Source organism: Mytilus galloprovincialis, chromosome 3 (assembly GCF_965363235.1).
Source record: "Mytilus galloprovincialis chromosome 3, xbMytGall1.hap1.1, whole genome shotgun sequence".
Classification (NCBI taxonomy): domain Eukaryota; kingdom Metazoa; phylum Mollusca; class Bivalvia; order Mytilida; family Mytilidae; genus Mytilus; species Mytilus galloprovincialis.
In genome coordinates this window covers 30,004,638-30,076,726 of record NC_134840.1, presented here as the reverse complement: position 1 = coordinate 30,076,726, position 72,089 = coordinate 30,004,638, and the positions used below count along the sequence as shown (strand labels likewise).

At 32.0% G+C, this 72,089-nt stretch overlaps 4 protein-coding genes across 10 annotated transcripts in view; 1 reads left to right on the top strand and 3 right to left on the bottom strand.

The window, feature by feature from the left end:
* The window catches only part of LOC143067666 (1-deoxyxylulose-5-phosphate synthase YajO-like), a 15,853-nt gene extending 2,131 nt beyond the window's left edge, over positions 1-13,722 (bottom strand). The window contains exons 1-6 of one of the 2 annotated variants that reach the window (XM_076241108.1): positions 6,399-7,842; positions 4,154-4,299; positions 2,357-2,507; positions 1,967-2,140; positions 1,226-1,323; positions 1-158 (exon numbers count right to left, since the gene is read on the bottom strand). The exon at positions 1-158 is cut by the window's left edge and continues 27 nt beyond it. In XM_076241108.1, coding sequence (XP_076097223.1) covers positions 1-158; positions 1,226-1,323; positions 1,967-2,140; positions 2,357-2,507; positions 4,154-4,299; positions 6,399-6,518 — 847 coding nt within the window. In that variant the 5' untranslated portion in view covers positions 6,519-7,842. Of the gene's footprint in view, positions 159-1,225; positions 1,324-1,966; positions 2,141-2,356; positions 2,508-4,153; positions 4,300-6,398; positions 9,961-13,612 lie in introns of those variants that run through there. The other variant, XR_012975998.1, reaches the window with a different exon arrangement.
* Positions 13,723-18,268: 4,546 nt separating this feature from the next.
* Positions 18,269-23,303, top strand: LOC143067665 (uncharacterized). The gene is made up of 2 exons (XM_076241107.1): positions 18,269-19,844; positions 21,549-23,303. Exons 1-2 carry the CDS (start codon positions 18,291-18,293, stop codon positions 23,082-23,084), a joined length of 3,090 nt encoding a protein of 1,029 aa, XP_076097222.1. The 5' UTR covers positions 18,269-18,290; the 3' UTR covers positions 23,085-23,303.
* A 1,538-nt stretch (positions 23,304-24,841) lies between these two features.
* LOC143067662 (uncharacterized) lies at positions 24,842-40,377 on the bottom strand. 5 transcript variants are annotated; one of them, XM_076241098.1, is made up of 14 exons: positions 40,222-40,377; positions 38,622-38,688; positions 37,521-37,565; positions 36,978-37,025; positions 35,700-35,774; positions 34,456-34,515; positions 33,745-33,819; positions 32,895-32,954; positions 32,284-32,355; positions 30,208-30,252; positions 28,799-28,843; positions 26,684-26,752; positions 26,083-26,162; positions 24,842-24,967 (listed from the first exon to the last, which is right to left on the bottom strand). In XM_076241098.1, the coding sequence occupies exons 1-13, from the start codon at positions 40,285-40,287 to the stop codon at positions 26,095-26,097; spliced, it is 795 nt and encodes a 264-aa protein (XP_076097213.1). In that variant the 5' UTR covers positions 40,288-40,377; the 3' UTR covers positions 24,842-24,967; positions 26,083-26,094. The 5 variants fall into 5 exon arrangements, with proteins under 5 accessions (XP_076097213.1, XP_076097212.1, XP_076097214.1 ...); XM_076241097.1 differs by having other exon boundaries at positions 36,978-37,028; positions 40,222-40,376; XM_076241099.1 differs by having other exon boundaries at positions 26,690-26,752; positions 36,978-37,028; positions 40,222-40,376.
* A 7,853-nt stretch (positions 40,378-48,230) lies between these two features.
* LOC143067664 (uncharacterized) lies at positions 48,231-60,673 on the bottom strand. Of its 2 annotated transcripts, none has more exons than XM_076241106.1 (6): positions 60,532-60,673; positions 56,527-56,587; positions 53,270-53,746; positions 51,729-52,391; positions 50,944-51,111; positions 48,231-48,413 (listed from the first exon to the last, which is right to left on the bottom strand). In XM_076241106.1, exons 1-6 carry the CDS (start codon positions 60,592-60,594, stop codon positions 48,409-48,411), a joined length of 1,437 nt encoding a protein of 478 aa, XP_076097221.1. In that variant the 5' UTR covers positions 60,595-60,673; the 3' UTR covers positions 48,231-48,408. The 2 variants fall into 2 exon arrangements, with proteins under 2 accessions (XP_076097221.1, XP_076097220.1); XM_076241105.1 differs by lacking the exon at positions 60,532-60,673 and adding an exon at positions 56,727-56,865.
* Between the last annotated feature and the right edge of the window lie 11,416 nt (positions 60,674-72,089).

The following is a 72,089-nucleotide window of genomic DNA, read 5'->3' as shown; positions in this document are numbered from 1 at the left end:
CTGACATAAGTTTCCAATAGGAATCGTCATTTTCATAATTCTGTAGGGCTGGACATGATTGTGTACTTTTATAGCCTATAGAACTGGCATGTGACAAACGTCCTGATGTTACAACAATACTACCATTCTGTTTCTTATATTTTCCACTTAGTAATCCACTGCAGAAGACACCAAAAAAAAAGTTTTTATAAATTTTAATTAATGTATTATCTAATAAGAATCTTTATATTACGGTCTGTAATAATGTTCTTTGATGTAAAAAGAAACATGCAAAAACAGCCAAAGAAAATCATTTCGGGGGAAAGCGTTTCATTATTTGATAGTCAGCTCATTTGTTGTTTTATAGTATTAGTTCGATCTATCCATCCAAAGTAGGAACATGTGAGAAGCCAGAAATTAGCTTAATCTTAGTTTGCATCATCAAAACTCTGTCTGGGAGAATTAAATTGCTACTCATAACGAAGTAAAATTCACAACCATTGGCTGCTTGTTATAATACTGCATTGTATGCAAACTTATATAAATTAAAATATTTCCTCGATATCATGCTCAACATCTTACAATGAATATGTTGATGTAATTATTATACTGCTCGTTTGAAATTTACAGTCAGTATAGAAATAAGAATAATACTGTGTTTTTCCTCGACTATGCAAAACAAAACTTCTTTAGGTGAACCTTGGATGATATTTTCGCACTGAAAAAACTAATGGCACCATCGGTTGATACATCCTGAATCATAATTTATCGCGGTTTTATATAGTTATGCATGCTAATATGATGCCTAATTAGTTCCGATAGAAAAAATGCATGGAAAGTTGCAACTACAACTCCATTTTTGTAACTTATATGTTATTTTGTTTTCTCCAAAATAAAAAAACTGATATGATGAAAAGCCTGATTTTTATTTAGTGCTAAATCTTTTAAGTTTACTGTGGCTTCGTCCTCGTCCAGGCATCTTGCTCGTGATATCAGAACCACCCTCATTCAATATTACTGGATACGGACATTCATATCAGTTGTCAAGCATGTATGTAAACTTAAAAAATACACATTTAGTATCAAATGACTCAGCAGATAAACTCAATGCACGAATGTTTCTTGAATCAGAAAAATGTTGCCCTTAACTCGAGCTTTAATGGTCAGTGGCACATATGTAAGATAAGGGGTAATGAACATCTTTACATTAAAAGACATTATGGATAACTTCAAATTTACAACATACCCCTTTAATGCGCCAAACGGCAAAACACCTACTCCTTCGTTGCTGCAGACTTCGAATTCATCGTTTTCGGATTCTCTCCGCAGTAAGTTATATTGTTGCTAAAATTGTGGAAACATATCCCAATTATACAATTATTGTAAAATATTAATGATTCGTAAAGAAATAAATTGCCAGTTTCGGGCAAATACGTTATTTCCCACATGTTTATGGCGTCATAGTGACATCACTAGTATAGGGGCCTTTTCTAATAAAATTTACAGATTGAAACAACTGGTTCATTATCAATAAAATTATAATAAGTTTGAATGAATCCTATGTGTTTACTATTTCTAATATCAGGTGCCAAATAATATTGGCACTTATCATATCTCCTTCTTTTCTGTACCATGTGCTAAATTACACACATTTTTAGGTGAAGTAATTAGACATGCACAAGTCATACAAACATTATAAAAGATATGATTAGTTCTTGAATTTTGCTGAAAATTTTGTATATCTAGTGAAGCAGTTTATGCCCAGGTCTGAAAAATATATGGAATAAATAATATGTGCGTAACTCTCGTAATTCTTAAAATAAATTATCAAGTATCTGATAGGAAAACTCTAAAAGGGTCTAAATTACCAAAATTTGGTTTATTAAAACTAAATTGCAAAAATGAGAAAGACATAGAACATTACATGTAGAAGTTTTAATGCCAAAATGCTGTGGTATCTCTTCAATATTTCTATAAAAGATAATACCTGTAAAGTAATGACAGATGGTAATCCCATATATTTAGACATGTCCATCATTTTCTGTAACTGCCAACCTTTAAGATTACTGGCACCAATATACCTTACTTTTCCTTCTCGAATTAGATCGTCAAACGTTCGCAATGTTTCCTCAAGAGGAACAGAATCATCCCAAGCATGCATCTGAAAAATAAATATAATGACAATGTATGGTATGAAGCGTACAAAGTATAATATAACTAAAGTTCTTTAATTTCGATATAACCGAAATGGAACATGCGTGTATGCAATAATCACAAGTATTATTGCTTTAACTTATAATTTCACATTTCACGGCATGTATTTGTTACTAGTTTTAATGCATGAGATTTTATGCCATCTCAATATTGTTTATTGTACCTGATATAAATCTATAAAGTCTGTCTGTAATCGTCGTAGACTTTCCTGACAGCTTTGTATAATGTGTCGTCTGCTTAGTCCACTATCATTCGGCCCTGGTCCAACTGGTGCACGTACTTTGGTTGCAAGAACAATGTCTGAACGATTTTGTCTGAAAAAGGTTTTATAATACTAATGTTCTGAAATCGTAAATGTGAGTTTCAAACTACTGTTGTTTTATCAGTGAATAAAACAGTAAGGAGATATGAAAAAGGGCAAACAAACTCATATGTTGGTTATAGACAAACATCATCGACAAAAAATGTACTTACGGCACAAATGATTTCATTTTTGAAACCCTACCAGCTAACCTTATACTGTATAACGGAGTTAAAAATAAAAACGTTTTACGTTTCCTTTTTTATTTGTATTTTCATGGTTATATGATTACAGATTATAACATGGCCTTTTTCTTATCGGCCCTGGCAATTTCCCGAGACTTTTAAATTAGCCAATTGCGCTAGGCGAGGGCTTATAAGGGTCTGGGGATGATACAATGACCCGATTGAAAAAGGACATGCTATAATCTATTTATCACATATTATACAAATTTTACAAATTCATAAAAAGAAGTAGAAATAAATTTATTACTGTTTGGCAAGATCCTATCTTTTTGTTCTCCTTTGAAGGAACTTTATTTTTCGATACATTAAAGAGATGTGATTTTTATTTCTCTACATTTTCAAAAAAAGAATTAACAATTCATGCTTACTATGATTTTTGTAAGAAAGGGGTGCATGTGACATGTTTTAATTGCTCATTTTAAAAAGTTGACTTTTTTTTGACGTTTAGTAGATTTTTTTTTCACTGGATACGTCATCTGTAAATGCTCAAGATGACCGTTTTGTTTCCATATAGATATATTTAGCTATGTTAAAAGACGTTTAATTATAACACAAATTGTTGAGTTTCTATGAAAACCTACTAACTATAATAATCACGAGTGCATTAGGGATATGCAATTAAATTGATTAAATCCACTACTTGGAAACTCCAACTCTTGTGGATTGAACAGTTTTGGCCAAAATGTGTTTGATAAATTTCCACATAAGCGATTTAATTAGGATTCATTGGGGTTTTTCTAAATATACTTCTGTCTAAGGTGTGCATTATTGTGAGAAGTATAAGTCAGTGTGTTCGTCCGTCCGGCTGTATATATGCAAGTCATTTCAACTGATATTTTTAGTGTATCTTTCTATGTTGTGATGTTACCCTATTGTTTGAGGTAAAGGTGTAGGTTGGTATCTATAAAAACGTTTAAACCCACTGCATTTGTTTACAATCAATTCTAAGTCAGGAATCTGAAAATCAGTGATTGTCGTCTGTTGATTTGGTTCATAAATGATTCTCGTTTCTCTTTTTTTTTTTATATAAAGATAAGACCGTTGGTCTTCCTTTTTAAATGGTTTTACACTAGTAATTTTTTAGGCCTTTAAAGCTTGCTGTTCGATGTGAGCCAATGCTCCGTGTTGAAGACAGTATGTTGAACTATCATGGTCTACTTTTACACATTGTGACTTGGAAGGAGAGCTGTCCTTTGGCATAACATCTTTTAATATCTACATATTTTATTAGTCAAGTCGTTGTCATGGTTATACACGAAGTGACTGGGACAGCAAAACACAATTTTCCTGGACGAAATTTAATTTATAAATTGATGTATTGTTATTTTACATTTGACATACCGCTAACTTGCCTTATTTTAAACTGAAGACGAAGAAACAACATTAACGAAAGTGTTTGTTTAACAATAATCACCTGCATAACCATTGTCCAATTGTCTCTTCTGATTTTCCATGAGAATATAAGTTTGACGTATCAATCATGTTACCTCCAAGTTCTATAAATCTATCTAAAATTTTATGTGAGTTTTCTTCATCCGTCTGGGTTGGACTTGTATAAATCTAGGAACACGCAAATACATGTTTTAACAATCTTTTCGTTTAAGCCTTCATTTGGTACCATAATTACCCAAATGTTTTCATTTTGACAAAATTACATTTTTGCATAAGCTTATACATATAAACTAATTTGTTAAATATATGAACAACGTATGTTGTTGTAATTAATTTGTGAATGCTCTCAAATAAGTGGTTCCATTTCACAACAGAACCAAAAGAACAGTGATAACCTTCCTAATATATAAAAAAGAAGATGTGGTATGATTGCCAATGAGACAACTCTCCACAAAATGACACAGGAATTAAGTCAGCTTTGTCAAAGAGGAAATTACAATCAAAGTCTTGGAAAATAATAATAATTTAATGAATCATTATAAGAAACTGGTTTCTTACGAAAGAGGAAAAACCAATAATAAACCCCTGAATATAAAAACTAGAAGATGTTGGCTTTTTGCCAATAAGACGACTTTTGAAGGCACAAAAGTACAGGTGAAAATGTTACTGGTCAATGATCAAAACAAATTGATGTTCCGTAAACACATGATGTACACCATGTACTTCTCTACTTCTATACATTTTACTCTTAACTAATGTAAAATTGTACTCTTAAATAATGTAAATGTTATTACTTATAATATGTTATTACTTTTTACTGAGTCTTTTATCTGCAAAATTCAGTAACTACTAACGGGAATACTTGAAATAACGCTATGATCCGAGTAGAATGTTAAAACAGCAGATACACATGATTTACTCGAGAGAGAAAAAAAATGAAAAAAACACACTTCATGACGTAGAAGTCAAGTCACGGCTTTCAACATTGATCAAAACTCATACTACATGGCAAGCTATACCCGGCCTGTCACGAAGTGACAAATGCAAAACACTTTAAACGAGAAAAAAAACCTGGCCAGGTTAACAGTCCCGTTATTAATACGAACTCCTGCAATAATGCCCACGTCAGAGTTTCGACAATTACAGAACATAATACAACTGACTACGACTGACTCCAGACCAATCCGATTGTATTGTGGTACAGCAGACTGTGATAGGATTGCGTTCCAACAGTACCTGATCATCCGGATGTGGCGACAGTTTTCTAACGGTTATCTTCCGTCAGTGTCGGTTCACTGTGAGGTCACTGTCTGATCTCTGTCTGATCACATTTGGTGTAATCGGGATGCTGTTGTGGACAGATTTGGTCGTTGTTTTACCATGTTGTAATAATACATCGGATTAATATCGGATTGAGAACTGTATAATCGGGTCAAATTCGGCTCGAAACAGCTGAATTTGGACGCTTCCTGAACAATATCTTATTTAATCAAAAATTGTCAAAGCCACGACTCACAGGATCCTGATTAGCATTTTTAAAATTTTAGTCGGATATGGTCCAATCAAGGATGGCAGTAAAAATCGAGAATGTGTGACCCCGGCGAAACTTGCATATATTTTGTTGTATCTAACAGACATTTATCTGTTTATTTCCAATAGAGTTCGGGCTATGTTTGATGATGCTCTTTATCATTGCGCTAATTGCAGTTGAGAGCTATCTTTTGTCATTTTCTGACGTGTTCAGAAATACGCGTTAATGTCTGATGAGTATACTCTTATTGGGATTTTTTCTAATGATTTCAAAGACACTTATGTGTGAAATATATAAAGGGAAATGAAATTAGGCCTACTTAAAATTTGGTTTACCGTCTCTATCATTGATTTCCCCCGGAGAAGTATTTATAGAAATCTTTATATATAATTGACGTAATAAATAAACATCTTGAATTTGTACACTACTTTCGTTTACAATTTGAAATGTGGATATAAAGTGACGTATACGTTGTTTTTCTGTAAAATGAAGCTTTCGGATAAACCGGTTTATTTTGTATATATCGTGATATTGGTTGTGTAACTCACACTACTTAATAACAAGTCAAGAGTACTTTAGAATTGCTGACTGTTATATTTTCATATATACATGTATACGTGGTTTACGTAATGATATTATTGACCTTCCATATAAGGTAAATAGTTATGTACCTAAGTGTATACATACTTAATATAAAACGTGCATTAGCACACACATAGTATGTGTTAGTACTTACGGCTGAATAAGACTTTTCATTTTTACCAAACGTCATTGTTCCTAGGCATAAATTGGAAACGACGAGGCCAGATCGACCCAAATGGGTATAGTCTACTGTAATTTCGTTACCGCTGCTCATCGTATGATGAAGATCTAGTACAAGTCTTCTCCGAGGCGTATTCTACTTGAATAACTGATTTGTTATCTTTTCCAATTTTTCACATTACATGTAAGGTGGTCTAAATAAACGCTACTCTGTTTGTTTCAGTTTTATAGTTAGACTTGATATATTGTTTAATTAAAAGAGGCGTTTTTTATTTATTTTTATTTATTGATCAAGAATTGAAATTTTCGACATCATAAACTTCGGTTGACGGCCTTTGTGTGCATATATGTCAACGTAGCTTTCCAAGATTCTAGTTTCTTTCTTACACAATAGACCACTTGCATAAGGTAAATAAACTGAGTGTACATGTGTTAAAAATACGAATATAAAGACTTTCATAAGCACGATAAAATTATGCATTATTCTTTCGGAATATATTTATTTATTTGACAGCAATTCAACTAGTTTTCTTCTAGAGCAAAACCCAGGTAGAGGTCTCATATCAGTATGGTAAACAGCTGAAGATACACAGACGAACATAGACAGTATATTTAATGTGTGATATATATGCCTTTTTACAAATTATTTCAAGAAGGCACATCGTTTATATAATTAAAAAGGAAATAAAATGACTGAACTAATACTAATTAAAATAAAACAAAGAAAAAAAATAAATACAACAAAAAAACTGCCCGATTCATACAAATTAATGGGGGGGGGGGATGCACAATAAATACTGTACATTATTTCTAGTCTGAATGAAAATTATCTTTTGGAAAGACCTGTTCACCGAACTTGTTTAAGATTGTTTTGTGAGAACTTTATAATTGAAACAGTTGTTAGTTAATCTTTTTGACATGGTACATTCTTTTCCATATGAAACCAGATATCAATACACCGTCTGAGTCTTTTCGGTAAAAAAAAACAACGATATAGTAATGTTAGAACTCATCTATTATGTTATCAGAAACAAATGAAGTGTCAAGAGAAGAAAAGACAGACTTTGCTGCAAAATTCGAAGTATTAAGATTTAAATCATTCAAATATGTTTAAAAATCCACATAAGATTCAGACTTCTAGCTGAGTAGACGAGCTACAATCTTGTCTTGACCATTTGTAATGTATATACGTCAAAGAGTCACAAAGATGCTTTCTATGTATTACCACAAAAACAATAAGCATCTCTTAAATACCAAATGACCAAAAAACTATCAACAAAGCCAAAATATGTCCAAAACACCACTGAATAATCCTGCTCCACCTTCAATAATGATAACCATAGAGAATCTTAATATTAAACTGTATCACTTTACATTGTAATAATAATTATAAACGTGTAGTAAACTTGACTCTTATTTAGCAGCCATGAATGTCTTGGAAATCATACGATTCTAAATTCGGCGTTTGTAATTCATTGATAGATGACTTATCGACACAAGAATTCGAGTTTTCTTTGATCGATGCAGAAATCTTGACGATTGTTTCTTCCGTTTTAGTATTATGTGGTGACTTTAGAATAGTATGATCCCCGTTCGTGTCTTCTGTCATGGCTCTTTGTGATGGCTTTACAATAACGTGGGTATTTGCAGTGCTTTTCAATATCTTGTCAGATCCACGAGATTTTAAAACTGGTCTGGTTTTACATTCAAAAGATGATTTTGCAGCAGTTTCGTTATGATCATCAAATTTTGATGATTTTACATGTGTTTCATCAGCTTCTAAAATATTCCGGTCTTCTATTTTTTGAATATTTAGAGACTTTAGAACATATTCGTCTCTTTCCATTAGCTCTGACAATTTTGGAACAGTGTCGTATTTTTCAATAATTGTCTTTTTGTACGTTTTATCACATAGAGCTGTTTTGTCGTTATCGGAAAGATGTTTGACTGATGTTTCTGACTTTTGAATAGTTGATTCATAAAATTCATTTGTTAGCTTTTGCTTTACACGGGAAAACCTTGTTTGTTCTATCTGAGATTCCGGATGAAGTCTTGTCCATTGTTTTGGCAGATTAACAGATTTAAGACTAGTTTTATCGGTATATTCATATTTCCCTGTTTCATTTCTAAATGTGTTTAATGTAGATTCAGAATTATTATTTTCATACAAGGCACGATTATTTGTGTCATCTTCAATTAGGGAGAGCATTAGCAATTCTGTAGGAATATTGAAACTGTCAAATTTTGATGATGAAAATTGATTTTTGTCAGGTTTGAAGTGTGTGGCATATTCTTTAATGAATTGCGTTTCGCCATATTCACCTTCCTCTCCTATTTTTATTGCCATATTTAGAAATAATGAAACTGTATCAATATATCCAACATTCCGCTCAAGTTCCGCAACTCTTGCTTTAGCTACGTAATACATGATTTTTCTACGAGATTCTATCCTTTCCCAAAGACGATCAAGTTCAGCAAGCATTAGTTTTGCTCTCATTAGACTGTGTTTATCGATTGTTATTCCAGATATCGGATCACCTCTGAAACTTAATCCTAACAAACAATATACAATTCGTATTATAAAAAGACGCATCCAAAACTCTCTTATCAATTCATCTTCTTCGTCCACACTTTGAAGTCCTAGTTCTGCAATATGAATTACCTTGTCACGCAGATTTTTAGTAGGGTATTTTTCATAACGACAAAGAAGGTTAAACGCATATATGTAAAGCAAGTTGGAGATTTCCACACATCGATCTACAAGAAGAGATGTACAAATAGCACTTTGCAAATGCTCTTCCTCATCATCATGCTTACCTTCAAGTGCATATCTTATAGCTAGTCGTGATTGATAGGATAAGTGTGTTATGCTTGAGTTAGTTGTGTTTGGAATAAGTCTTTTCAGTTCTATCATTAAACCACTAAGAAAACCATTTTTAGTATATAACATTAAATGAGAATCGATTTCTGCCAGAAGACATGCTGCATATTTATCAGCAATCTCTGTTTTGATGGTATCATCTTCACTACTCTGATATCTGTCTAACTGTAACTTATATTTCTGAGATTCTTCATGACAATATTTTCGTGGATTGATAAATGCATTGTTATGAGTGTTAATTTTGAAGTTCATAAATAATCTTTGTGCAAATCGATGACTTGAGTTTCCTGTTTTGGTTCTATGAATACAGACAATTTGTTTTTGTTGTGACGTCGCAATTCTTACTTTTTGACTCATTTCTATAGCTACGTCCCTGTATCCGTTCCCAAGCAACACTTCCAACACAGATTGAAGTTTGCATTGCTCAAGCATCAACAAGTATAATGCATCCCAAATGTACTGTCTGTCCGAATAAGTTTTCAATAAATTATATAATTGTTTTCTTTGGTTTGCAGAAAAGTGACCTACTTGGAATAATCCATCCACTACTATTATGGGATCAACATATTTTTGTAAAGTGTGCCTGTAGCTGCAAATAATTTGTTTTTCGCACGTATTCATTTCTTAAGATTTATGTTATCTTTATTCTGGCATCCTAAAACAAAACAAAAAAACAAATTATATTCAACAAGATTCATTTATGGCTGACCCGTGTTAAGAGAGAGCCACATCTCTTGCACGTAAAAGACACCCTTGTAGATTTCAAAAAGAGCAGGCTAATTCCGATACAGGCAGCACTCGCACCCGCAAAGTGAAAAGGGATAAATATAAGTTGCAAAGCATGCTTCCCAATCCACTAAAAATAAATATGTTTAAACTAAAACTAACAAGATTGAATTTATCATCAGAAATCAAGCGAAAAGGAAAAGGAAAAGTGACAATGCTTTAGGTTAAATAGAGTACCAAAATGTCTCAAAACCAAATTTAACCTTTTAAGCATGTGTAACTGATCATGATATTCTTAACTTAGTACAAGCGTTTTCTTGGAAATAAATATTTTCTTTCTTTGGCTCTGCTTAAAGGAGCACTAGCTACGAAATATATAAAAAATCTGAAGTATGATTTTTTTTGTTCAATCATTAATGAAAGTGAAATAGTGAAATAATAAATTACTTTTAGCAGCTAAAATGGTTCAATTTTGTCAAATTAAGCTTATAAAAATGGATAGTGAATTATTCACTTGCAAGTGAATAATTCGACCTCATTAAACCTGTTTTCATGTGAACTCCAATTTAACCCCGTAGAAAGAGATAGAACAACGCATGCATTGTCCGTGTACGGTTATTTAAAGGAAAAGAATGTCAACATTGAAAGTGAAACAAAGGTAAATAATTTGATTGACTGATTCGATCCACAAAAAAATCATTCTTATTTAGGAAAAAACGACGATAAACAATTTTTTTTTTATCTATAATACAAAATTTAGTAGACATATAAAAATCCAACTGCACGAGTTGCTTAATCTATTCATATCTATGTTTATGTTTACATCGCTTATATGGTAATAGGAGGTCAACTCGAAATTTAATTAGATGGCGTCATTGCTAAAATTCACACGAAACGAAGCTAAATCTTATTGAGACCATGGCCTGTAAATTGTTTATTTTATACGTTTGATAGTTTGGAAAAATGTTTTACATTGCTATAAATAAAAATGAGAATTTAGGTCAAATTGGTGAACATGAATTTGACAGCTAATGCCCCTTTAACGAGAGAGAAAACATACATCCATCTGCACAACAGTCTTTTAAAGCGCAAATATTTGAAAGCTACTCTCTTTAAACATGTGTACCTTTTATCATACTTGACTAAATCATTTCACTTTCTCATTAATTATCAGTAAAATAAGTCCATCAATTAGTAGTCCTTAAATTTGAAATTGTTGAATACCACATTCAGGTTGCAGTTCTGTAAATACAGACATTGCAATTTTCCAAAGGAACTCCTTTTACGGCTAAAACTGTACACATTTTACTACGGATTTTTGAAAAAAAAATTATATCCTAAAATGGAACTCTCATATGCACTACTTTTTTTTTAGGACTGTGCGACATATTTTCCACATGTATATGCCCCGAACTTCTAAGAGTTTAAACTTATACATACTTTATACTGTACTACCCCTGTCTTTACTTTCCCTCAGAATTCAAGGCTGTCGCTACATGTTTTTTTTTAATGTTTACTAACAACATTCCCAAGTAATGACTCTATGAGAGGAAACATAGATATCATATCTGGTAACCAGTAAGTTAACAAAACAAAATATCTATGAATATTATATATCTCCCCAAAAGAGGCGTGGTTGATGAAACAGCTGTGTTTAAACCTGAGTTCAACCTTCAAGCATAGAAACTGAAAGCGTCTAAATAGAGCAGTATAATAAGGTCACAGGGATATGATTGGAACACAAAGGGTTGTTTATTAATTATATCATGAAAAATTGTTGCCAAGAAAACGTAAAGATGATTGTTCTGTTTTGAATAAATTTATCTTCGATACCAGGCTCGCAATTTTGACGCCAGACACGCGTTTCGTAAAATGAAATCATTAAAGACGCTCGAATAAAAAATCGCAGTGGCCATACAAAGAACCAGATTCAGGAAAGTTTAGGACAAACAAATCCTCAAAGTTTGACACGGAAGGGCTGACTAGTTTAATTGCGATACCCGCCACAGCTACGGTAATCTGTCATTGGGAAGAAAATCCTTAATTTTTCGAAATTTTCAAAGGTTTGCATATAGTTACTAATGATTACTAATTATTACTATCAATATTAATGGCAATTCATGTTAACACAGATGTGCTGACTAGCGATACCTTCAGGGAGAAAACTCTACCAGCAGTTCCACAGATATAGTGGTTGTAAAAATAACTCATCATAAATATCAGGATTGTACTTTATTACGCCTAACGCGGGTTTCGTCAAATAAGACTCATCACTTATCAGTGACACTCGAATAAAAAAACTTGAAAAAAGCCAAAAAAAAGTACGAAATTGAAGATCATTGAAGACCAAGCATTCCTTAAAGTTTTGCCAAATACAACTAAAGTAATCTTTTCCTTTTGGTCGAAAATGAAAATTGTTTCGAAAAATTCAGTTTTGTAAACAGCTAATTTATATTTATTATGACCATATCAATGATAATTCATGTCAATACAGAAGTGCTGACTACAAGTCTGGTGATTCCCAAGGCAGGAAAAACCCTAGTGGTTGTAAATAAATTCATCATAGATACTTTTATTTCATATTCATAATATCAAGATATTTTCAGTCTATATAAAATCGGAGACTTTTTTCCTCAACATCAATACAATCTAATGTTCTTTCAAAAGTCTTCCCTTATAAACAAATATGTATTGAAGTTTTATGAACTGCAATCAAAAACAAAGATAAATTTATTTTAAACAATAAATCAAATTCAAAACATTGTCTATTGTAAACAACAAGACGGTGTAATGTGTTAACAAGTGTATGATATATCGTACTAAATATATCATGTTCTACAAACACCAAATACGTGTAGATATTTTGATGTCTTAGTTTTATTTGTTTACACTTCAATTTAATATTTTGTTTTAAAATACGTGCTAAATGAGAGAACATTCGGGCATTATACCAAATGTTGATGAGAAAACAGTCATCATTAAAAAAAAACAGTATCTGATTCAAAACATCAACGTTTTGTTTATTACGTTGTTAACTTGTTTTCCCTTAATAATATATTTTTAAATATCTTAATGTGTTCCCTTTTTGTATGTTGTACATTAACAGGTTGAAACAATTATCTGAAACTAAACACAGTTTTACCAAGAAAGATGCACACCAAATAAGTAATGGTTTCATATATAAAATATAAAAAAGAAGATGTGGTATGATTGCCAAGGAGACAACTCTCCACAAGAGACCAAAATGACACAGAAATTAAGAATTACAGGTCACTGTACGGCCTTCAACAATGAGCAAAACCCAGACCGCATAGTCAGCTATACAAGACTAGTCGTGAACGAATTAAACAGCAATATGTTTTAGATTTTGGGAATAGGACCATAGCTTTTAATGAACGAGTCATTTGTATAGTTCATAAAACTTTGTTTGTAAGGAGTTCCTTATTTTGATTGAAACAGAGTTCCATATATATCTTTTTGCTTTTATTAGTGATCGTAGATTTTTCTGTTTGAAACAATTTTAATTATCTAGTTAAACATGTATGTGATTATCTATATCATTACTTATACAGTGTACTTACATATATGCAATATACTTTACTCCTCTTAAAAATGAAAGAAATTAAAATCTTTCTATTCACGAGATATATTGACCTTTAATTGCACACGTTTATCTATTAAGAAAACACAACTTCCGGAAACATTGCTTACTTGAATACACTGATGATGTTGAATTATTGTGTAAAGACTATCCCAAAAATTAAAAAATGCTGTTTAACTTATCAAATGGAATTCCAAAGCATTTTTAATTGTTCTAGTTTTTAAAAGTACAGATTTAATACATATGCATTTACTTACATAACTTGAATAAAGACTGCCTCAGGTCATATGATATTTTAACTTTCAATCTCACATGGAAACGATAAGGATGACACTTACTACAAGTACTGGGTTTTTAATTTGCATGTTTAACATATAAAAATTAAGATAAACATTTCCTGGAAGACTAGAACAACTATCTATTTTCAAGATTCGTTCGTTGTAAGGAAAATTATATAAAAAATATATGTTTGTTTACCCTTAACTGTGCCAAACCAAGTATGTTTTTTATATAGCTTATGAAAGTGATAATATTTCATTTTTATACCTAAATATGATACCCAAAGCCCTCATTAGAATTTCAATTGTTAAATTATGGCGTTCTGTTGTTATGAACAGTTTTGTATTGTACAAACTACTTTTAAAGTGTTTTTTTTTGTTTGTTATATTGATATCCATTCTACCTATGGATATACCATATAATATATATATATATAATCATATATATAGAGAATAATACATGGCAAAATCCGTATCATATGTCGTATCATCCCGAGACATCAATATCAGCCCAAGGGCCTTTAGGCCCGAGGGATGATATTGGTCGAGGGTGATACGGCATGTGATACGGATTTTGCCATGTATTATACGCTTTATCATATATTTCAACAGAAGAGTATTATATAAATATGAACTGTTTTCTGATCCATAGCACTGGGTTACCTTCAGTTCTACTTTTGTCTTGTTTCAAAGGCCTTAAAAGAACTGCTCAATTACTTATCCGAAGCACCTGGGTTACCTTACAATTTGCGTGCTGTTGTTTTAAACATATTTTGTTTATTATTGTATTAATTTGTGAGTTTTGTATTTTTCATAGTTGCATTTAGTGTGCCAAACAATATGAAAACTTGACGTTCGTGACGTCACATACAATATGAAAACTCGGCGTTCGTGACGTCACATACCAAACAATGACGTCATTCAAAAAATTTACCTATTTTGAGAAAAAAATTTCTTAAGCAAAAAAAAAACCAAAACTGACTATGTTAAAAAAAAAAAAAAAAAAAAAAAAAAAAAAGTAGGGGTGTGATAAAGGGTAGGGGTGTGATAAAGGGTATGGGATAAAGGGTAGGGGTGTGATAAAGGGTGCGCATCAAAGTTGCGCGATATGGATTAAACAGCAGGCTATTTATCACATATGCAAAACTACTGTATTTACTACTAAACATATGATAAATATATATATATATTATCTATGTATAAATACAGAAAGAAAGGCGAAAGATACCGCAGAGATATTCAAACACATATGTCGAAAATAAACAGACAAAGAAAAGAGAAAGATCAATAGACACACAATAGACGCACGCTAGTACAGAAAACAGAACATAGAAAAAGACTAATAGACAAACAATAAAACACAAAACCCACAAAAACAACCCGGGGTGATCTCATGGGCTCCGAAAGTTTAAGCAGATCCTGTTCAATATGTGGTACCTGTCGTGATGTTGATGTTATTGCAAATCCGACAATAAGTCTAATTCGGTAGATAACATTCAGGTAACGGGGAACGGGATTGTAGTTACGACATGAGGAACATATCCCGTATCATCTGTGAAAGGGATATTCCATACGAAGGTATGAAAGTAACTTCCCTAATGGAAATATTGGTTTAATTTCTTCTTTGTGAAGCAGCAACTCTTTATCAAGGAAATCATGATAAAAAAATACAAGCCCTTGCATATAGTAAAATTAGGAGACATATACTTCGTATGAGGTGGTGCTGGATTGTTGCTTTATAGAATTGAAAACTTTACAATAATGAAGTCAAAATTATCTCTTTGTCGTTCTGTTTTCCACCGACCCTCATTGTCAATTTCTCAATATAAGTCACGATATGAGGTAGACTTAACTGTTCTTATGGTATCTGTTATTTGACGTTAGATGGGGAAGTACATAGTCCCCAAATTTTAAATTATTTAGTGAACGACATCAGCTGTATAACGGTAAAGTTAAAGGATACTGCTAGCTTCTTTTCTTTCTTACTCAGAAGTTTCTGTATGAATGAAGCCCAATATGAATAAAGGAACAAGTTGGTTCCCATGGGCACGCCGACTGTTTGTTGAAGAACGAAACAAATACGTGGTCAAAAAAGAAATCAAGCATCTTGGTAATGTCAGATTCAGAGAAATATTTGTATAAATCAGAATGATGTTTTACAAAGACAAATTTATCCCTCCCTTATACAAGATACCTGTATCTACGTTAGCCATTCTATCTTAACAAATCAGAGCAGAACCAACTCTTTCAATTTGTCTTTCAATTTCGAACGCAAAAGTCAAATGTTTTAATACTATTGCAATATGAAATAGTCGTAGATTGTCTGTAAATATCTTTGGAATTTTTTAGTATCCACGTCTGATTCACACCCCCTCTAAAATATGTAGTTTCAAAATAACTTTGAAGCCTGGCTTAGATTGCTGATACAATTGATTTTGATAATTAAGAAAGAGGTTCGTGGAGCATTTGGAAGACTCAGCAGTATTCCGTTGTTTGTAAGGACAAATACAGTGATATTATGTATCTTTTGAAGAAAAATACATGTTTGGTTTTAATCTCTATTGGTTAATCTCTATTTGTTTTCTAATGAAATACTGAAGATAGAATGTAAGTTTACATGGTTTTTCCATGTTTATAACCCTTTACAATAAGTACCTTAGTTGTATCAACTTAACAAGTAAAACAAAACAAAACTACAAGGACAATTATAATTAAAAAGTCCTTTATCAAATTGCAAAATCAAAAGTTCAAACACAACCCACGAATGAAAATTACTGTCATATTTCTCACTTGGTTCAAGCATTTTGGTATGTAGAAAAAGATGGGTAAAACCTGGTTGTATAGCTAGCTAAACCTCGAACTTGTTTGACAGAAAAAGACGAAAGATCATCTAACATAACCTAACGACAATTCTTCTAACTGTATGATAATATTTTGGTGCGTTTCACCGAAAAGTTTATAGCATCTAGGCTTTTATCAATTTTATGTAGAGTCGACTTGGTTGAATATATATGTTAAAATCCCGATATCTATTTTCTTCCTCAATAATCTTGATGATCAGGACGAATTAGGAGGTATATTATGTACAATGAAAATTGTTTCCAAATTAATTGAACAATACACTAGAAAACGATCTGAATTAATCATATGTACACACCTGAATTGCAAACGACAAATATACAACAGATGTATTCCCGCTAGTTACATGTTAATTTTATTTTCTAAAAGCAATTTACAGGGAAATTATATTAATTTTGTTATAATGTTTATTTAGACGATATGAAATTGCCGTAAATCATCTAATTTTGTCATAATTTTGTCTGCCATGGGAATATAAAACTTGGAGGAAACAGGAGAGCACACTTTCCGACAGCATGTTACAGTAGAGGAAACTGTTATCACAAATGAAAATAAAGGTACGTATTAGTCTTTGTATACTTACCTATCGTCTGGACAAATGAACAGATATTTTTCTCATTATTACAGGCATCGCGTTATTATGTTTATATAACGTATAACATTGGTACTTGTTTGGCTTTATAAATATTTGATATGAGCGTCACTGGTGAGTCTTATGTAGACGAAACGCGCGTCTTGCGTACTAAATTATAATCTTGGTACCTTTGATAACTATACAATGCATTTATCTATTAATTTTTGTTATACCACATGAGTCAACATTTTCCCACAGTCACGTGTGTGTGTAAATTGTTGGTCAATATATCTGTTGTATTTATTTATCATGCATGAAATTTCACCATTTGATTAAAAGAATTGTTCAAAATTTCGGACATAACGAATATATGTTAAAGTTATTTTTTTATAAAATTTTGGATTTTAAAGTCTCATATATAGTTTTCCGTTTCCTTTGCTCTCTCGCCCACTCGTTTTACTAAAATTAAGTGTAAGACTGTTAATTTACCATTTGTATTTTAGCTTATTTGCAATAATGTTTCAAGATTGTCTCAACAGTATTTGCAGCGCTGTACATTTACACCATTTTAATTTTATGTCATTAACAACGATCTTATGCTTTTTTTCTTCTAATTCAATGTTATGCTGCCTCTGACAATATTGCAAATAGAAATTACCTTAATCAGATGTTTCGTGCTTAAGGTTAGTTAAGGTTAAATGTTTAAAAAAAAGGTTTCAATATTAAGATGGATGTGTTTGCCAAAAAAGCACCAAGACGAACTGAAAATTCTCAAAATAAAATCTCCTCAAAACATGATTTTCTTCCTTAATAAAAAGGTTTTTTATTGCTGTTGATGTTTATTTTAATCTGACACAGCAAGAACGATTAAAGGCTACAATTTATAATTTAAACACGATGTTAATTTATAATTTTGTAGGATAACAGACAGACACACTATTGAAGACATGAATGTGTTTATCATGGTAACCTTTATTCTAAACATGTCAGTCGTTTCATTACATGCATTCAATGTCAACGCAACGAATTTATTTTACCAATACGCACTTATTTGTGGAGCAAAATTTCATAATAGTGCTTTAAACATCTGGTCTTTTCCGTCAGTGCCAAAGCAATTAAATATCTGCGAGGAATGTGATCGTAGTATAGGATGCAGTGCTACTAACTGTTGTCCAGATATAGAACTATCGCGTCAAAAAGTAAAATGTGAAAGCGATATAATATATTCATCAGAACCAGATGCAATTACTAGTGGATATAGAATGTTATCTACGTGTCCCAAAAATACAAGATCAACACTTAATGAACTATGTGTGAAGAGACGAAGCATTCAACAAAGAATTCAGAATGCACCTGTCACGTCTAAATTAACAGGAATGTCATTTCGGAACAAATTTTGTGCTCTATGCAACAATGAAATGGATTATATACCATGGGATGTTGATATCATTCATACATGTAATGGTGCTTCTGAATATTTAACCGCTAAAGATGTTTTGGAAACTATTATTAATAAAAAGTGCGGATTAATTAAGTACCAGCCGGACACAATAGATGTGATGCAATGCAATAATCCTGATATATCCTTAATACATACATGTAACATCACTGGAACGTGGTTGAAATTTGATAAAGACATCGAATTTGCGTGTAACAAATTTGAAAATCGATTTAAATATTTCAAAAATATATTTTGCTATATTTGCAATCCTCCTGTAATATTTCACGAGAGACCGATCATATCAAAGTGTAATTCAACAGGGTTATGGACGGAATATAGTAGAGATATAGAAAATGCATGCAGAACAGCCGAACAAAGTAAAGTCACATATCCTTATAAAAGTATATTTTGTTATATTTGTAATCACAACATTCCGGAGAAAAATGTGTATCACTTTGAGACCTTTTTAGATTCTTTCAAGTATTATTTATTTGATAATCACATTCATAAAGATCATAATAAAAAGGTGAACGATACGTTTGACTCAAAAAGTATTTCTAACGACCATACAGAATTTTATCGGTGGCATACTTTGTTATCCTGTCCAATGCCTCTTCCTATTAGTGTTCTGGAGAACGATCCCTCAATTTTTGAAAAACTGGGCATGATCAAAGATTGCAATATAACAAAGCAATATAACTACATATTCGTTAACGATATGATGAACCATTCTGTGACAATACTATACAAAATGAACCGTGCTTTTGTTTTTTCAGCAGGAAACATTATTTATTCAATTGATAACGATACTCATTTACGTCGTACTGATTGTACGGAGATGCGAGACATATATTTTAGAATATTTACACCAAACTGTGAATCATTAATTCAAAACAGTCAAAAGGAAAACTATCGGTATCCATTAGAATACCTTTTGTGCGTTTGTTCAATGGAAATCATGATTACTGGTCGAATGCCTTCATTTAATATCTTCCGTATTAAATCGTATTCCACCCTTGGAAGCCAATGCCGTGAACCACAGATATATGATCATTATAAGGTAGGTTTACTGATACAGTTCAAATTTATTCACACATGAAAGAGAGGCGAAAGATACCAAAGAGACATTCAAACTCATAAGTCGAAAATAAACTAAAAACACTCTGGCTGTCTGAAAAAGAAAAAAAAGACAGACAGACAATCGAAAGTACACAACACACAGCCTAGAAAACAAAACAAAAGCTGAGCAATACGAACCCCAACCAAAAATGGAGGTGATCTCATATATGAGTCTCAGATGCCTTGGAAGGAAAAACAAACCCTGATCCAAATGTGGCACTGACGTGTTGCTCATGTTAATACAAACCGGATAATACACACTTAGTCGAAAAGATAGGTCATATTCGGGAAAAGGAGGCGACATTAGGAACAAATCCGTTATCATCTGTGATACGGAAATTACGGTCAACCAACTGCAAATTTTCGGAAGCAATTTTTGTTCTTCTCTCCACAGAATTCGAACGTTTGCTTATGAGATGTCGAGACAACACGGCCTGCACTGTGTCCAGCGCTCTAGACCGAACTTAAAAAATCTATAAACATTACATTTTGTTACTTAATAACTTAAGATAAAACGTGTATACAAATACTAAAGTAGAAGGAATGATAGAAACTCTTGATTGACCCTCTATGAACTACAGTGTCCAGATTATATACATCTGTTCATTTATTAATATAATTGATATTATTTTGAAAGGCTTTGATATGTTTACTACTCTTGAAATTTTAAAGACCAAATAACGTTATCATACATCCTCTTAAAGTCGTTCATCAAAAAAATCATTCTGCCGACTGAATTGGTAACCACATTGAAAGAGCGGTCTATTGAAATTCACATTGATTGCATACAATGTAGATGCATTTGACTCTTTTCAGTACAAAATATTAGGGGAAGCACTTGTAAAAATCCAAATTGATACGTCTTATACCTCTTATACTTCAAACAAATGGTGAACATTGCTGCCCTTGTATACTGCAATATATGGGTATTTTCATGATTCAGCTGTCGTTGTCTTGGTCATATGCATTTCTGCTGATTCATCATCTTTAGAAGTACTGAGTCTTCTCTATACAACGTATTCATATTTATGATTCAAAAAGCGATGTTAAATTTGCATTTAGTTATTGTATATCTTGATAACATTTTATTATACATATATCTATCATCTTGTACATCAATTTACAACTTCAATATCAAAAACATCAAGTCCTTACTATTAAAATTGAAAAGGAAATGGTGAATATGTCAAAGCGACAACCACCCTACCATAGAGCAAACAACAGCCGAAGGCAACCAATGGGTCTTCAATGTAGCGAGAATTCCCGCACCCGTAGGTATTAGGCTACCTCAGTTTTATCTCAAATGCAGTTCACACATTCAACTTATAACCCACATAGAATACAAAATAAAACTTAAGAATGACTGTAAAATGTCTTTTGTTTTCGATGATAAGACGAAAAAAAGAAAAACGATTAAATTGACCAGATATGAGTTCTGTTCTTTCATTTATGTTATAAGTACTGATTTGTGATTAAAATAACAATGTAAAAAAACACGTATATCCGTTTCAACACAGTAGTATTTTGTGTGTTAAGTTTCTAATGTCTTTTACATATTATGTGCAATTTGCAGTGTATTCTACTAGAAATTTAATAAAGGCTTTTTCTATGGTTATTCTATAACTATTTATTATTATTTTAACAGGATATATGTCGTTCGGCTGGATGTTTTGTAAGTAAATATTTCCATCAAAAAAGCTGTGTTGACAAACCGTTCTTTAATATTTCCGGATATATTGTGCCATTGAAACTTGAGCAACAGGATAACAGTGAATTAGTTATTGACACAGTTATAACCAACATGGAATTACAATATAATCGGAATATAACTTATTCAACTCGATTTTGCTTGAACGACTCTGAAAATCGAAATGATAGCATATTATTTCTCTTGATAGAAGCTGTTAATCAAGTGAATCGCACTGATTTTGAACGTGAATTACTAGAACTCATATCTGGTGAATATATTGCCCAATATATTAATACCATGAACTTAAAGGATAAAAAGGTTATCGCAGATGTCATTTATAGGAGGAATCAATCAATTTCATGTTTTCCCAGATTGTACCCTCTTCTGTCGAAAATATTAATGTGCAGACATGTAGTTTTCGAGTCGAATGAATACAGCATTGTAGATTTCATTGTGAGAGTGAATGGATTCGTAAATGAGTTTCAATTGTACGATTATCACATAGACACAAACAATAATCTGTGGCTTTGTTTGGAGGATTTCAATTCTTTAGAAATACCAAACGATTATAAAATTGACATGTATTTTGTGATATTTATTTTTTGTAGTGTAGTATCGTCATTGTCTTTACTCATGACATTAACAACGTACTGTTTATTCCCAAGCTTGCGAACTGTTCCAGGTAAAAACATAATGAGTCTATCTGTTTCACTCCTATTGCACCATATCACATTCATTATGTTCATGACGACAAATGAAACCGGAACATTTTGTACCATACTGGCTATTTTAATGCATTATTTTCTTTTGTCGTCGTTCGGAAGTCTTTTTGTTTGTGCGTGGCATATGTTCAAGATCTTTGGAACCGGAAGTATAGCTTTAACAATGGCGGCAAGTAGAAACAAACACTCATTTCGACGATACATCACGTTTTCTTATTTGTACGGATTAATATTGATAGTAACAAATATAATCATCTATGCGACAATGACTGATGGAAAGTCTATAGGATACGGCGATAGACTTTGTTTTATTTCGTTCAGAGAGCCGATAATTGCTACCTTGATTTTTCCACTTGTGATTTTGTCAGGAGCAGATATAATACTGTTTATTATCACAGTCTGCCGACTAAGGAACCGACCACGCATTATGACTGATGATACAGAGAAACGAAAAGATATATGGATATTTTTAAGGCTATTTGCAGCAACAGGATGTTCTTGGATACTTCTGTTAATAAACGCTTTCGTTGAAAATGCAACTTTGGCCTTGATTATTTCCTGTATAAACAGTTTGCAAGGTTTATACATATTTATAGCATACATCTGCAACACACGCGTATATAATATGTATATTTCTAAACTACACAATGGAGAACACAGCAATAAGAAAAAGAGTTCCCCTTCAACTTCATTAACATCTTTATCAAAAATAAGAATGAACATCATAGAACAAAGTTCTCCATTAATTCAAAGAAAGATAAACACTTAAAAAGCTTGCATATTTGTGTTAATTTTGGTATAATTTTCATGTAACTCCACATTTAACTTGTTTTTTCATTGAAATTGCTCTACATTTTTATTAAAATATTTGTCTCTCTACTTCAGAAATATGAGTACTCTCGAAATTATAAAATTGATGGATATTTTTCAAGAAGAATAACTTTTTATATGCATAACATTATCCGCTTGACAATAAAACCTGTTTTAAACCAAATCTATTGTTGTTGTTTTTTGCTATATCAAGAATGCACATTTAAAAAAAAGATTGCAAAATTCATTATAAAAAACAAAGCAAATAAACTTTAAAAAAGCATAAGTTTTCAAGTAAATACTTTACATTGCTATTAGTAATGAATAATTTTACTTATTTTAATGAAGTTCAATCAAAGTAAAAAAAAATCAGAAATCAAAACATTCTTTTAACTGTGTTAAATATCCCAGCAGAGCAGAAATGAAAGGATTGCTTTTATTGAGAAAGGTACGTAAGGATGTCTGCTTGTCATGTTTTGGAATTTTTGTCAGATTTTCGGAATCCTCTAGTTTTATCCATTTGAATGCATTAAAAAAAATTCCACATGAACCCCCATTTTTCTTTTTATTAATCTTTTACATGTATAATTATAAATCATTTGTAAAAGTCTTATAAAATTTTATATATTTTTTAATAGTATTTGAGAACTTTAACTGCTCAATGATAAAGCTATGAAAAATCAAGAGAGAACATATATCTCGAAAACAAACACATTGACCCCTATGTTTTTTTTGCTTTTTTGATTCCTCAATTTATTTCCTAACAATACATACTAGTTTTATGAAAAGTTATTTATTTTCAAACTGAGCAGCAAACATCCTTAACTAATGTATCTTTTTTTCCTTTCAACAAAAGCTCGAACACATCAAACAAATGGACAACAACTGTCATATTCCTAACTTGGTACAGGAATTTCTATGTCGTAAATGGTTGATTAAACCTGTACTGGTTTTCTAGATAGTTAAACCATCCACTTATATGACAGTAGCATTAAACTCTATATTGACTAAATTTTCACGGTTCTCGTACTATGAACAACAAAATCATTAATTTTATAAAAAAAAAATCCGTTTTCAATTACTGTATAACTTACATCAAAACTATTAGTATTTACCTGTGTAAATTAATATATTTGGCGGTATTGTGTACAAGATAATGGTTGTCTTTCGGATATTGTTTAACATCTCAAGCCTTATTTTATTGATTTTGTATATACATTGTATCATAGATCAAATGTATTCGTTCAGTGTATGCTTATTTGATTGTTTAGTATGTCTTTAGATTGATTTAAGCCATTTCATTTGATATTTTATAACCAGGTTTAATCCACCATTTTCTACATTTGAAAATGCCTGTACCAAGTCAGGAATATGACAGTTCTTGTCCAATCGTTTTTGATGCGTTTTGTTATTTGATTTTGCCCTGTGATTATGGACTTTCCGAATTGATTTTCCTCTAAGTTCAGTATTTTTGTGATTTTACTTTTTTTTTATAGTGTGTCTTTTTATGTTGTGATGTTACACTATTGTTTCAGGTAATGGTGGATAAACCTATTTAAAAAAACGTTTTAACTCGCTGTCACTGCTTGACCCTGTCATACGCCAGGAACATAATGTTCAGCAGTTGCTGTTTGTCAACCGTAGTATTTTAACATTGATTTGTTTGATATTTTGATTTTAACTATGCATGATATTATTTGTCAGAAACAAGAAAAATAAATGCAACTCTTTATTCTGTACAAAAGTTTAAGAAAAACATAACAGAAGTTAAAGTTTACTAATAAATGTATTGTTCTCAAAGTCCATAATCATTTCGGTTATTCATTTGGTTCAGGTACAAATCTGTAAAAGATGATAAGATTATTACCATTACCTTTCATTTCTGTTTTTTGTTTTGTTTGTTTTTTTACATGCTTTTTAGCCTGTGTTAGTGTTTTTTGGTGGATTGGTTGTGACTTACATTTTCTTTAAATCTAAATAGGTTCTGACGAGTTATTTTAAATCAACTTCGTAAAGGCTTTGCAAATGAAAATACTTTAGATCAACATGTATTATCAATTGATACGTGTGATTCCACATGACACTGTATTTTTATTGTGACTGCTATACTTTTCATAGGTAAATACTAGTTCGTGTATATTCCACATGTTATTCATTCTAGCACCGTTGTTTAATCCACTTCTTTATCTTTTGTTTGAATAGTGAATACTTTAGATACTACTTTCAAGGGTCCTTGTATATCAAATATTTGTTATTTGCTTCATTAGACATCCGTAATGTTTTTGCAAAATCACAAAATTAAAACTGTTACTTTGCAATTGTTTTGATAGTTGTTCCTATGAAATGCCGTTATATTGAACATGCAAAATATTCCGCAATCAATTATCTCAAAAGGGGTTCAAATTTTTTTGCATTTTACCAATGCTTTAATTTTGATATATTGATATATTTATGATTGATAACGTTAATAAAAATAAAACAATGTACGTTTGCACAAAATATAGTGTGTTTCATATGCTACTTTTATATGTTACTTTTAAACTTCAGCTAAAATTTAATATTCATTAACTCTTCTTTATATCCAAATTACTTCACCAAAAATCAATTTTGTTTTATCAATCTTTTAAATTGCTCAATGCAAACCTTTTTCCTGAATCACCAACTTCTATTCAAATATCATTCAAAATAAAGATCCATTTGCTGCTTGCTATGATTTGATACAATATTCTTTCTGACTTTTTATAGATTATACACTTCGCATATGATTATATACAGTTCGAGAAAGAAAATTGTGACACAGAAGCTGTTTATTTTGAGAGCATGCATTTATTTGTCAGTACATTTTTTCTTTATTTCTTTCTTTATTTCTATCATATTGGTATTGTTCATTCTTCGAATTTCACCTTTTTATAACCATTTTCAAATATATTTATTTTACTATTGAAAACTGTACGTACCTGTTTATTTATTCATAGATTTTTGTCAATTATAGCAACCAAATCATCTATTGTTCTTAAATACATTCCTTTATCACCATCTTCAATCATAAAACAATTATGTTCATTAAAAGTTTGAATAATACCAAAGTAAAAGAGTTTGTTATTGAGTTATATTCACTTATTTATTAATCATTTTCTTTATTACTTCATTCACAAGTTTACAAGTAAGACTATTCATACAAATTAACAAAGTTGATTTTCATTCCCTTATGTAATTGAATTAAAATACATCTGATAATGAGACCCTTACAATATTTAATTATTTCAAATCAACTTAGGATAAAATATAACTTTACGACTTATCACATAGGAGCACCTGGGTACACCCTAAGTCTTAAGTGGGGTTTTTGTCGCTCAGTCATTTTTTTGTAATGTTGTTTGTCGTCTGTATCTTTGTCGATTTTCTTTCATGACGTTTGCCAGTTTTTCATTAATTATAAGTTTGATTACCTCTTTGGTATATTCAGCCTCTTTTACGATTGAAAATTCATGTTTTGTCCCAATTAAAGTTCGTTTAGGGATAGGACATTCACTAATACGGACAAGTTTTATTATATACCTTTACCATCTTTTTCTAGCTTGTTTTTACCGTCTTTTCCTTTTGGCAATCCAGTTGGTCTTGGTTTACCTTAATGCAAAAACAATTCTCATTTATTTAATTCAGTTTATCAATATCTTTAAGGTAGCACAATGCAAAGATTTTTCACCCCCAATCAGACACCTTTAAACTGATGTAATTCCACTCATCTTTCTTTAAATTTTATAAATGAGGTACCAAAAGAAAGAAGAAGGATCAATCTTTCAAATTGTGATAATTTCATTATGACATAATTATTACATAATTAATTGTTATGTAATAAGTTGCCATATTGTGATGTCCATACTTAATGAATTTAGCTTCTTTGTTATTCATAGCATCCCAAAATATTTTATAGATTCTTGCACAACACAGTTTGACCTCCAAAACTGTGTCTCAGATTTTTCCTAATGTATTTCATTCTCTCATAAATCTTCAATGAAGTTTACAACATCAATTAATAAGAGACCACCAAATTCAAATGGGTATAAAATTTGTTCTATTGATGTTTTTGGAAATCTGAGATACAGTTTTGGAGGCCAAGCTGTATTGTACAAGAATCTATAAAATATTTTGGGATGATATGAAGAACAAAGACGATAAATTCATGCAAGTGTGGACATCACAATATAGCAACTAATTACATAATAATTAATTATGTAATAATTATGTAACAATGAAATTATCACAATTTGAAAGATTAATCTTTCTTCTTTCTTTTGGTACCTCATTTATAAAATATAAGGATAAGGAAGGATGAAATGAATTACATCAGTTTAAAGTTGTCTGATTGGGAGTGAAAAAATCTTTGTATTGTGCTACCTTAAACATATCCTTTAATTAAGATGTTACAGGACACTGATCTGTTTAAATTAAAGTAAACATCAAAATGCCATGATTTAATTTACTAGTTTCAATGTAAATAAAAGAAATAACAGATTAATTGAATAAACATAACCAATAGACGAATTTTAAAAATATTTAAAATGCAATGTAAAGAGCAACATAACGGATTCAATCATAACTGGCCGATGTTGATATAAAAGTATGTAATATATAACGAGCGGCAAAATAATGGCAATAGCAGCATACCGCTGCTCGAACGTCATAAATCAATTGAGAGAAAACAAATCCGGGTTACAAATAAAAACTGATGGAAACACATCAACTATAAGAAGAAAACAACAAAACAACAAAAACACTGAAGTGCGACAAAAAAAAAGATGCAACATGCACAGAAACAAACTACTAGTATAAGATAACAACTGCCATTTTCCTGACTTGGTACAGGACATTTTAAGGGAAAAATGGTGGTTTGAACTAAAACAGACAATACCATGATAAAGAAGAGGAATCGACGAAAAGTCATTCTCAGCTGAAATAAATCTCATTTGGGGATTTCACAATCGACAAAAATGAGACGGAATTAGGATTCCGTCAGTTGAATTATATTCGTATTCATCTTTGACAAAGATTTATTATAATGAACGTACAATGGTATGACGTTAAGTATACTGTGGTTTGTCGTGTAATATCAGGTAGTAACTCTTGAAAAAAATTATTCTCAAAGTACGACAAACACAAATCAACTTCTTGACACAGAATGATATGTATAGTTGGAAGTATGGTCATCAATAATATACAATGTCTAAGTAAAACACAACTGGAAGTTAAGCAACCAACAATAAAGCAATTCAAACAAAACTCAAAATCTTCAAAGAAAAATGAACAAAGGCTAGATATCTCATAATCTAACTAAACTCTTGTCATTGACCTCTAAACATTTTTTAATAAAGAACCCGACGAATTATATACAGCTGCAGATAACCATTGATCACATTAACGAATTTGAATTATCACACTTTGAATATATCTAATTTTCAGAGCATAATATAGTTTTAGCCAATCATCCGAATGACAAACGTTAGCGGGTAAAATAATCGAATATAAATGCCCAACCTATGATTAAATGAAGACAAATCTACCGCTGCCATGAATTATTTCTTAATTGTTCTCTTGTGTGATTATGGGATTATTATTAGAATTTTCGCCCCATAGATAAGTTTGTACATACCAATGCATACAAAATTAACTTACTATCTTTTCCGCCTCGTCTTTCTTTGGGTGGGAGTCTTTCTTTTCCTTTACATAGAAATACAAGACGATGAAAAAATACATCTAATAAACGTATTACATTTATGTTACAATAAAGAATACAAAGTAATAGAATCTTACAAATCATTTAACAAAACACGAATTAACTTTATTAAATTTGATGAGTGTTATTTTCGGGTGTTGATTTGTTATGAAGTTATTTTAACTTAATATTGATATAGCCTTCAAAATTAACGTCCGAACGGTTATGTGAATATTCCCAAAACATACGATTTACGCAAATAATAAATTAATAGGTAACTATTTGTTACCTCTACGGTAATGATAAAAAATTAACACTGATGTAAATAAAAAAAGATGGATGAAAAATGTTTACAATTTCTTAAAGCAAACAGAAGTACTAGACCTGCTGATATACATAACACTTATTTTGTTTAATGGTGATTATGATGTGAAACATCTAAGCGAATTGGATGAAAAAAAAATCTCTCACATTGAATGTTAGAATGTTGAACAGCGTATCATACTCTTTTAATTTCGGTTTTTACTTAACTTAACGGTTAAATGATGTTCATTTAACATACACAAAAATCTTCTTAACAAGTCATAAAGCCAGCAAAAATTATCTCATTTACGATAAGCACTCAACAACTTATCACATTATAGGGAGACTAGCTACGAGATATGAAATAAATAGAATCTGATTTTGTTCAATCATCAATATAAGAGAAATGATGAAATAATAATTCATTTTTAGCAACCAATTTGGTTTAATTTGTCAAAATAACCAAAGAAACTTAACTGAATTCGTATTTATGTGACCTTCAATTAAATCCAATAGCTAAAGACTAATTGCGCATGTATAAATCATGGTCCGCCACTAAAAGGTAAATAATGTCAACATTTAAAGTTAAACAGAGTTAGACCATTTCATTGGCCGATTCGATCTACAATAAAATAATCTGTTCCATTTAAAACGATAATGAACCGTTCTTTTAGCCTATAACATGAAATCAAACAGACCTAAAAAAAAAAAAAAAAAAAACAATTGCACGAGGTTGCTATTTTTTTTTATTTCTATGTTTATGTTTATATCGGGTTATGTGACAATCGGCAGTCTCCGATGGTCATCTCGAAAGTTAATTAGATGGCGTCTAGACTACAATACACACGAAATTCTGAAATATATTATTGAGTACATACAGTGTTAACTGTTCAGACTTTTTTAAGTATTTTGAACATATGTTTTAGTATGTTATCAATCAAATATGAGGACTTGAGTCAAATTGGTGCCCCTTAAAAAGAACAAATTATCATCAAATGAAAACTACAACCTTTTAACTAAAAATGCATGATATATTTGTATTTTTGTATGATTAGTGAGTGTGTACCTTCGCTTTTGTCTTCCTTTGGCAGCCCAGATGGTCTTGGTTTTTCTTTGAAATACAAATTTAATTATTATTCAGTTATTGATATGTATTTGCATAGGTTACATCATAACAATATGGATTACAACTTTGTTCGTGAGTGGATAATTACACAATATGAGAGTTGTCAGTATATATCCTGGAAACAGCCGGGATATGTATGAAGATTTGTGTACCCCAACTGGAACCCCAATAACGTCAATTATTAGGACTATGCGACGTAGTCGAAATCTCAACTAAAAAGAATTTCCGAAGCTCACAAAGGTTAAAACAAAGACAGTATCATTCAAAAGACTATCTTACAAATATAAGTTATGAATTCTTTATTTTACAGAATTTTTTTTCCACAAATACCAATAGAAAAAACATTTTGGCACATTGCCGCATTTGAAGGTTACTTTTACCTTATATAATGAAACGCTTGTAAAGAATTCAAATATATAACTTATTTGGACATCTCTTAACTTTAGGTTGTTTTGCAAATATCTTGCCTCCAAACGGTTGGCTATAGTTTCCTTGCTCAAATTCAAATTTTGTTTTGTAAAAGGTACAGACTAGTTTTAGCACCTTCCTAACCAGAATGGCATATTCAAAAATAATCAATAGACATATCAATTTGTCTTTTTACAACAACAATTCGAAGTAAGAATAGTTCATAGTCGTGAGAATACTGCAACAATTATCAACATTGTTAATAAAAAGAGACTCATAATGAACGTCCAAAAAGGTCACGACATTAACTACTGGTGTTAAACTGACAACCGTAACTGCAGTTACGGTGATCCCAACATGGCGGATGCCAAAATAGGTAAAATCGTCTTTTTGTAATTTCTCTGTGTACACGCATTGTTTTAAAGAATTACTCAGTCGATAGGTTGATATGTACTGTATTGTTTTATGTGTGTGTTCTTAATATCATATGTGACCTTGTTACTGAAATACTGGACATTGAAAATTTACGGAAGATCATCGTAACTCCGAAAGAAGATAGTCTTAACTTGTGGACAAATAACTAAAAAAGACAATCGTAATTGTATAAAATATGTCTATGATCATAGTAACTGATTTTGTCAGAAACCCCTGCTAACCGAATATTCGCTTATAATAAATGTTGTGTAAAGAAAACAACAAACGCGTAAACAACATTCGTGATCGAAATATTTTTTCAACATAAGGTAAGTTTGCAATTTTTCATGATCATTTATACAAGTATTGGTATACTGTTCGGGACAACCACATGTCAACGATATTAAGAATATAATGCATCCTAATGTTAAAACTATACTTTATTATAATTATAGTTTGAAATTTCATTAAATTGTAACAGGAGATAGTTCGACCCTAGTATATCTACAAAGCAAAAAGAAAATTAGTAAATTATTCACTAGTTATCAAACATTCAAACACGATTTATGTATAGTTGCCCATCAGCATATAAAGAAAGTAACGATCATCACTGACAAGTTACTATGATCATGTACAAGTTACGACTATCTAATAATCAAGTTACCACTATCATAACAAACAAAATTCTTGGAGTTACGATGATCTTCCGTAAATTTTCAACGGCTATTATTTCGGTGACAAGGTAACATTTGATATTAAGAACACACATATACAACAATACCGTACATATCAACCTAGCGGCTGAGTAATTCTTTAAAACAATGCGTGTACACGGAGAAGTTACAAACAGATTATTTAACCTGTTTTGGGCTCCGCCGTTTTGGGATCACAGTTACTGCAGTTACGGTGATCAGTTTAACACCAGTGATTAACATTTAACAAGAATACACAATTGATGTAGCTTTCAAATTTATTCGTCATTTGAACAAACTTAATGGGACATAAATTATGTTGTAGGTAGTATTGATTGATAGATGCTGCAGAAAATGTTAAAGTGAATGAAATTCATATTATCAAAATTTTAAATAATAAAGAATCACTTCATTGTTCAGTTATGCAGTCTTGTTAAAATGTTTGATTTACAAAGGTTAGAAAAAAGAATAGCATTCGAATAGCAATGCATTCAAATCTTACTTTTGTCATCATCATAACTATCTTCACCGCCTTTTCCGAGTCGTCTCTCTTTTGGTGGGGGCCTTTTCTTTCCTGTATATTAACATACAAAATGAAAAATACATTTAAATAAACGTCTTCCGTTACAATAAAATCTACAGCAAAATATATCATATGATTCAATAGCAAATATTATTTATTATATAACATGACCAGACATAACTTTTAATTAATGTATTAATCAAAACTAGTGTAAATGTTACAACTATGGACATACATCATTTTGTTCGGAACTATTGCATGTAATTTATTGTTATTGTTTGTGGAATTTCATGTTTTAGTTAACGAAAAAGAAAATGATAAAATACGTCACTGATTCATCAATCCATTTACATAAACATATTTCTAGAGATAAACAAATGATAACCCGAGGTCAAAAGACTAAATAACTCAAAATAAAATAATGACTCTTCAGAATCTATTTTAAAAGAAACTGGCATGGAATTAATATAAAATGCAATTGTAAAAAACAAAATTTCCAAATTCAAAAATTTGAAGAGACATATTTGAAAGTAATTTACTACCAAATGTCAATTTCATCTACAGACATATTTGTTTATTTTAATATGTACCTTCACTTTCGTCTTTGTCACCCTCTCCTTTTGGCAATCCAGTTGGTTTTGGTTTTCCAGCTAAAACAGATTACATTAATTTTGTATCCTGATATAAATGTTTTTGGATAGGTTTTATAATTAAATTATAGGAAAAGCAAGTAGGTAAGCAATATAATGCATATGCATATCTTCACTATTTAATATGAAATAATATAATTATTATAAATCAAAGATGTGGTGTTTACCAAAGGAACTACAACCAAATAACAAAAAATAAGCAAACGAGATATCTATAAAGCAACGGTTATGATTTAAAAATGGCTACATGGATTGATTGAATGTGTACCTGAAATGACTAACTGTCAATTGTCAAAAGTCTCTAGAATATGTGAATATAACTTCCAAAAGCTAATAAATATTGTTACTAGATTAGAAATTATTATCCGTTAAAGAAAACGTTAGTTTGACAACATTGAGACACTAGGATCATACCGAAAAATAAAATGTAGCAAATGTTATATTGTCTATTGTGACATCGAAGAAAGACTAGTTCACAGTCATGAGACTACTGAATCAATAATCTGCATTATTATTGAACAAAAACAATAATGAACGGCAAAACAATTCATGACATTAACATTTTACACGAAAACACATTTCACTTCAATTGGAATTATTCGCCTATGAAATAATCTTAGTAAGACCGTCATAATGTTGTATATCAAGTTGATGGACAAACTCACCACCACGTACTACAGAAGAAGAAAATTCAAATGGTCAAATTTGCAAATAGGAAAGAAACATTCCTCTGTGATATTATGTAATGTTTTCCATTTCCATACGTTAAAAAAATACCTCGAAATCTTACTTTTGTCATCATTATCAGAACTATCTTTTCCGCCTCTTCCGAATCGTCTCTCCTTTGGTGGGGGTCTTTTCTTTTCTGTAAATAAACATATACAAATAGTAAATAACATCTTAGAAACGTTTACCGTTATCATAAATTATAAAACAGAATATTTAACATTATGAACTAGAAATTGCTACATCTGCCAAATTTTAAAAGTTAACTCTAACGACGTGTAACACAAAACATAAGACTATAAAGGAAAGGAAAAAGTGAAAAATATGTTGTTGTATTTTGTTGCATTCTTTGGCGGGGGGGGTTAAGTTCATCACATCACTGTTACAATTATGGACGAATATTTATAAATTTCAAAATAATTGGGTCGAAATTTTCAGTTTGTCTTGTTTCAGGTGGTCGTTTATTAAACAAGGAACTTATTATAGAAAAACAACGTCATTAATATCAACTGATTTCTATTAAAACATTTATAGAAGTAAAAATATGTTAACCAGCTTAATACTATCTGTAAGCTCTAAATGGATTCAGAGGCTTTAGAACTGGACATAACAGTAATGACTGTATACAATCGATTTTTGTTAGAAAATCAAAATCACAATATTATCAAACACAATTGTGCAAGACTACTTACCACGTTAAAAAAGTTTGGACAGACACAAAAAACTGTTCACGGTCAATTTACCTGCAGATATATAAATGTGTTCTAATATGTACCTTCGCTTTCGTCTTTTTTGCCTTCTCCTTTTGGCAATCCAGTCGGTTTTGGTTTTCCAGCTAAAACAGATTTTATTTTTATTTAGATACCAATGTATTTGTTTAGGCTTTGCTTCTTTTAGGTATTTTGATTTCTTTGTTTCACTCAAAATTCTTTACCAGTGCCAGTGAAATGATCAGTGTTTGGCGACTCTCCGCATGGCAGCATAATTTGTTTTTTCAATAACGCAAGAAAAACTAACTCATTTAATTGAAACGTCTAACTGAATTTAAAAATCCAATACGTTTTGACACAAATTTATTCTTTCAGTGTATGTCCACTTGTGTTAATATGTCTTTTGATTGAGTTAAGCAATTTCAATTGATATTTGATAATGTGTCTTTCTATGTTGTGATGTTACACTATTGTTTCAGATAATGGTGAAGGTTTGGTACAATTCAAACATTTAAACCCGTGGCTATTGCACATGTCCTAAGTCAGGAATCTGATGTTCAGTAGTTGTCGTTTGTTGATGTGGTTCTCGTTTCTAGTTTTTATATAGATTAGACCGTTGGTTTTCCCGTTTGAATGGTTTTACACTTGTAATGTTTGGGCTCTTTAAAGCTGGATGTTCGGTGTGAGCCAAGGCTCCATGTTGAAGACCGTACTTTGTTCTATAATGGTTTACTTTTATAAATTGTGACTTGGATGGAGAGTTGTCTCATTGGTACTCATACTACATCGTCTTATATCTATGTAGGGATTTTATTAATCTATTGCATCAAAATATTCTGCTAAAATTTCCTAGCTAAATTGAAAATCATAAAACAGTGCCTTTTATTATTTAAAAAGCACCTTGGGAACTAGAATAGGATACGGAATAAAATCTGTAGCTAACATAATAAACTAGTAGTCTATTGTGATGCATAGTTAAAACAGATATTGCACTTATTGAATGTCATGAAAAGACTGCATAGATATTCAACAATTAAAAAAGATTTCTAAAGGATAACCAAAAGATTCATGACCTAATATATTTGACAAGAACACATTGTAATTAAAGAAAGTCATCTGCATCAATAAAACAAACTTAATGAAAGAGAGATGATGTTGCAAATTCTGCAAAACGTTCTACAGAAAAAGAAAATTCAAAAGATAAAAATTGTGAATTTAAAAAGAAAAATTCTCATGTGTGTATCACCTCTATTAATATTTTTGAATCAAATATTTTTTAGAAAGATTTATCAATGATTTTAAATCTTACATTTATCATCATCATCTACATTATCTTTTCCGCCTTTTCCGAGTTTTCTCTCTTTTGGTGGTGGTCTTTTGTTTGCTATACAAAAATATAAGAACCGAAAATTACATCTAAGGAAAGTGTTTTGTTAGAATGAATATATAAAACAGAATCTATAATATGATTCAACAACAAAAATTATTTATTGTTTTATTACATGACCAGTAAGTCATTTGTAAGAAATAGTAGAGACATTCAAAATTAGTAAAAGCTACATTATATAAAAAAGAAGATGTGGTATGATTGCCAATGAGACAACTGTCCACAAGAGACCAAAATGACATAAACATTAACAACTATAGGTCACCGTACAGCCTTCAACAATGAGCAATGCCCATAATGCATAGTCAGCTATAAAAGGCCCTGATATGACAATGTAAAACATTTCATGTTTAATAGGTAAAACTGAAAGAACGTGTTTCAAAAAAGTATAAGAATATAAAGGACTTTCGTTTGATTAAAGAATAAATATTCCACATATACAGTAAAAAGATTAACATTCAAAATTAGAAATAGCTACATTTGCAAAGTTAAAAAGGTTATGTACAAATAATGTGTAACACAAAAAAATCATAAAAATTTTAAGAAAATCAACTACCTAGTTGTTAGTTTGTCTTCCCTTGGCCCGATCTTGTTTTAAATTCATTCCATGATTGTTACAACTGTAGATAAAGATCATTTAGTGTCGAAATAGTCGGGCCATAATTGTTCGGTTATTGTGTTATTTTTTGTGTCTTTCGAGTGGATATTTAAGAAACAAGAAATCTCATTTTACACTAAACACACTTTTAAAAGAGGGACAAAAGATACCAAAGGGACAGTCAAACTCATAAATCTAAAATAAACTGACAACGCCATGGCTAAAAATGGAAAAAAAGACAAACAGACAAACAATAGTACACATGACACAACATCGAAAACTAAAGAATAAACAACACGAACCCCACCAAAAACTAGGGATCATAGTGTCGCCAATATGATACATTATCTAACCACTATATTAGCTCTAGATAGGTACAAAAGCTAGATAGCACATGCATTCAATGACTAAACATTTTGTTTTTATAGGAAACCCAAAGAAACATGAAAATTCAGTACAAATGTTTTAAAATGCTTTTCCTTACAGATAATTCTTCTTAACCATTGACCCCGATCAATACTATGAATAGACACACTTGGAATGTAACTCATTTTTAGCGCCCATTTTCAAATACAAACACATTTGATTAAAACACTATATACCTTCACTTTCGTCCTCATCCTTTGGCAAACCAGTTGGTTTTGGTTTTCCTGCTAAAACATATGGTAATCAAAGGAATGGTCAACAGTGTATCATACTTGTATTAAAATCATTTATGTTTTTTGAATAATGGTTAATTGATATTGTGTCATTTGATAAAACCACAAATTACATCTTTTTAAACAAGTAATTAAACAGTTTCTTATGATCAAATATCCGGTTAAGAAATTTCACATTAGGACACTAAAAGAACGGAATTTAATGTTCTCTTTTTGAAGGTCCATAAAGCAAATATGATAACAAACTTTGTAATTTTTAATTTTGAGTCGTTAATTGGATTTAACTTCGTACTTTATTTGATCTTTTCGAATTTTTTGTAAACGAAACGCGCGTGGTTTGACGTAGAAAATTGCAATCCTGACATCTATGACGTGATTTTAATATGCATTATAATTGCTTTCATCGACTTCAGTTAAAATTGGATAGACAGTTTTCTCATTCGCAATCACACCCCATCTCCAAATTTTTATATCATTAATATGTACCTTTACTATCGTCTTCTTTAGGCAATCCAGTTGGTCTTGGTTTTCCTTTAAAAAATCATATTTATCTTTTTATTTAGTTATCAATAAATTTGTGTATCAGTCCCCGAGGGCTCATCATCAAAGTAATTAGTACTTCGGTAAATACATGATCTATAGCAAGCCTTTCAAATAATCTGTTGTGAGTGTTCCTGGTGACAGTAAATCCAGAAAACTGCATCGGACGTATCAAATCTATAGTTTCCATTTTTACAGCACATTGGTGCTACCGCTGCCGGTAGACATAAGGTATCATATGTTCGGTAGTACTTTGAATTAGCACTGACATGAAGGATAACAAATCTTCTAAAATTTGACTGTGCGTTCCTGGTGGTGGTTTTTTTCTAAAATGTTATTTCAGTTATCAGAGATCTGCCATTAATAATATAGAGGAATTTATTACTTTTGAACAGCGTTATACTTATATTGCCTTTATCTAGCACACGTCAGGTTGAGGGGCTGTTTAGATAATGACAGAAAATGCTACACCCTCCATATATGACCATTGTGGTGTTAATATAAAAAAGAACATGTGGCATAATTGCCAATGAGGCAAGTCTTAATTGCCGTGTGTTTGTTTTTCTACATTGGTTAGAGGTATAGGGAGGGTTGAAATCTTATAAAACAAGTATAACTCCGCCGTAATTTTGCGCCTGTCCCAATTCAGGAGCCTCCGTTCTTTATTAGTCTTGTATAATTTTTTATATTAGTTTCTTTTACATATTTGGAGTTTAGTATGCCGTCATTTATCTCTGAACTAGTACACATTTTTGTTGAGGGGTCAGCTGAAGAACGCCTCCGTGTGTGGGATTTTTTTCAATGTATTGAAGGCCCATTGGTTGCCTACAGCTGTTTTCTGATCTTTAATCGGGTTGTTGTCTCTTTGACACATTCCCCATTTCCATTCTCAATTTTAATCATTCTAGGCCATGTTTGTCAATGAAACTGCGTTGACAAAGTGGTACAATTTTGGAAGCAAATAGAGTTCTTATATGAATTGCATTTTTGATTTTTAACAAATGTACTTGCAGAATTTAGCATGTGATTACTGAATTTTTACACTACCTCTTAGATATTTAAGCTCTTTAAAGATTTCTTCTAGTTCTCTTCTGTCATCTATATCTCCACGTTCCTTTATTTAAAAATATAAAAGATTAAATTTTACTTCATTCCATCACTAAAATAACAAATAACTTTCTTCTAATAAAACTTTGCATTTAAGAGTATACGATCTAATATTCGGATTGAAATGCCATCAATATTGGTAACTTCAATTTTTAAAACACTTTAATACTTGGTTCTCCTGAATTTAAATTTATTAAAAAATTATTGTTAAAAATTTAGTTTGACAATTTTCTTTGTATATATTATATAATATAACACCTGAAATTGGATGATTCGACCTCATTGATGCAAAAACAAGAATGTGTCCATAGTACACAGATGCCCCACTCGCACTATCATTTTCTATGTTCAGTGGACCGTGAAATTGGGGTCAAAACTTTAATTTGGAATTAGAATTAGAAAGATCATAGCATAGGGAACATGTGTACTAAGTTTCAAGTTGATTGGACTTTAACTTCATCAAACACTACCTTGACCAAAAACTTTAACCTGAAGCGAACGGGCGCACAGACGGACGGACGAACGGACGAACGGACGGACGAACGGACGAACGAACGGAGGCACAGACCAGAAAAAATAATGCCCCTCTACTATCGTAGGTGGGGCATAAAAAAGATGCGGTATGATTGTCAATTAAACCCGTATTCATGTGACTCTTGAGTTAACCTTTACGCGAGAGATAGGTTACGCATAAATTATATGGATATAAGAAAGATGTGGTATGAGTGCCAATGAGACAACTCTCCATCCAAGTCACAATTTGTAAATGAAAAACCATTATAGGTATAAGTACTTCAACACGGAGCCTTTGCTCACACTGAACTGCAAGCTATAATTAAAGGGTCCTCAAAATGACTTGTGTAAAAACATTGAAACAGGAAATCCAACAGTCTAATATATATATATATGAAAAATACACATAAAATAGTGATACTATCGAGTACATGCATTGTAAATTGCTTGTTTTAGACTTTTATAATTAGGATATATGATTCATTAGGTTATACAACATATTTAAGAATTTTAGTTAAATCGGTGATCATAAATTTGACAGCTAATGCCCCTTTCAAATAAAATTGTATTCTAAATATCATGATATTTTTTATTTCAAATCTTCAGGATGAATTTGGTTATTTTAAACAAATACTTCAAAATGCTATTAGTTATGGATTCTTACCTCGGCCGGGTCAAACCAAAAGACTTTCAAATTGGAATTCTCCGCTAAGCACGCGCCATTAAGAAGTAAGACCAGGGACTCGGAGTCAGAATAGTGTGTCCGGGTAAGATGACATGTCTTCCTGTGGACTGTTACCTTGTGAACTAGCATGTTTAAAATTCAGCTAATTAGCGTGTCGACCTAGTACAAATCAGGATTAATATTCATATAACATAAGCATGTTTTCGTCTTGAATATTCATATCAATTCGCCGCTGGACGTTAAGCAGCCGTCCATCATCATCAAAATGCTATTAAGAAATATACCAGTCCACCTTCATAACTGAGAAAAAAATGCATTGGAAACATAAATGTTAAGACTTACCTGGAACGGGAGTGACTGTGCAAAACACAGGAGACCAAATAAAACAGTAACAAGCTTCAGATCCATCTTGGTTTCTGTAAAGATTGCCGGAAAAGTGCCTTTTTATATGTGTGAGCTATGACGATAAGTAAGCAAGATCGTGCCACTGGTGCACGAATTCATTCAGATTATTTCCTTCTGTTCTTTTATTTTCAAATGTTAAGAGACAATTATAAAGTTGTTCCTTTGTATTTTTAATCAACTTTTATTTAGAAATACAAAATGTTAGTCTGCAATTATATTTGACCAAAAAAACAAAAGTGAAATGAATATTTGACAATGTAAATAAATTATTTTGATGTTTCTGTCTATACTAATTCAAACAATAGCTTTTGTCACTAAATTGAGAAGACACAATGTCATTTCAAATGTTTGTTTATAATTATTGTAATTATCATAATTGCATTCTAAAGACGTACAAATGACGTAAATTGTTCGAGATATTTTTTTGTACAAGAACCCATAAAATAACTTCTGTAAAATAATGAACAGATATATTATGTTCAGTTGGGGTATTTGCAAAACAATTTAATTATTTCAGATAAACGCATGATTTTATATCGTATAATGAAAATATTAGTACAGTATTTTATTAGAAGGTGAGATAGAGCAAAATGTACCAATGCAAATTCAAACTTTAAATTCGAAAATACACTTACAATGCCATGGCATAAAAAAAAAGACAAACAACAGTAAAACCTGGGTCATCTCAGGTGCTTCGGCAAGGTAAGCAGATCCTGCTCTACATGTGACATCCGTCTTGTTTCTCATGTAAAAACCCGGTGATAATCTCATAAGATAGGTCACATTCGGAGGAGAGGAGAACGAGAGTGTTGTAACGACGATTGACCATACTCGTCGTCATCTGTGAAACAGATAAAAAATAACGAACAATTTAACTCATGATGATGTCCGCAACATTTCTAAGGGATGATTTTAACTTCTACATTTGTAACTCTTTGTTTAATAGCGTCCTTTTGATCAGCAATTCCCTTTCAAGGGAATCAAGGTATGATACGCAAGACCTAGAATGTCGTTCCAACTGGGAGATATTTACTCATTATGCAGACCTTGAATAAAATGTGCAATTTTTATATAGTGTGTCTTTCTATGTTGTAATGTTGTGCAGCTGTTTCGAGTGAAGGTTGGCGCCTTTAATAACGGTTAGACCCGCTGCATTTGTTTGCATCTGACCTAAATCAGGAACCGATTGTTCAGTTGTTGTCGTTTGTTTATGTGGCTCACAAACAGTAAAATCACATAAAAACTGAACTCCGAGGAAAATTCAAAAAGGAAAGTCCCTAATCAAACGGTAAATTCAAAAGCTCAAACACATCAAATGAATGAAAAACAACTGTCATATTCCTGAATTGGTACAGGTATTTTCTAAGAAAATGGTGGATCGAATGTGTTTTATAGCTAGCTAAACCTCTCACTTGTATGACAGTCGCATCGAATTCAATTAAATTGACAACGATGCGTGAACAAAACAAACAGACACAATAGGGAAAATGTCAAAAATAGGGATACAGCAGTCAACATTGTGTTATCATCTTAATCACTATATGAACAAACAAAGTGTTTCTCGTTTCTCCTTTTTGGAATAGATTAGACCGTTGGTTTGACTGTTTGAATGATTCTACGTTAGTCATTTGTGGGGCCATTTATAGCTTGCTGTTCGGTGTTGAAGGCCGTACATTGACCTATAATGATTTACTTTTTACAAATTGTGACTTGGATGGAGAGTTGTCTCATTGGCACTCATACCACATCTGCTTATATCTTCCAGTGTGTCAATGTCTGTACGTCGTGTAATTGTATTTTGATACTTTCGTGTAATTGCCTTTGGGTTTTACGCTTACAAAACACAAAACCAGGTTCAACTCACATTATTTCCTAAAATGTCCTGTACCAATTCATGAATATTGCAGTTCTTATCTAAAAGTTAGTTCTATGTATGTTGTATTGTCTTTTAATTTTATATTTTTTTGTTGCATTTCAGTGTTCTGTTGTTCCGTTGTTCTCTTCTTATAGTTGATGTGTTTCATTCGATTTTAGTTTGTTACCCGGATTTGTTTTCTCTCAATCGATTTATGACTTTTGATCAGGGGTATACTACTGTTGCTTTTATTTATAGTTTCAAGCAGAAGGAATTAACAAATAGAAAAATTATCTTTAAAGTCGGGTTACATATATTTTTAGCATTAACTTTAAATATTACAAGGTTCTTATAAGGGTTAGCATGCATCTTTTGAAAGATATCAAGCATCAGTGAGTTTTATTCCTTTCGTAAGTCTTCAATCTTCAATCTTTAACTAAAACACAATTATTGAGCCTAGTAACACAGTGTAGATACTATTCTGTACGCTATCTGGAAGGCGCGATTTTCGAAGCGATGATTTAAAACTGGCTAACAGGACGGTTTTGCCTACGGTAACTTTTCTCATCATTTGTTTACTCCTATATCTACAAAGTGCTTTGAACATCTTCAAGGTATATATAGCATCATAAATATGAGTAACTGTAACAAAAACATGCATTAGAATATAAAATATACGTGTGCATCACATCAACTTGGTAGAAAAAAAGTGAAATCGATGGACAATTTTGCTCTCGTAGTACAAAGCAAATAATCTTTTATTGCAAATATTTGCATCAGTTTACAGTTAAATATATACTGTTTCAGTATTCTTTTCGTATTTAAGTAGAATATTCGTATTTCCCATAAAAAATATGTTTTCCTTGAGGATCCCAAAATAAATTACTGTACGATCAGTCTAGAACTGACTGTATTCTAGAAGCGATTTCAGATTTTTTTACTGTATGACCAGTCGTGATGTTGAAGAAAAAACAACAGCAATTTGAAGGTATATACGTGTATATGTGATATTATGAACTATCAAGGGAACTATAACGTGTAATTACTTTCATCAGACAATACAAATATATTTCTGATGATTTTTTTAGACGGCAAAATAATTGTATTTTTGTTCCATCAGTCTTATTTAAAATCAAATGCCTAAAAAGTAATACATGATTCGCGTGTGGACTTTGTAATAGTGTATCGTTATTTACACCGTCCGCCGTTGACCAATTGATGATAACATAAATCAAGCTTGTCTCTTTTAAAATAACAAAAAATGGATAAAGACAACTTTGCGGAGGGGGGTAATTCATGTGATATAGTTTTGGTAAGTTTACAGAAATAGAAGGTCCATAATGCATTTATCGAGTAAAAATGGAGCAATTTCAGAAAACTTTAATGATTGGTTTAGGAGGTGTTGGAAATACCTGATGGGTGCCCCCATATAATGCAATGTTCAAGTCCGTATCTTATATAAAGTAACCCCATAAAAGTTTTTACTAAAATTCGAAATAGACGGTGCGCAATACAGTCATTATCATTTGGTCCGAGACCACAGTTGTCGTCCCTTGATTTTCGAATAAAGTCCCTAGTGTTGACAGTGGGTTACTTGCCATTTATTTTTATACCCCTTCCAAATTTATTTCTCCTGTTTAATGCCTCAAATTGCAAAAAGGGGGTGAAGTTACACTGTAAAAAAAATTGGGTCCAGAATTTTAAAGGAAAGTAGTGATTTGGTCCAGCTGAAAAAGGTTAAAAATTAGCACTTCGGAATCTGTCAAAAGATTTCAAGACGCCCTTAACGTAAAATTGTCCATGTTTTGAGTTAGAGCCGATGAAGTTTTCTATGATTTTGAGAATGCGCAGGTGGGATTTTTTTTTATTTCATTTATGTTCTAAAAGAAATGCACTACGAAATAATTGTGGTCTCGGACCATTTATGATAAGGATTACGAATAAGATTAATTAATAGTTATATCAGTGACGGATTCAAAAAAGGGGATCCGGCAGTTTGAAACCCTTTTTTAACTATCAATGCATTTGTATGGGAACATATATTCGGAATCCCCTTTTCTCCTGGATTGGACCCCCTCTCCATTTAAAAATGGCCGGAAACCCCCAATGTATATTAAGCGGTTTATGAGGAGATGCGCTTGCAAAACCGGCGAAACATATTGTACCGGTCCAACGGACGAACGGAAAGACGACTTCTTTATCACTATAACCCCCCGCTTGACAGAGTGGTGTACAATTGGGTGTCAAAGAGACAGCTCTACATCTTAAACAAAGTGAAGGAACTGTGATCAATTATATAGGCTACAGTACGGCCTCGAATGTGTGTAAATACATGCATTTTATATAACAACTAAATCTGTGTGTTTGTACAATTTTAAGTATAATGGAGGACATTTCTAAAACGTATAATATACTAGTATACATCAAACCTTCCTCTTATTTTAGCAACATTTAAACATCCTTATACTTAATGTAGTAAGTCGAGTACACCCTATCAAGCTAAAAAATGTTTCATAAGTTTTTAGGATGTGAATGTATTGAAATATATTTGTGTTATTTAGAAAAATGCCACCTTCTAATGTATCGTAAATAACTTTGAAATCACCACTAGAATACAGTGACATAAAGACTGATCATACAGTTTTAAAATATACAAGCGAGACTGATCGTACAGTGAGAAATTCAAACGAGTGTAATTTTCTTATTTCTGGCTTCAAAGATCTGGTTGAAACTTTTACCATCACTTGAAATATACTTCATTTAGTTAATTAAGTCTGGTTTTTACGTTAATTTGTACACTAAGAGGGTAAAAAGATTGTTTTTAGGTTCGCCGACTGATTTTTCTTAGTGATGCACTTGAAAATCTCTTGATTAAGGCAAAGATACGAATAATGAATGTGCGGAATTTAATTCTTAACCATTTGAGAATATCAATGTCGGCTGAATTATTCATTAAGCAATGTACAGATGATCAACTTACTGTTTAATTCAGTATACCCATCAAATTTAAAATGTGATCCAAAAAGTTCTCGCTTCGAAAATCGCGACTTCCGGATTGCGTACAGAATAGTATCTACACTGTGAGTAACCTAAATAAGGAATTTATGAGAGACAGAAAATACCAAAATTACCTTTAGTGCAAATATGGTTATACATCAAAACAACCAACATACAACTAGAGGACAACATACAGTCTCGAACAATATGCAGGTGTTTATATGTCAAGCTCTAAATCATCATGAGTACATAAAACTTGCGAATTGATTTAACAAAACAATAAAGACTCTGTAATTACACACTCAATAAAAAAATAACATTAACTGATGAAAATAATTTTTTTTTTTTAATAAATTGATGCATTGTGGATTTTAACATTTTATCAGATAATGAAAAGTTAATTTTTTTATTCAATAATGATAAAGTTTTTGAAAGTGTCGCCAGAACCTGCTATAGCATTTTAATCAGAAGAAATGTTTTTTTTTATGTAATTGATTATGCTGTATTTTAATGATATTCATAAGCAAATATATAATATATATAATATGTACAATATCTAATTGTTTGTTAATTGTATTGATTGTACAGTCTCTCTTAAATCTTTTAAGATTGGCACATACAATGTGAATTTAAAGTTTGTTGTTATACATGTATGTTTTATGTACCTGTATGAATATTTTATTGTGTAAATATATGTTATTGTATGTGGTGGGACTTTAATAAAATATGGAGTCTGAATCTGCATCTGCATCAATAAATCTTTCTAACAACTGACGATCTTACTGACTTGGGACAGACATGTGAAAAAATTCTAAATAATGCTTTAATGGTTTCCTTTTATAAATTGTTTTTTTGGATGGAGAGTTGTCTCATTGACACTCATACCACATCTTCCTATATCTATTTAGGTAAATCTGATGATTAAAACCTTTTTCGAGTAATGTCAACTGTCTGTTCGTATGTCATGCTGTTACGTCACTGTCTCAGATTAGGGGCTAGCTAACATGTTAAAACTCCGCAATATTCCGAATGTGCCTGTCCTAAATCAGGAGTCTGTAATTCAGTGTTTGTCGTTGGTCGTTGTCTTTCATATTGGTTTTCGTTTACTGTTTTGTACATAAATAGTTTTGCTACTGAGTGTTTTTATTATCTTTTCTGATGCATAAATTCTTGCCTAGTCCGGTATTTTTTTTTCTTGTTCAATGTTTGTCAGCTACTTTGAATCGATCTGATGAATTAAGCTTTTTTTAACTGATTTTATAATTGTTCTAATGTTGTACTGTTACACCACTGTATCAAGTTAAGGTAGGGTTGGTCGCGCCTACACAAAAGAGGGACGAAAGATACCAAAGGGACGGTCAAACTCATAAATCTAAAACAAACTGACAACGCCCTGGCTAAAAATGAAAAAGACAAACAAACAACAGGACACATGACACAACTGTTTAACTCCGCTACATGTTGTATGTGCCTGTCCCAAGTCAGGATCCTGCGGTTCAGTTGTTGTCTTTTGTTCATAAAATTAAGCATAGAAATGGGGAATGTGTCAAAGAGACAACAACCCGACAAAGAGCAGTAAACAGCCGAAGGCCATCAATGGGTTATCAACACAACGAGAAAAGACCGCACCCGGAGGCGTGCTTCAGTTGGCCCCTAAACAAAAATGTGCACTGTTCAGTGATAATGGACGTCATATTAAACTCCTAAACATATAAATGAACTAAAATCAAAAATCAAACAAGACTAAAAAAAGCCAGAGGTTCCCGACTTTGGACAGGCGCAAAAATGTGGCGGGGTTAAATATGATTCGTGAGATCTCAACCCTCCCCCTATAACTCTAGCCAATGTAGAAAAACAAACAAACACACAGCAACACGAACAGTAAAACTCAGTTTAAATAAAACTCCGAGTCCGATGTAAGAGTAGGTAACAAAAGTAACTTAGCAAAATGACAATGATACATAAATGAACAAAGGACTACTATCAGTTACTGACATGCAAGCTCTAGACCTCAATTTAACTGATTGGAAGATTACGTCATCATCATATGAAAAAGCAAGCACAATTCCTTCTGTTAGATGTTTAGTATCATACCGTTAAAACATATATGATTAAAATTAATAAAAAAAAAAAAAAATAGAAATAAGTTTTGGTATTTGATGTAAATGACTTTTTAGTCATACTACAAAAATTTCAATCACATTAACGACTGTCATACAAGTGAGAGGTTTAGCTAGCTATAAAACCAGGTTTTATCCTTCATTCTATACATAAGATAATGCCTGTAACAAGTCAGGGGTATGAGTATGAAAGTTGTTATCCATTCGTTTGATGTATTTGAGCTTTTGATTTTGCCATTTGATTAGGTACTTCCGTTATGAATACTCCTCGAAGTTCGGTATTTTTGTTTTTCCATTTATATACTGAATAGTTGATGTCGAAATAAACCAGAGGGAAATTCAAACTCATAAGTCGAAAACAAACTGACAACGCCATGGCCAAAAAGAAAAAGACCAAATGCAGACAATCAATAGTACAAAAATTACATCTTAGAAAACTAAAGACTGAGCAGCACGAGTCAATTAAATAATCTGGTGTAGTAAAATCGGTACCGTCAATATTATTTATACCATTGGGTCGATGCCTCTGCTGGTGGACTTTAAGTCTTCGAGGGTATCACCCAGCCCAGTCCACAATACTACGCTACTGGCATGAAAATATAGATATTGTATGATTGAAAAATGCTGCTATAAAATGTTTGGTATCATTTAGAATTAATGGAAACTGGCTCCCTCGTGAAACACTCTGGCTCCTTGTTCGGAATTGGCTTTACTTTAGGTTCTTTTTGGTTTTTTATAACCTCTTTAATATCTGTATAGGTTTGGGTTTTTTACAAATATTTTAGCCTCGAAAATCACTGCAGAAACATTTATTGTTGAAATCTGGTGCATTAAAAGGGTACTTTGCATTGTTATCTTGATTATTCGTGTATTTGAGTTTCTGTTTCATTGGCATGTCCCCTTTCGTTAAATGATTGTTTTAACCGTTAAAATATCTCATATGTATGATATCAAAAGAAAATGTAAAACATAAAAATTGTGCTGAAACTTTAATAAAAGAAGTCATTTGAAATTGATTTATTTCACGATGATAGTACATGCTAATTACAAAAGTACATAATGTGATGGGGAAAAGTTCACTAACATTTCAAAATTTGAAAAATGCTTGCTGCTGTTAACACATGTTCATCCACCAATGACAACAGCGGTCGATTATTCTGCAATTATAAAATTAAAGGTGTATTATGTATACATGTATATCTTAGAGGAATGTGTAAACTATAGAAATGTGTTTTGTTTGTAGCTACTAGTATACAAAAAAATGGCCCCTGCAAATAGCTCCTCCTAGGTCTGAAAAAGTAGTATACGTCTCGGAGTTTTTTTTTTCTTTTTTTGTGAATAACATCCGCTGCTGATGACATATGAGTATAAATTGTTCATTACACTTCTGATCCTTCTTATCGTGTTTGTTCAGTCAAAGAACTATCAAAACATTTCATTGCGATATGCTTTGTAAGTTGAGTATGCTATTTTACTGTTGTATCACATGTACATTTAGACTATCTCCGGAATAAATATCAAATAAAGTTTTATCTTGTTTTACTGTTTTAGATTATTATTTAAAGCATGAAAATATGAAGATTTGTTAAGGTCAAATTCAAGTGAATTCCGCCAATTTTGGTTTGTAAGGGAGGTTAGGGGACGACCATTTGATATTCTGGGGGGGGGGGGTGCAGGAGGATTTTGAAAATAGATAACTCAGCCTTGATAATCACAAAAATAAATGGTTTGTTCTGTGGTAGTTTGAAAATAAATTACCTGACTTGCAATGTATAGAAAATAAATAACTCAGCAGGTCTAATCGAAAGTATGAGATGGCACCAGATTCTTCATAAATTCATCTTTTTTCCCCAAAAAAATCGGGAAACACTTCCCAAATGTTTTAATAACAAAAGTATAAATATTATTTAAATATACTTGAAATGTCTGAAAATTGGTTTCATTTAACTTGAGGTATATTGTCTCAGGAAACCTTACCTCACCTTTATTTTAACAGGGCCGTAACTACATGTAGGAAATTTCAAAACCAAACGCTTGTCTCCATATCAAATTGTGTTCATGGCCTTGCAAGAAGAAAGTTCTGTTTTCCCTCAGACTTATAGCCCTGATTTTTCGGGATCAATGTTTCTTATTTATTTGTCTTTTGTTCATTGATTGCCCTTCTGTATTCTGTTTGTGTTACATTCCTTTTGTAATCTAGTAATTTTGTTATGAACTTGATCATGAGTTAAAAAAAAAAAACAGCAGCCACAGGCTTACCTATGTGAATTCCATTTTTGCTTTATCATGCACATTGGTCTTTTGATGTTGTCCCTAGAAACTTTAGTCTTACACTGAATTTATAAATTTTGCTTTGAGACTAAAATATTTTCAAAAAATTATTAAAACAAAACTTCATTTTCAGATTGTGAAATGGTCTTCGGAACACCCAGAAAGCATGATTTTGCATCATTTGTTCTATAGCTTCTTGGGGCCTTCAGTGGCTCCAAAACCCTTTAATACTATGTATGTATGCACTACATGTATATGCAGTTGGGAATTTAAAAGATTCATTTCTGCAGAGGGGGATGGTTATTCTAATTAAATGGTACATAATGACTTGACTATACTATATGTATTATTTATAATAAACAAATCATTTAAAAAATTGTATGTTTTCGAATATCAAAAATATAGTTGTGAAAATGAATAATCAGTCCCTTGTTTTAATGAAAATGAAAAATCTTGCTTCAATAGTGCAGAAAATGAATAATCTGTCCTCTTAGTTTACAAAAATAAATAACCAATCAAAAACAAATCCTCCTGCCCCCCCCCCCCCCCCCAGAATATCAAATGGTCGTCCCCTTACTGTTTTTGTCTTAGTCAGAAATTTTTTTATTAGTTTTTCGACGATTTCAATCATTTTTTTCCTCTTCAAAATTTTATACTTTAAAGTACGGGAAATATGGAATTTTTGTCGTCTTCTTGACCACAATATGTCTTTTCTTTATCAAATTGGAGATCACAATACTTTTATAAGAAAAAGAAAAATAACCGCTCCTCCCCCTTAAAGTTAAATGGTCAAGAATTCTATTTACTGAAATCACCAAATTCTGATTCAGAAATTCAATATATTTGTAGGATGTTTCATGTAAATGATGAATTGAATGTTTTTATCTTATGGAAATTACTGAAGTGACTTATCTTCTCAGATGTTTGTCCTTCTTTTACATATGATAGTTTGTTTTTAACTTAAATTACCATAGAATGTTTATATTTTTCCTTTTAGTACTTCGACACGACTTATACGCACACGAATCATTACACGTTAGTTTCGCTGTTTTTTTTTTTTTTTTTTTTTTTTTTATACTACTCAGTCATGATAGGAAGAGACTGATTTCATTGAAACGGAACTCCTCTGAAACCATACAAAGTCGAAAATATTTCTTATATGAAGAATAATGTAGTGTTTTGTACTTCATAAATTTGTCTTTGAAACATTTTTTTCTACAGAAAACGCAAATGTTTTAGAAGATATCCTATTTCAGATATCGTTATCGGTCCGTGTCTTATACGCTATCGCGCATGCCCAGTCAACTATACTGCCCGCGAATATAAAAATTCTTTTTTAAACACCTGCCAAATTGTACATCGATTTTGCGGGCATCTTCTAATTGTGTCAATTCAATACACTAAAATAGTCTCTACCTTTAGCTGCTGGTTTTCGACCTTTTCTTCCCTTTCCTTTCATTGGAGGTCGTCCAGAGGGTCTTGGTCGATCTCCTCCCTTTCCTTTCATTGGAGGTCTTCCAGAGGGTCTTGGTCCATCTCTTTCTGGTTGTCCAGAGGGTCTTGGTCTTCCATTATTATTTTGTTCTGAAAAACAATAGAATATGTTGTTGTTATATTTTTTGTTTGTTCTTGGTCTGTTTGTACACATACAATATATGTAAATTAATATATCTATGTAAAGCATATCAGTATTTGTTTCGATTGCTTTACTAAATCCATGCTAAAAAAATACACCAACCTCTGCAATTATGTAATGTTACATTAGTCAAATGAACTTGGCATAAATTTCGGCTAAAAATGAACAAAAAAAGGTACATAACCAAAATTCCGAACTCAAACTCGAACTCTAAACAAATGGCATAATCAAAACAAATCAAACGAATGGAACATAACGGTTATATATCTGACATGGTACAGGCATTTCATACTGTAGAAAACGGTGTGCTAAAAATGGTTTTATAGCTAGCTTATATTGTATCGCTTAAAATTCCATTATAGTGACAACAATGTGTACAGCAGTCAATATTGTGTAAGTATCTTATTCACTATAAATCAAATTTGTTTTCTTAAACCCTAAATGTATTCATTCTGGATTTTTTTTTCAGATAAGCTTTAATATAATTCAGGTTATTCGGACATTCTGTAAAAGGTAATAAGCCACATAATTTCTATGTTTTGAAATGTAATCACTGAAAACACACCTTCTAACTCTTCAATGTCAATTTCAAGTTCACGAAGCATTTCGTCAAGATTATTTTCTGATGGTCGAGGACCTTTTCCCTTTCTGGGTGGTTGACCAGAAGGCCTTGGTCCTTTCATTTGTGGTCTTCCAGAGGATCTTGGTCCATCTCTCTCTGGTTGACCAGTTGGTCTTGGTCTGTCACCATCAAGTTCTCTCTCTTCTGGTTTTGGTCCTTTTCTTCCCTTTCCTTTCATTGGAGGTCTTCCAGATGGTCTTGGTCCATCTCTTTCTGGTTGCCCACTTGGTCTTGGTCTGTCACCATCAAGTTCTCTCTCTTCTGGTTTAGGTCCCTTTCTTCCCTTTCCTTTCATTGGAGGTCTTCCAGATGGTCTTGGTCCATCTCTTTCTGGTTGTCCACTTGGTCTTGGTCTGTCACCATCAAGTTCTCTCTCTTCTGGTTTTGGTCCTTTTCTTCCCTTTCCTTTCATTGGAGGTCTTCCAGATGGTCTTGGTCCATCTCTTTCTGGTTGCCCAGTTGGTCTTGGTCTGTCACCATCAAGTTCTCTCTCTTCTGGTTTTTGACCTTTTCTTCCCTTTCCTTTCATTGGAGGTCGTCCAGAGGGTTTTGGTCCATCTTTATCTGGTTGTCCAGAGGGTCTTGGTTTACCATTATTATTTTGTTCTGAAAAAAAAAATAGAGTATGTTGTTGTTATATTTTTTGTTTGTTCTTGGTCTGTTTGTACACAGACAATATATGTAAACTAATATATATATGTAAAGTATAACAGTATTTGTTTCAACTATCGATTGCTTTACTAAATTAATGCAATTTGACATTTAATGTCATTGACAATTCTAAAAAAAACCACTTACCTCTGCAATTATGTTATTATACGTTAGTCAAATGAACTTGACATATATGTAGGCAAGAACGAACGAAAAAAGGAAAATAACAAACATACCGAACTCAAACTTAAACTGTAAACAAATGGCAAACATATTTCTTACATGGTACAGACATTTATTAATGTAGAAAACGGTGTGCTAAAAATGATTTTATAGCTAGGTAATAGTGTATCGCTTAAAATTTCGTTATATTGACAACAATGTGTACAGCAGTCAATATTGTGTAGGTATCTTATTTACTATAAATCAAATTTGTTTTTTAAAACACTAAATATCAAAAACTAAATGCAATCGATCTAAATTCTTTAAGAAGTGTTATCATATTTACAATGTATTCATTCTGGATTTTTTTTCTTCAGATAATCATTTTATATATAAATAAAGCCGTTAGTTTTCTTGTTTGAATTGTATTACATTGTCATTTCGGGGCCTTTTATAGCTGACTATGGGCTTTGTACATTGTTGAAGGTCGTACTGTTACCTATAGTTGTTAATTTCTGTGTCATTTTGGTCTCTTGTGGACAGTTGTCTCATTGGCAATCATACCACATCTTCTTTTTCTATTTAATATAATTCACGTTATTTGGACATTCTGTAAAAGGTAATGAGCCAAATAATTTCTATGTTTTGAAATGTAATCACTTAAAAAGCACCTTCTAACTCTTTAATGTCAAGTTCAAGTTCACGAAGCAGTTCGTCAAGATTTTTTTCTGATGGTCGAGGACCTTTTCCCTTTCTGGGTGGTTGACCAGAAGGCTTTGGTCCTTTCATTTGTGGTCTTCCAGAGGGTCTTGGTCCATCTCTTTCTGGTTGACCAGTTGGTCTTGGTCTGTCACCATCAAGTTCTCTCTCTTCTGGTTTTGGTCCTTTTCTTCCCTTTCCTTTCATTGGAGGTCGTCCAGAGGGTCTTGGTCCATCTCCTCCCTTTCCTTTCATTGGAGGTCTTCCAGAGGGTCTTGGTCCATCTCTTTCAGGTTTCCCACTAGGTCTTGGTCTGTCACCATCAAGTTCTCTCTCTTCTTGTTTTGGTCCTTTTCTTCCCTTTCCTTTCATTGGAGGTCTTCCAGATGGTCTTGGTCCATCTCTTTCTGGTTGCCCTGAAGGTCTTGGTCTGTCATTATCGATTTGTTCTGAAAAAAAAAAAAGAATATGCAGTTTTAAGATGATATAGTGGCTCTCAATAATGACGACTTTAGTATGTACACTAAAGAGATTTATCCTGCCGAACTGACTTTAAATAAAGCTAATAATAACAAAGAATACTGTTCTTTTCTTGGTCTTGATATCAATATCTTTAACGGGCAGCATTATACCAAAATTTGTGATAAAGAGATGATTTTTTATTTCCTTTTGTTAATTATCCATTTTTAGATGGTGATGTTCCCTTGTCACCATCTTATGGTGTTTATATAACTCAACTTGTTCGATTTGCTCGTGTATATAACAACGTATTTGATTTCAACGAAAGAAATATCTGTATTACTCCAGCGTTTTCGATATCACAAACTAGTCAAAACATTTATTAAATTTCATCATCGGTACAGGGACATCATTCGTAAATATAAATCCAAATGCAGAAATCTTATACGTCCAGGTACAATGTATATCATATCCAATATTTTATGGTATTATTCTATACAAAGCACAAAAATGTCGGTATTCACCTCAAAAACTAACCTTTAAACAGACTTATTCGGAAAGAATATAGTTACGATACTGTTGTCAGGTCATTAAGGACTGCATATTTTGGTATAGTTAATATTTATTCACTTATGACATGGTCTTTGCATAAAAAAATAAACACATTCATTCTTAAACCAGTTGTTGGCATGATATAGGTTATGTTCTTGTCATATATTTTATGATTATATAATACTAAACACCCAACGGAAGGGATTGCATTTGATTTTCATATGATTAAGACGTAATCTTTCAATCAGTTTAATTGAAGTCTGGAGCTGGCATGTCAGTAATTTCTAGTAGTTCTTTGTTCATTTATGAATCATTGTCATTTTGCTTGTTTTTTTGTTTTTTTTAAATTTTAGCTCATTTATATGTTTCGGAGTTTAGTGTGACGTCCAATTTCACGGAACTAGTACACAATCTTATGTAGGGGCCAGCTGAGAACCAACTCCGGGTACGGCATTTTCTCGCTGCCTTGAAGACTCATTGGTTGACTTCGGCTGTTGTCTTCTTCTCCTTGACATAATCCCCATTTCCATTCTCAATTTATTATATTTTGGGGGGGGGGGGGGGGTGGCTTTTTGTACAAATGCAAAATATGTAAAATAATCTATCTATGAAAATTATATTAGTAATTGTTTCAACTATCGAATATTTTACTATGTAATGCAAATTGACATTGAATATCATTTAAAATTCTAAAAAAAAATAACTTCCCGATTTTTAAAATGGTAGAATATTCAAACGAACTTGAAATAAATGTAGGCAAGAATGAACGAAAAAGGGTAAGTAACAAAAATACAGAACTCCATCTCAAACTTTAATCAAATGGTAAAATCAAAACTCATCAAACGAATGGAACACAACTGTTATATTCCTGACGTGGTACAGGCATTTAATTATGAAGGAAATGGTGTGCTAAAGCTGGTATTACAGCTAGCTAAACTTGTATTGCGTAAAATTTCATTAAATTGACAACAATGTTTGAGCTAAACAAACCGGCCAACATGATAGAGGGAATGTAAAAATATGGGGTATAGCAATATTGTGTAAGTATCATAATTTTTATGAAACAAACAACTTTGTCAACAACAAAAAAACATGGCATGTAGACACTCTATAGACAAACACATAAGCAAATATGAAAGACAAAACACAAAGAATGACCACAGCACAATAACACAATTGTGGGATGTATAAATGCCAAGCCATGCGAAAAGATATAACCAAAAAAATGATTAAACAGTCATGATTATAAATATACAAAGACAATTTGACAAGTTATTAAGATGATAAACAGTGTCAGTTCCTAGAATCTATACTTCAAGATTATTTATTTATCAATAAAGTCTTGGTATCTTCCGATGAACTTGATTAGAAGAAGGACGAAACGTTCTTTGGCATAATCCGTGTTCATCAACTTGCTGTTCAGAAATTGGTAGCGTTCAATGAGCAGCTGCAAGCTTTTAAAAACCGAATGAGTAGGAAATCTTTATCCCATATTCAAGTGAAGTTGATTTATTGCTTCTAATGCCTCGTTCACACGGACATTTAATTCGAATCGAATTCGCTAATCGCATTCACACACTCTTCTTTTTTGATTCGAATTAATTCGAATTAGTTAATTCGCATTAGAAATACGTTTTTGTTAATACGAATTGAACGTTAACGTCGTTTGGACAGTAAAGCGAATTTGACGCGCAATGCAATTCGAATTAGAATTGACGTTTGGACGTAAAACGTTATGAATGCAAATTAAACTAATTCGAATTAGTTAATGCGAATCGAATTCGAATTACGTGTGAACTCAGCATTAGGGTGGGGAATTAATCATTTCAAATTTAAAAGCGTTTTATGATAGATTTATAGATTCTGGTACTGAGATGACCGATTATGCCAAATTTGAGTCTTAAAATGAGGCGGATAGCATATATATATATATATTAAAACGGTTTTGCTTCTTTGCTTTGTGAGTCATATTTTTATTAGTTCACTTATTATGTTGCTGTAGTATTCATAAACGTAAAACAAGTTTCCGTTCTAACGACAATATCTTGTCGTTATGGAAACCGTAAAAGGACATATGAAATAAAAACGCACGTATCAGCATTTAATCATGATAAAATAATCTTTTAAGTTACTCAGCAGTGTCAGAATTTAATTTTCAGAAATAACTGACATCAGATCGCATATATATATATATATATATATATACAAAGCATCTTACCTTCCCTTGCTCGATCTACTATCCATTCCAAAAAAGATTCTTCCTCTCTTAAATTCTCCTCCTGAGTAATAGAAAAGAGAGATTTACCATTTGTATTGCACACAACAATAATAAAATATTGCAAAATAAATATCAGCTTAGAATATAGATAAATGTCAGCAATGTCTAAATGAACAATATCAGCATGCTATATTTCTTACCTTGTTGGAAGAAGCATGTGCTAGGCACAAACTCCCTACGAGCACGATAAACAAGGTAGTCTTCATAGTGTATGCTGATATTTAATTTCTCGTACTAGTATTTATACACTTTTTGTTCATGATTTGTGACGCATTAACTGTCAATTTTAATCTGGTGATCATGCTAGTCATGTTCAATTTACCCCCATCCACAAACAGCTATTCTTTCTATTGTCCAGTGATATTGGGGTTTAAATAAAACAGTTTACTTAAGGTAAACCATGACCTTTTTATTCAACCCTATAGGCTTTACATTTAGTTCTTATAGTCGCATTGTTATACCTTGTAAAGAAACTTATGTTATAAAAACCTTGAGAAAATAAAACAATTTTCAAAAATAATATTAAATATAGATGGAGTAACTAAATGAATAAAAGAAAGAAAATAGTTTTTGTAACAAACGTTATCAAAGGATGACGCGTTTGTCCTTGATTTAAACGAAAGTGCTACCCAAAAAGAATTTATAGGTCTATTGTAAAATATGAATCCGAGCAAATATTTGAGATAACCAATAAATTGAAAAATAAAAATCATTAATTAATAATTTCATCAGTTATTAGTATATCTTTAAAACATGATTTAAAAAGACTCGCAAATCGACCAGAGTGGTCTTGAAGCAATTATTTTTTTCTATAACCACATTAACAACTCGCAATTCAATTATTATGAATAAAATGAGATTGTGTGTAATCGTCTAGGAGACGGCAACACAACGACACATAACCAAGACACGTAAAGGTATCCTCACATGTGTCTTCAACAGTAGACAGAAATAATTCACCTGTCCCTAATAAAGACAACAATAGTATATACCGCTGTGTTGTCATAAATCGATTGAGACAAATTAAATCATGGTTACAAACTGAAAAAAAGGGAAACACATCAACTATAAAAGGAAAACAACAAAGCAACAGACACACTGAAGTGCACCAAATACAAACGACAATGCAAAACACAACGAAACGAACTATAAGAGAACAACTGTCATTTTCCAGACTTGGTACAGGAAATTTAAAGAAAAGATGGTGGGTTGAACCTGGTCTTGTGGCTAACCAGTCCTCTCGCTTTTGGGACAACTCTCTATCCAAGTCACAATTTGTAAAAGTAAACTATTATAGCTCAAAATGCGGTCTCTCACGCTTTCCTAAGTCCGGAACTTGATGTTCAGTGGTTTCCGTTTGCTGATGTGGAATAAGTGTTTCTTTTTTCTAGCTTTTATATAGTTCAGACCATTGGTTTGCCTGTTTTGATGGTTTACACTAGTCGTTTAAGGGGCGATTTACAGCTTACTGTTCAGTGTGAGCCAATGATCTGTATTGAAGACCGTACTATGAACCATAATGGTCTACTTTTATAAGATGTGACTTGTATGCAGATTTGTCTCATTGTGACTCGTACCACATTTTCTGATATCTATCTAATTTAAATCGACGTTGTGCAGATGTAAAACAAAACTTTCAAAGATCAACACCATATTTTCCATTTAATGAGAACATAAAGATATTACACAAGACAATCATAAACAATGTTAAATACACGATCACGAATATGCGCTGGGGTTAATCGTTTGTTCTTAAATGTCCCCTTTAATTTGTTCAGCTTCGATCTATAGCCAATGCCTAATAAATTATGGTGCATGAAAAAATAAAAATTAGTATAAAAACAGTTTAGCTTCATAGGATCGGTATAATAAACATTAAGAAAACAAGGACAGGCATTGTTTCTTTTTTTCCATTTGACAATTACATATTTTATATATTATCCGTTACATCTAATACATGTACATGATGTGTGATACCTGAAGATGTCCTGGAATGTTTCTGATTTGCTTAACGTCCGTCTAGTGACATTTTTGTATATTCGAGACAGAACAATGCAAATGATAATAAAATGAATAGGTAAGCTCTACAGAGTGAGTCGAGCGAGATGAAGGATGGGAAATTTGAACTGCACTGGAAAATGAGTAAAGGGATATATATACGTACCTCTCTCTCTCTCTCTCTCTCTTTTTTTTTATTATGAAAGGAAATTTAATGTGTACAAAAGCAAAGATTGCACATGGCTATGTATTTATATGTTAAACACAGCTAAACTAACGTTGTTAATGGGGTTGTAAACCTCAATAAATCTTGGGCTTATTTTATGCTATTGTTCCACCATAGAACCCCCTCCGAGCAAGGTATTTTCAAGGCATCAATAAAACCCAACAACATATCTAAACAATGACACACCACGAAGTTCCAAATGAAAAAAAGATTTAATTAAGTAAAAACAATATAAAAAGTATAACAACGTTCTCAAGTGAAAATAAAACTGACTGACAAAATTGAGTCTTTGACAAACGAAATACAGCAATTATAGACAATTTTTTAAATCTATTTCCTTCATTTTTGGTACTTAATTTGAACAAAAGTTATTCGATCTAGTGCATGTATGTTTCCTGTTAAAACCAAGGGAAATCTAAATAAAAGACACAAAACAATTCAGTTTCTTAAAGAGAGTACAGTTTCGTGATGTCCTGTTAAGAAGAAACACTTCTTAGTAATTATCTTTTTTTCTACTAGTCTATATGACAGCGTTAGAATTAACAATTGAAGTGGTTGCCTTTCAGCTGCCAGTTTCGTCAATTACAATACAATACAGATTTTGATGTCACTATGCACAGAAGATGTTAAAAGTGAATCAAGTAAACCGTAGTGTCAGATCTTTGACAAATAAGCATGTTGTGATATATTTTAAATAAATTAGATTGCTACTTAGATATAGTGACCATTCGCTATAGAGACGTTGGCTGCTTTGTACACATACAAAGGTTCATTAAATCTATATCCAACGACAGATACTATGAATAGTAAATTGAATTAAAATTACCACTCTTTCCTCTGGTGACATTTATCAATTTAGATAGTTATCAAAGGTACCAGGATTATAACTTAGTACGTCAGACGCGCGTTTCGTCTACATAAGACTCATCAGTGACGCTCATATCAACACATTTATAAAGCCAAACAAGTACAAAGTAGAAGAGCATTGAGGATCCAAAATTCCAAAAAGTTGTTCCAAATACGACTAAGGTAATCTAGGCCTGGGATAAGAAAATCCCTAGTTTTTCGTAAAATTCGAAGTTAGAATTTCAGCCTTAAACTTTACAACTATAAGTAAGAAATATAGTAGTTTTTGATTGGTGGTGCAACGTAATGCAATCACCAAGCAATCTATCATAGATCAATATTTTTGTGTGCAGAACTTCAAGTTGCATCAAAAATTTCAGGGTTTACAGTTAAATGTGAACATTTATTGCATAACACATTGATAAAATCATGCTGTAATTATTATCTATGTCTCCAAAATTTATAATTACAGAAGTCCTTTGTAGACGAAACGCGCGTTTGGCGCAAATACAAAATTTCAATCCTGGTATCTATGATAAGTTTATTTACACTGGCAAATTAAAAGGATAAAAAACAGAAAGTTCCAGAAGAAAAAGTTTCATTGATCTTATATAGCTTATTGAAGCTATATGTTATACATAAGCTCAAAATGCCAATTTACCGAACGTGTTGACGGTTTAAACTTAAAATTATATTTGTGTGTTTTTTTTTTCTTTTTTTGTTAGATTCACGTATTACATACGTCACATTTCGTTGTGGTGTCTTGTAAAAAAAATGTTATCTTCAAGTTTGTAGTAAGTTTAAGAGCACTGCCTTTTTTGTTATCCAAAAGCTATCACAATAAATTACAATCATCATGGAAATAAAAAACTTACCCTCGAATAGGCCTGTGAAATGCACAGGAAACCTAGAAGGACAACTACTAATGTAAGCTTCATTTTGATCTCTGGTGATCAGAAGAGAAATTTCTCTACTTTTATACTACGATGCAAATTTGTGTTGATTTTAAACTTTATTATTCGTTAAAAACAAAATCACGATTTCATGTCATATTTAAAGGGACTAAAATAATGAATAGAGTAAGATATTGAACTAAAGATATCACATGATGTGATATTGACCTCGACCCTTTGATTGAGATTGAGATTCTCTTGGTGGTTTGTATTTAAAAAGAATATATTATATAAAAGTAGCTCACGTTTTTATTCTTGTCATTTAAATCTTTTCCATTTCAATTTTAAGGAATTTCAATCGTGAGAAAATGTTATATTAATATTTTCTTCTATTGTAATTAAAAAGGTCGAAATAGATAGTCCTCAAAACATTTTTTTTTTGTTTCTTGCTGTTAACTACATATGTGTTTAGCGTTTTCTGAACTGCATTGGAGCATCCATACAATTGTTTATAGGTTTATAATTTTTAGGGAAAATTGAAAACATGTCAACACAACCATGAGATAATAATACAATATTTTATTAAAGTCTCACCTTTTACAAAGCAATACATAACACATAGATTAAAACAAATTACACATCTGTAAAAGCCATTCATATAGAATTATGAGAGACGATTATTTACACATTAGAAACAAATTTCACATCGCTTAAAACATTAAAAAAAATTTATATATATATATATATATATATAAATATATATAAAAGCCTATAAAAGAATGAAATATGAAAAATGCTAGACTTGGACAACTTCGTAAACATCTAGTTGTTCGAGGATACAATAACAACATCATTGATAGCGCTTTCGAAAGAGCAAACAAAACTAGTCGCCAAGAACTTCTTGAGTACAAAGATAAGAATAAAGCAGCTAACAGAACACCCCTTGTACTCACTTACCATCCTGATTTTAAAAATGTGTCATCCATTGTTCAGAAGCATTGGAAAATTATAGAAAATGATTTAAATCTAAAAAAAAGTATTTTCTTCACCACCAGTCATGGCCTTCAGAAGACCTAAAAACATCCGTGACAAATTAGTGACATCTGTATTAGCAAAGCAGCCTAATCCATCGCCCGGTTGCTACAAACAATGTGGTCGAAGGAATTGTTTGTGTTGTAAAGCTGCCAATACAAGCAGTTCTTTCATCAGCTCCGTTACTAAACAAAATTATACCATCTACTCTAATTCCAACTGTAAAACGGAGAACTCAATTTATATATTAACATGTGACACTTGTGGCATACAGTATGTGGGAGAAACAATGGACAAATTTAATATTCGGCTCAATAACCATCGTTCATCGTACAAAACCAACAAAAACTGTCCTCTCACAAGACATCTTCGTTCAACGAAACATCCTTTTGATAATGTCACTTTCCAAATTATAGAAGTCAACACCGAATGGGACACCACGGCGAGAAGGAGAAGAGAAAACTTTTGGATCCACCAACTCCACACTTTAGAACCTGATGGTCTTAACGAAAAAGACGAAAAAAGATACAGGAAAGATAAAGAATAATTTAAAACAAAGCATCGTCCTTTTTATCCCGTAATATTGGCCAATGGACGTTGCTAACTTCAACTACTAATTATGTATTTTTAAGGTAGCTAAATCCAAGTGTAACATGTACATTGAGCTGCAAAATTTTCTTATTTTCAAAGCAGCTAAATGCAAGAGGTCATAGACATTGAGCTGCAAAAATTTTCTTATTTCAAAGGCAGTTCAGTGCAACATAGACGTTGAGCTGCAAAAGTTTCTTATCATCTACATCCGATTTCACCTGGATAGATGCACGCTTGATAAAGCTAGTTGGTCTAGCGAAATATTGCGTTTATTGTCATCATTTTGTAAATATTTTAAACATACTTATATTTACATACTAAATAGTGTGTTAAAATTACATTGTTAGGCAATCTATATATATATATATATATATATATATATATATATATATATATATATATATATATATATATATATATATATATATATATATATATATATATATATATATATATATATATCCATGCCTGAGAAATAGTTTCAAGACCATTCGTGATCATTGGACAGCAATCGAGAAACATTCGAAGTTATCCAAAATCTTTCCTGAGCCTCCCATGATTGCCTTCAAACAACCTAACAGCCTGAGAAATATACTTGTCCGTGCTGACCTTTCCAAACCTAACCATACTGTAGGTAATTGTCAGCCTTGTGGGGACAAGCGCTGCAAATGTTGCAACCAATTGCAGCATTCATCAACATTTCGCAGTAAGACCACAGAAAAGACAATGAAATGGCTGAGTCAATTTGTCTAAAAAGAAGCTTGGGTATATTCTGTAACTTAGATTTGAAGTACCGTAATCGAATGAATCATATACGCCGTCATAATTCGGTTGGCCGTTATTGATACATGTCACAGTTGATCACGTTAATATTTTATTCGCTGTCCTCTTTTCTTAGTTTCTAGGCATTACTTTATTACCTGGTTTGTACTTTTCATAAACAACAGAATAGTGATAGTAACAATTTCCCTTTTGAACCAAATCATTAATGTAATGACCCTCCGTAACTTTAAAGGAATTTATTTTGATAAATATTAAATTTTCTGCTCAGTAAAATGCCTACATTTGTTTGTCTTTCGAATTTTCGCCGAGTTATAGTGTCAAAAATTAATTAGTACGTTATATATCAACATTCGCTGATTGACGCTGGTGGTGGTGGTTGTTGGTTTAATACCAAAAAAATCCGGGTTACAAACTTTAACTGAGGTAAACACATCATCTATAAGAGGAAAACAACGAAGAAACAACAAACAAACTGAAGTGCAACAAACAACTAAAACGACAATGCAACACACACAGAAACGAATTATAAGAACTGACATTTTTAGCTTTGGCGTCCGTCGTCTGTCGTCCGTCGTCGTCGTCGTCGTTAACATTTTACATTTTGAACTTCTTCTAGAGAACCACTAAATTGAATGAAACTAAACATGGCATGAATGTTCCTTATGAGATGCTGACCAAGTGTTGTTGTTTTGTAGCCGATTTATCATCCAAGATGGCCGCCAGCGGGGGACTTAGTTTAACATAGGACCCTATGGGAAATGCATACAAATGACTTCTTCTAGAGAACCACTGAATGGAATAAAACCAAACATGACATGAATGTTCCTTATGCGGTGCTGACCAAGTGTTGTTACTTTGAAGCCGATCCATTATCCAAGATGGCCGCCAGCGGGTGACTTAGTTTAACATAGGACCCTATGGGAAATGCATACAAATGACTTCTTCTAAAGAACCACTGAATGAAATGAAACCAAACATGGCATGAATGTGCCTTATTAGGTACTGAGCAAGTGTTATTACTTTGTAGCCAATCCATATCCAAGATGGCCACCAGCAGGAGACTTGGTTTAACATAGGACCCTATGGGATATACATACAAATGTCCTCTTTTAGAGAACTGAATGGAATGAAACCAAACATAGCATGCATATTCCTAATGAGATGCTGTCCAAGTGTTATTACTTTGTCGCCAATCCAACTTCCAAGATGATCGCCAATGGGGGGACTTAGTTTAACATAGGACCCTATGGAAAATACATACAAATTTCTTCTTTTATAGAACCACTGAATTGAATGAAACCAAACATAGCATAAATGTTCCTATCCTAATGAAGTTCTGGCAAAGTGTTGTTACTTTGTAGCCAAATTTGATCTTTTTTATTTGAATTCGAAAACCCAGGTAGATTCAGGTGAGCGATACTGGCTCTTGAGAGCCGCTAGTTCTGACTTGGTACAGGACATTTTAAAAAAAATGGTGGGTTGAACTTTGTTTTGCGGCTAACCAAACCTTGCGCTTTAATGGCAATGTTAAATATTACACTAAAATGATAGCATTACATGACAGGACTACAGTTCAAATACATGCAAGAATATCCAGGACAGAGAAATACACAATTAAACATTACAATATGAAATTTCGATATGCTAATAGTTATCAAAGGTACCAGGTGTTATCTGCATATTACACAATACACATGTTTCAGAAATAAACGTAACCTTTATCATACTACTCAAAAGTAGAAGTAGCGTATACAAGATAAGCTTTTGATACACCAAAATCAAAAAGGACATAAAGAAACCAATACTTAAAAACAGAACAACAAAACAACCAACACATAGTGATTATTACCTGATATGAACAACTTTTCATTTTTTTATTAAGTTTGGGAAGATTTGTTGAATGCTAACTTGTTGAATTGAATGTGTCACGTTTGGTTTCCGGTGATATGTAATTTTTCTAAATAAATTTCTGAAAGAATTTCATAAATGTCCTTAAATGTCAACCTCAAAGGGTTGCAATTAGCATATGTTTAAATTCTACAATTTTATTTTTAATAATGTACGGCAACTGAAAATACTACAATGCGTATAATGGAGTGTTTTGAATAAAAATATATAAATAAAACACAGCAAAAATAGCAAGCAAACAGGCACCTTAAGTCCTGAAACCTTGTATTACTTGTTGAATATTTTTATTTTATTTTCAATAGTCTTTTCTCTTTTAATCATGTATTTGCATTGCTTGTTAATATTTTCTAACCTTGAGTTATAGCTTATTGATATTTAAATGGAATATCGTTGTAACAGAGATTAATTTTAACAATTTATACTTATGAGGCGATAAAGAATTGCAAGTATTATACTATGTCAATTATGATTCTTTTCAGTCAACGATATGTGAAATTCAAGAATTATTTGATAAAAAAATATTTTTAAATAACACACGAGTCCTTTATTGAATTTAAACAACTGTACGGCAGTATATATATTTTGAAGTCGTTTTGAACAAATTATTGTCGTCATAATGAACATTAGAAATTCAATAAGTTAAGTTAAGCTTCCATGATATTCAACATACTTTATTTAAAAAGTCCATTTATAGACACAAATGAAAAATTGCTTACGTTATAGTTAATTTTTAGTATGTAGTGTTCACGCACAAAACGAGTGATGAATGAGCTTTTTTAATAAAAAAAAATAATGAGTTTCATATACAATCAACGTCAGCAAGCTTTATGTTAAAAATGCAGTTGTACGCTTAATTTTGAATGTGTGCTAAAAGTAAAATCACAAAAATACTGAACTAAGAAGAAAATCAATTCGGAAAGTTCATAATCACATGGCAAAATCAAATAACAAAACGCATCAAAAACGAATGGACAAGAACTGTCATATTCCTGATTTGGTACAGGCATTTTCAAATGTAGAAAATGGTGGATTAAACCTGGTTTTATAGCGCTAACCCTCCTACTTTGATGACAGTCTCATCAAATTCCGTTATATTTACATTGATGCGTTAACTAAACAAACAGAATAAATAAAATAGTCAAAATATGGGTACATCAGCCATTATCGTATAACAATTTTAAAAGGAACAATTTGACAGAACACAAAAACATCTATCTACAAACACATTCATTGATTTGTGTGTCTGACGTCAGAAAATTGTATACGTCACATAGATTTGTTGTTCAATGTCCATACAAACAATTTTAAAATTTTCATAGGCAATGTTAGCATATAGGGTTAAAAAATCTAAAGTATGTAAGAATAAATTTGAGAAATAGATCGAGATTGAAAATAGTCCAAAAGTTATATACCTAGAATTTATAAGAATCCATAAATAGTTAATTCCACTACGCGATTGAATGATTTTGACGTTTATGGTTCAAAGTATTTTGTAATTCATACAAGTGTGGACACAGATGAGTGTGGATAGTATGTATGGATGTTTGACAGTGTCTTATGACAAAATGAGTTCTATGTTTTTTCTATATGGTGTTATTAACTATGTTGCACGATGACAACCAAATCTGAGCATTATGAGTGTTATTTATTAAATTTTTTATGCCCCCACCTACAATAGTAGATAGGCATTATGTTTTCTGGTCTGTGGGTCCGTTCGTTCGTTTGTCCCGCTTTAGGTTAAAGTTTTTGGTCAAGGTAGTTTTTGATGAAGCTGAAGTCCAATCAACTCGAAACTTAGTACACATGTTCATTATGATATGATCTTTCTAATTTTAAAGCCAAATTAGACTTTTGACCCCAATTTCACGGTCCATTGAACATAGAAAATGGAAGTGGGAGTTTCAGGTTAAAGTTTTTGGTCAAAGTAGTTTTTGATGAAGCTGAATTCCAATCAACTTGAAACTTACTACACTTGTTGCATATGATATGATCTTTCTAATTTCAAAACTCATAACTGCTCCAAAAGTAATCTGATAGAATTTCAAGCATTTTAAGCCAATATTATCAACATCTACTAATGAGTCTTAATATGTCTACATATCTAAAAAGTCATAGTATTCAAAAGGTAATGCAAAATTATTCCTTTTCATTTTTTTTGTTATATGGATACACATTTGAGTGATACATGTACCAATACAATATTTGTTGTGGTATGAAAGTGCAGTAATTAGCATTTACTGTAACTATGTTAATTCACACAAATTGAAAAATAAACAAATGAATGGACCAGATGCTCCGCAGAGCCCAGCTTTATACGACTGCAGAGGTCGAAGCCTGAACAGTTGGGGCTAGTATTGACACAACATTCAAGCTGGAAACAGCTCTGAGTTTGAATTGTGATTAAATAGATGACACAGCTTAGGTTTCTGACACAGAATGAATGTGGTCTAATGAACTTAAATATTTGTTTTGCTTTTGTGTTAGGAGCAATTCACTATGCTGCTGAATATTAATCCTTTCAAACAAAAATATCTAAAGAAATTTTCTTTTTAATTTCTGAAATGAGAAACATTTAGAGGAGACAAACTTCAGTTAAGAGATCAGAAACTAAAAAAATGTATAATTTTTCCATTTGTAAAAGGGCATACCCTAGAAAGTGCTTGCAATCACTGAATGGTTATTAATGACTGCTTTAATTTATCAGTTGGTAATAAAGTGAATATTGCATTGTATATTGTATAATTGATTTAAGTTGACTGAACAAAGAAAGATAACTCCAATTTTCAAAGAAGATTTCATAAAGCATTGGTATTAGGTAATTCAAGAACCATTCTGGACAAACTCCAATTAAGGGTCTTGAATTTACAAAAATGTTTGCTTTTAGTCCGTAATTATTAGACTGTTTGTCCCATAACCCACACAATATATCCGAACCTTCTACTTATGGTATTAAACATTGTGGTACAATTTCAGAACAATTGAAATACTTATACACAACTTTTTAAACCGACACTAGATTAAAGCTTGTTTTGGGCACCTTTGTACCCCTTATTCCTAAACCTTAGGGACCATAACCCCCAAAATCAATCCCAAGCTTCCTTTTGTGGTTATAAACGTTGTGTTATAATTTTGTTGATTTCTGTTGACTTATAATAAAGTTATTATCCAGAAACCATCTTTCGGACAGGATACCAATTTACGACCCCAAATTTTTTGTGGTTGTATAAAAATGTTGAACATGTGCAATGAAGTATAGTTTTAGAAATCGATTAGGGAGCTACCATTTGATTTTTATGGGGGGGGGGGGGGGGGCTAGGATGAAAAATTTTGTCCTGCCTTTTTTTTTTAGTTGTAATCTCTGTCTTGCCTTTTTATTTTTCAGTCTATTCGGTCCTGCCTCTTTTTTTCTTAGCTTATCCTGACTTTTTTACAACAATTGTCATCCTGCCTTTTTTTTTTTTGCCAAGTTACTCATCCTGCCTTTTTTTTTTACTCAAAATCCTGTCCTGCCTTTTTTTTCAAATTTCATCCTAGCTCCCCCCATAAAAATCAAATGGTAGCTCCCTTAGACTGGATAGGCCTTATAATTTTTTTCCCTCCTAATTGAAGGACCGTTTACACTCAGGGCCGAGTCATCAGCAGGCAATACAGATGTATTAAAACAACCTAGCATCATATTGCTAGTAGTGGGAGTAGCATTGTCCGGTAAATTTGTTCCCACTTTTTTTTATAAAATGTATGGTTCAAATCAAAATAGAATGCTTTTATCTCCTAAATACTTACATTGTACATAGAGATGATACTACTTTGACAAATCCTTGTCCATTAGAGTTGTCTGTCAAATCTTAATTTCACAAAGAATGAATTGCATAACAATGAACTGAGCTCAAAGCAAAGTACTTTAATAATACACTTAGACAAAGAGCTAAATCCAGTGATATACTTTGTACTACAGGTCCTTCATGACCATCCATCCACCCAAACCATATCTCAATAACATTCCATACTACATGATTGGATTCAGAAGTCCTGAAAAAGACATGACTTTTTTTATCTTGTTTTAAGTATATATGCACAGGTTAAACCTTTATTGTGGATATAATCATTCAGTATCTAGCAACTATCAATTTGCTTCATGCACATATTGATATAGGTTGATTGCTCCTCTGTTGGAAATTAGAACACACCTCCATCTAATTTTAGTCAACTGACGAAGAAAAATTCAAAACTATATAAAATGTTATCTAAGACTTGTCAGTGTCTATTTCCTTTGCCACTGAATAAGATTCCATATTTACAACCAATGAAAATCAAATATCCCTCTAATAGACTTAGCATTGAAATCGTTTTCTAAAATGGTAGTTATGTGGAACCTAGAACTAAAAAAATTGAAACAATATATCTTAAATATTTCAAATGCATGTACATTTAATAATTCTCCAAAATTCACTTTATTTTTCCTTTTTTGGTTTTCTGTTGGAGACTGTATATTGACCTCTATGTAGCCTTTTCAACTTATAAAAGGGGGGATACATTTCCATAGAATTAAACTTTTCTGAAAGAATTAATTCCATTTATTTTCAATAAACAATAAATATTGAAGTCTATAACAGGCATCTAGGAACAGGCTCAACATTATTTCTAAACATGTATTAATATATACCAAAATGTGGACAAACCTACATTAAATATTCTACTTCAACGACTTTAATTAGTGGAGTAGATCAAATTAAAAAGTCACAATGGTTAAAAACTCCAATGGCAGTCTTTCCTGCTAAAATCTATGTGTAGAATGTGATATACCATTTTTGGGTCTATATACTGTCCTTTAAATTTAGGTCATTTTGACACGGCAAAATATGAAAAAAAATGTAAACTATGGTCTGGAAAGCACACAGTTTGTGATATTTTAAGGTATCTTTACTAAGAAAACCTGCAAATCTCAGTGGCAGATCCAGAACTTTTCTCTGATGTGGGGGCTCTGATGGACCAGAGGGTTGCCCACTCCCATCAAGCTTCAATGATTTCTTACATATATGTCATAAGCTAAATTTCCCCCACCCCCTTGGTCTGTCTATGCATCTGTTTATCGTTCTGCGGAATAGTACTAATACTAATTTTTCCCCTCCCTTACCTGGCCCTAGACAGTTGCTTACCTTTGTAAACATTTTATAATTATAGTCAGGTATATATTGATTGAGAGTAACTTACATAGTAGTTAATGGGACTCTTTTTCACACGGTTCTGTGAAATATAATACGGCAAATATATACCCGTACATACTATCCGCATAACACAGAAATCTGATAGATCTTCACTCCTCTGGGAAAAATCAACCTGTGAAATGAAATACCATGCCTGGAAAAAAATTACCGGGACAAATTATCCTCAGGATAAAATATCACAGAGGACGAAATAAACCGTTACATTACATGAGAAGCCGGTTTGGTTACAAATAATTATGTCACGTGAAGGCGCACTGACGTCACAATTTGCATTAATTTTGCAATACACTACAGTTCACTCATACAGAACCCATTATCATGCAAACATGCAACGTGAATGTGATTGGTTATCAAATAATACAGAATTTATGCACGTACAGTTAATATAGAAGAAATTAGTTCATCAAATGTGAGTTCGTGATCTTGTGGTTAAGACCGATGGCTACAGTGCTGAAAGTCCTGAGTTAGATTCTCACTTGGGGTGCTAAAAATATCAGTACATCAGAAGGGTAATTTTCACCCTCTCACACACATCTTTGTTAATGTTCCGGGATTGTTGAAAACTTGCATATTCATCAATATTTGATTTTGTGGTTTTAACAATCCAGACAGACAAATAGCAATAAGGTGTTTAGGAAAACATGACCTAAAACCTCCTTCATATATGACAAAAATACATGGGAACTCATATTGAATGGTCAAATGTGTTCAATATGAAAATTGAAATTAAGATGGTAAAATCAAATATTAGCCGTCACTGTAAATGGACTTAAAGTATGACTTTTCAGCAAATTTAAAGGGAAATGACACGGAAGGGGCCAAATAGTGTTCAAGGGGAGCAAATGCTATTTAAATTAGTATGCAGGTTTTAAATATAGAGGGAAGTTGAGTCATCTTTTTGGGTGAAGTTAAATACTGACTAGTGTGTGGTTCTCATTGGGTCTAAGCGTGACCAATATTGACAATTTTTCGCAAGCGTGAAACGTGAAAGTCAAATTATTGTCTCATGAAAACGGGAAATGAGGTCTGTCGTGAAAACGGGAAATGGGGTTCTGCAGGACCCCGGAAATGACAAAAAAATGAAAATTGCTCATGTACATAGTGTAAGCGGGATATGGGAATCTGACAAAACAGTAAGTGGGATCTGGGATCAGAACACCACCCCCCCCCCCCCAATGATACCCCCTTATGTAGATTTACCTTCTAATTCTATATAAAAAAAAAACACAACTAAGAACTACGTTTAATTCACTTTGACTACTGATATGCAAACCTAGAAATATTTCATAAAATAGTGATTGAAAGATTCATAACACTTTGAAAGGATAATTCAGACACGTGTTACGCGGGGAGCATGTTTTAAATTTGTTTACAAATAATAATGTCACGTGATCGCGCACTGACCTCAAGTTGCATCGCCCTTACAATTCACTAATACATGACCATTTTCATGCAAACATGCAACGTGAATGTGATTGGTTATCATATAATACAGAAATAATGCATGCACAGTTTAAGAAGAAATTAGTTCAATAAATCGATGCGATTTTCACTTTTGACACGAATAGGTCGGGTTGACATTACTGTCATCGGAGATAATATTGAGATAAATGGGATAAAACGGACCGTCAAAAAGGTCTAGAGGAGCACATCAGTAGAACCTTAACATTAATAAGTAATACTTACCAAAATTTCTCTAATTAAAGAACTATATAACTGAAATTTCACAAAGATAACGGTAAACATTTTGTTGATGGTGATGATGCTATTATCGATCCGTTGAATTCAGGGTCAACGGAATTTTTTGCGTTGCGTTTAAATCATTGAGGCCATCTATTTTTATTGCGGGTTCCACATATATAAATCGGAATTAAAGAAAAAATGGAATGTTGTTAGCAGAATCAAAACAGAAATGATGAACATTGCAACATTTTCAGCAAAATATAAATAGGATGGAGGATCTGTGTATTCACATTATTTGTAAAACTCTCCTTATTCATG

Bases quoted from the DNA above. Each gene is read 5' to 3' on its own strand.
- LOC143067662 (XM_076241097.1), bottom strand. From the start codon at position 40,287: ATGGATCTGAAGCTTGTTACTGTTTTATTTGGTCTCCTGTGTTTTGCA. The intron at 33,820-34,455 runs GTACATATTAGA...GTTTATTTACAG, and splicing joins CAAAAAAGACGAAAGCGAAG to AAAAGAAAAGACCCCCACCA. The intron at 26,753-28,798 runs GTAAGTTAATTT...TTTTGCATTAAG, and splicing joins AAGACGAGGCGGAAAAGATA to GTAAACCAAGACCAACTGGA.
- LOC143067664 (XM_076241105.1), bottom strand. From the start codon at position 56,792: ATGAAGACTACCTTGTTTATCGTGCTCGTAGGGAGTTTGTGCCTAGCA. The intron at 56,588-56,726 runs GTAAGAAATATA...TCTATTACTCAG, and splicing joins CACATGCTTCTTCCAACAAG to GAGGAGAATTTAAGAGAGGA. The intron at 52,392-53,269 runs GTGCTTTTTAAG...TTTTTTTTTCAG, and splicing joins TGACATTAAAGAGTTAGAAG to AACAAAATAATAATGGTAAA.
- LOC143067665 (XM_076241107.1), top strand. From the start codon at position 18,291: ATGAATGTGTTTATCATGGTAACCTTTATTCTAAACATGTCAGTCGTT. The intron at 19,845-21,548 runs GTAGGTTTACTG...TTATTTTAACAG, and splicing joins AGATATATGATCATTATAAG to GATATATGTCGTTCGGCTGG.